Below are 72,089 nucleotides of genomic sequence, written 5' to 3' on the forward strand. Positions count from 1 at the left end.
CAGGTATAAATTAGTTCAGGCAGCCAAAGACTGAAAGAAAAAGGGAGAATTCCACCATTTTAAAATGGACAGAAATGATAGTGGCAATTGTTCTTCTTTGCTGAGAGAGATCAGGGAAAGAAGCTCGAGAGAGTGAAACCAGTTCCACAGAGAGCTGCTATGACAACCACTAACACTGGCCTGTTGAGACAAACAGGAATTTCAAGTTAACACTTTTGATTAATGTGAATAGAATGTGGGTCATCACAGTTTCAATCAGATTTTGCCAGAAAGTAAAGATTTTGTATTTTCTCACACATAGTTTTGCTCATACTCCATATATAAATCACTATTTGAAAATAGCTGTCAATAGTGAACAAATGTTCACCAAGTAGGAAAACTGGACCATTGTTTGTTAATATTATTATATAAATAAATATTAGCATTATTCAGCAACAGAATAGTTATTAAATATGTTGATAGATACTGAATTTAAGTAAAAATATTACTGAATTTAAACTTATGTGGTATATTGTACATCTATTTAATTTAAAGAGCCGGAAAGACTTTAAAAACACTCTAGATTGGATTAGCATATTTATGTCTCTCTGAATATTATCAGGCACTCTCATTACAACAGGATGTGTGCTCAGTCTCAATATTTCCCTTCAGTAAAATTTAAACTCCTTGAAATCACAGCTTGCTTATAATTCATTTTTACTTCAAAACTTAAATGAAAACGACCATTTTAATATTGAAATATCATATCTTGTTCCAGATGAATGCAATAGTGTTAACAACCATTGAAGAGGATATGACCAAAAAGCTACAAATTCTTTAAGTAAACAGTACTTAATTGGTTATAATAGCTGAAATAATTGGGAACAAAGCAGAATAATTACCTGCATTATATTACTTTTCTAGTTTATGAATATTTGTAGCATTTATGGATTATGATGATTAGCAAAGTTCTCCAGCTCCCAGAGACTGGATTAGACCTCATCTCATCTCAGCATAACTGCAAGTGCATTGTTCTCTACAGTATGACTGTGGGTGAATCCTTTTGTGTGAAATGAGATGCAATATTACTGCCCAGGGGGGGGGGAACCATTATGCATACTTATATATTATTACCTAGCCAAAAGAAGTGTAAAATATGTGAAAATATGTAGATGCAAAAATGTTTCTAATAGTAATAGAAATACTTGCTAACACAATAACTATAGAGAAACAATAATGAAAGCCACAGTATTAAACAAAAGTAGAAGCAGAGCCAACAACTTGATTAACAGGGAAAAGCTAGTATCAAAATTAAAATGTAACAAATTATGGTTGGATGGTGTGATAGATATTCTTGGTTGTCATTTTGAGTACCTCTTGAATAAACTACAATCCAGAAGTGGAGGGTATACCTGTGATTGATTTTTTGTTTGTTTGTTTGTTTGGTTTGAAGTAGGTTCATATCTTTGATATACGATACACGCCTTTGATATAGATCTTGATGAGAGAAGACCTGCCTATAATCTGGGTCATACTATCTGCTACAAGTCTATATAAGGATATAGATAAAGGAAACTTGCTCTTTTCCTGCTTGCCCTAGCCTTGTTAGCACAACCATTTCTTCACTGGCATTACAGCCCACTTCCTCAAGATTCCAGCATATACTGAAGACTAGCTGAGACATTCAGTTCTGTGGACTGAGTAAATACTGGGTTCTTGGACTTTTATTCACAGCTAGCCATTGTTGGTTTAGCTGGATTGTAGCCTGTAAATCACCTCCTCAAATCCACATCTATCTATCTATATCTATCTATCTATCTATCTATCTATCTATCTATCTATCTATCTATCTATCTATCTATCTATCTATCTATCTATCATTCTATCTATCTATCATTCTATCTATCTATCTATCTATCTATCTATCTATCTATCTATCATTCTATCTATCTATCATTCTATCTATCTATCTATCTATCTATCTATCTATCTATCTATCTATCTATCTATCGATAGATTTTATAAATTATGTTACTCTAGAGAACCATGACTAATACAGTTGGCCAAGGAAGTCATAAAAGAATAAAGACAAACAAACAAAAAGCAAAGCATAAAGAAACAAGACAAAAATAATTGTATACAGTGTCAGAATTGTAGAACATTCAATAATACTATATACCTAAATTTTCTTTGTAAAGAGCTGGACAGTTGTAGTCTACAGATGTGATCACCATGAACAGGATTCATTGCTTCTGCCATTAATCATCTGGATGAATTCCCTTTTTTTTGCTCTTTTAAGGGAAGGACATCTGAAATAGGTGGTGGGGAGATTCCTTTGTGCTATGGGCATGCACCCTTGAGTAGCAAGGAACCATGTCACACTCAGACTCAGAAGTTTAAGAATGCATTCATTGCTCCAAGCTCTAGAGTAGTGGTTCTTAATCTGTGGGTCATGACCCCTTTGGTGATTGGATATCTGGTATCTTGTATATCACATATTTATATTACAATTCATACCAGTAACAAAATTACAGTTATGAAGTATAAATGAAATAACTTTATGGCTGGGTGTCACCACAACATGAGGTATAAAAGGTCACAGCATTAGAAATGTTGTAAAATTCATGATGCCCTTGTTTTTAATAGCTGAATAGTATTTTATTATGTAAATAAATCACTTTTTTTATCCATTCTTCAGTTGAGGGACATACAGGTTGTTTCAAACTTCTGGAGATTACGAATAAAGCTTCTATGAACATAGTGGATGGCGCACGTGTCCTTGGTGGAGCATCTTTTGGGTATATGCCCAAGAGTGGTATAGCTGAATCTTCAGGTAGAACTATTTCAAGTTTTCTGAGAAATCACCAGATTGATTTCCAGAGTAGTTGGTTGTACCAGTTTGCAATCCCAACAGCAATGGAGGAATATTCCTCTTTCTTCACATTCTTGCCCAGCACGTGCTGTCACTTGAGGTTTGATCTTAGCCATTTTGATTAGTGTGAGGTAGAATCTCAGGGTCATTTTGATTTGCATTTCTCTGATGAGTAAGGATGTTGAACATTTCTTTAAATCTTGGCCATACAAGATTCCTTTGTTGAGAATTCTATGTTAATCCAATTTTTAATGGGAATTTTGGAGTCTAGCTTCTTGAGTTCCTTGTATTTTTTGGATATTAGCCCTCTGTCAGATGTAGTGAAGATCTTTTCCCAGTCTGTAGGTTGTTGTTTTATCAACATTTTATTTTTTCCTTACAAAAGCTTTTCAGTTCATGATGTCTCATTTGTTGATTGTTGATCTCAGAGTCTGGCCCATTGGTGTTGTGTTCAGAAAAATTTCCCCATGCCAATGCATTTGAGGCCATTTCCCACTTTCTCTTCTATTAGATTCAGTGTATCTTGTTTTATGTTGAGGTCCTTGATCTACTTGGACTCCAGCTTTGTTCAAGGACCAATTTGCATTCTTCTACAAGCAGACCGCCAGTTAGACCAGCACCAGTTGTTGAAGTAAAATATTTTAAATATACCATTGAAATTTTAAAAATTAAGGCATTTTATTTAAGTGTTAAGTGAAACACTGAATGATTTCTTTAAACATAGGCAGTTGCTTTAAATTTACAGCAGACCATTTGAATGCCTTAAGCACAGTTGGAATGGTAATACTGATGAACATTTGTTTATCTCCTAATGCTAAGCATGTAAGACAATTCTTCTTATTCAGTTTTTTGCAATTGTTTTATGAATAAATTTCTGACTTTACCATTCCTATTTATATTGAAAAAATAATTTAAGTTTCTGGTGACCATTACACAGGCAGTATGTGAAAAAATTAAAGAGAGAATCATAGATCATAGAGATTGGAAAATGCCTGAAATTTTAAATATCTTTCCCAGAATGCCTTTACTTATTATTATAAGTATAATTTGGTTTGAAGTTTTAGAAATAATAGCAAAGGAAACCATTTTTTTCTCAGAGAATTTAAGAGTAAAAATTCATAAGCTTGAATTTTAAAATTTGTAAACATTTTATATCTACAAAATATTGCTTTACTCTATCAATGTATGTATGTATTTATGTATGTATGTATGTATCATCTATCTATCTACATATTATTATTATTAATATATCATCAGCTAATCATCTAACATTTGTTTGTATGTGTGCTGGTCTTAGTATGGCATTTGCAAATAAGACCATATCTTACTAGCTTATATAACTAAATCCTGAGTGCAATAGGCACACACACTTACAATATTTATTTTTGGTGTTATAAAAGTGGTACTGTGTTAATATTCATTTGAACATTAATAAAAACCATATACAACCTACCTACTACCTATTACCATATAGAAAACCTAGCTATTTGTAGGATATACAAATTATTTGTAGAGTTTACTTCAAATATTCTCCAATAAATGATTTAATAAACTGAAAACAGAAATGAACGTATTACACTGAATATAGATGATAGCCTACTTCTTTATAAACTGAATACTAACATGAATCATATAGCCTATGTATATAGGCATATGTGTATGTATGTATGTATGTATGTATGTATGTATTTGAAAGAATGTCATCTTCTATATTCCTTGCTGGTCTCAAACTCACTATATAGATTAAAAAGATGTCAGATTTATGAGGATTTATCTGCCTCTGTCTCCCAAATCCTAGGATTATATGTGTGTATCACAATACTCAGCCAAAAATTATTTTAAAAGCAGATTTAAATATGACATCAGAAAGAACAGGTCATGGCAATCACTTTTGTCTGCTTCACCTTACATCTATGACTCTATCTACACAAGTAAAGAAATATTGTAATTACTTGACACATATGTAAATATAAAAACTTGTGAGTGAAATTGTACTTTAAACAATATTATCTTTAAGATCAATTTGTAAGCAGTACACAAAGGAAGAGAAACTGTATAGTTCTATGAATAAAGGTGATAAATAGCCATTGTGTGTTTTCTTTGAGCTAGAATCAGAATTTTCAAGTCATCCATCAACAAGTGTTTATTGAGTGTCCAGAGTTCCCTTACAAATGTAAGAAAGAAAAGTCAATAATGTCACCTAGCCTACTACTGTGGCAGTATGAAGAAAAAAGCTTTCAGGATATACACTTTTGTTATATGGATTTTTAGCAAGAAAGTTGCTATTTCTTTGTAAAGATCAATTCCATTTAAAAACTCTGCAAAGGGAGCACACATTTATTCATAGCAACAATGATTTCTGTGAGAAATAATTGAAATGGAAAGTATATTTTTCTTCACAGAAAATGAGGAAAGGAAAAATTAATTGTGAATATTATAAAACACAAGTGGATAAATTTTTCTAAGTCTACCCAGAATGTTCTGGGCAGGAACAGTTTATCAATAATGTTGCTTGTCTTTTCATTGCATAGTAGTGCTAGAAAATTTATGTAAATTTGAACATGAGATGGATTCCATTTCTTAAAAGCAGCTTTAAGTAGAGGTTATGTTTTTGGCAAATAATGCATTTTGGAGATGGATAAAAAACATGAAAATCTCCAGATCATGGCACGGATCATTTCAGCAGAAGAGACATAATTGGAATTTTCTATAGTGTGTACATGTTCCATTTTGTTGACAAAAAACTGCCTCACAAAAATAGATGTATATTGATAAATAAAACCAGTAAGATTGTAAAATTAAAACTATAATCTGAGCTCGTCTTCATAATTTATTTCTGTGTATGTATGTATGTATGTATGTATGTATGTATGTATGTATGTATCTATCTATCTATCTATCTATCTATCTATCTATCTATCTATCTATCTATCTATCTATCACCTCTCTCTCTCTCTTTCCCTCTCTGTGTGTGTGTGTGTGTGCATGTGTGTGTTTTCTGGTGCCCTCAGAGGCCAGAAGACACTGTTGGATCCCCTGGAACTGGAGTTGCAGTTGATTGTGAGCTAATAGACAGCCATGGGTGTTAGGAACAGAATTTGGCTCCTCTGAAAGAGCAGTAAGGGCTCTTAACTGCTGATCTGCCTCTCCAGCCCCCTGAATTCTTCAAATCTGAACCCATTGTCCTTTTCATTATAGGCAAAAGATATAAATATGTTGAAAATAATAATTTAACAGCCTTAAATCAATGTGCACTCATTTTTCGAGAACTATAGTAAACTGAAGAGCTAAGCGGTCTTACTTGGGTCCAGGCTTTCACTTTGTCCACAGTACTTATTTTAAAGTTATGAAACGCACAGGAGATGTGAGATTCCTACTCACTCACACCCACTGTCATTTTCTATTAGTAGAAGGATGTCAATAAAGTTTTCTACATAAACATTTAGCTGTTTATTTATTTTTTCCTGGTGTGCTGTGGTGCAAAAATGAGCCTGTGATATTTACTGGTTGTATTTTGTCATTTCCCAAGCAGTGGCCATAAATTTTATTTCAAATCCTTCAAATCTTCCCCATTGCACTGATTAAAGTCCAAGTTCTGTACAGTCCACCAGGGGCAGAATGAGTCTCCTTTCTACTGCATTTGACTGACTCATTCTCTGTGTACTTCCTCTCAGGTCTGCAGCAACACTGGGGCCTTCCTTTTTTTGTATTAGTCATTTTATTCATTTTCATTTCAAATGATATCCCTCTTCCTAGTCTCCACCACAAACTCCATATTCCATCCTCCCTTCCCCCCCACCCCTTTGCCTCTGTGAGGGTGCTCCTCCACCCACTCACCCACTCCTTCCTCATCTCTCTAGCATCCCCCTATGCTTGGCCATCAAGCCTCCACAGGACCAAGGGCCTCCCTTCTCACTGATGTTAGATAAAGCCATTCTCTGCTACATATGTATCTGGAACCATAGATCCCTCCATGTGTACTCTGGTTGGTTGTTTAGTCCCTGGGAGCTCTGGGTGGTCCAGTTAGTTGATACTGTTCTTCCTAAGGGGTTGCAATCCCCTTCAGCTCCTTCAGTCCTTCCCCTAGCTCTTTCATTTGGGTTTGCTGGCTTAGTCCAATGGTTGGCTCTGTGTATCTGCATCTGCATTGGTCAGGTGCTGGCAGAACCTCTCAGGGAACAACCATATCAGGCTCCTGTCAGCAAGTGTTTCTTGACATCAGCAACAGGGTTGACCTTTGACCTTTTCTTCATCTTTATCTGACATTGCCTTGGTTCACATATACATTTGGGTGAATTTTTTATTTCAATTCAGATTCTTGATGGAACTCCAAACAAAATCTGGAAAGAAAGGAGGACCACAGATTAAATAATTTGAGGATGACTGCATACCTTACTGAGATCAGTTCAAACAAAGGAGCAGGAACTACAAGCAATTATCATACAGGCATTCATGGTGCTCAATCAGTTTTTAAATAATGGGTGCTAAATTAAAAGTGAGCATGCAGTACTTGCCAAAACTAGGCTAAAGGGGATAATGAGCAGGATTTTAAGAGGCTAGGATCTTGAAGAGAAGGTAGGAATCACAGGCATACAGTGTTGTCACTCAACAGATAGCCCATGCTTTATTTACCAGGACACAAAACACTAGGTAATAAGCTTCCAGCAGCCACCTGCAGCCACACATAGGTAGGCATAGACACACATGCAGACTTTCATGTAGGTGTCCAGGCTTAGAGACAGACATACACAGAAAGGCTGGTGTTGTAGGTGAAGGGTTAGGGTAAGGTCTATGACCTCAAGGGCTTATTATTACAGATGATATGCCATTGTTTACTTTGGGGCTCCTTAGACATCTGGTGCTAGTTATTTGATGTCAAGTTACACTATCTAGGATCATGAAGTCTATACATAAACCCCATGGCCTTCTGTTCTCAGTCAGTGGAACCTGCTCCAGCACAAAAGAGGTTTTCATTGTTTATGCAGAACACAGACATAGGCACAGTTGGGAAGGAGCCAGAATGAAAGTGCTTAACACTCAGTTAATAAAGGCTCCAGTTATTAATCTGGAAACATTTGTTTAAAAAAAAAACAGTTTGAAATAGGGGATGGAGACAGAGAAATATCTGTTGTCAGGTATTTTACATAATTTATAGATGAAGATAGCTTTGGCACTTCTGCATGTATTGTTTTACCTGCTATTATCTTTTATACATGATAGATTATAAAAGAAATGACCTAACATCGCATTTAGGGAATACAATAATTCAGCAAGAAAATCACAATTCTGACACTTTATGCCCCATGAAAACAGTACTTCAAATAGATTAAATAAGCTTGAGATGGGATTTATTTTATCTTTGCTTTATACACTGAGCAAAGTATTTTATGAGGGGAGAAAATCTCAAGTAATCAATATTGTATTATAAGTGTTGCAGACATGTGATATGTCTGTGATGTAGTTTTTCAGCTGAAATCCTCCTTGTGAATAAAAACTAGCTTTATATAATTTGTGCTGTAAGAGCAAAAAAAATGAGCTTAATTCTAGTGATTTCAGCTTGACTACTGTAGAGCCATTTTAATCCTATAAAGTTTGAGTCACCTGTGTGCATATGTGTGTGTCTTATGATGTCTATGTGTGACTACACACACATTTTAATGTCAAACTTCATGTTACTTATTCTCATATTAAGCATTTATTTATTAGTCTTTTATATATGAGCTATTTTATACTGTAGTATAATTTTGACAAATTTGGAACAAATATGATGAAAACACAAAGCTGAAGCTCCACAGTTTATTTTGTCTTGTTTATATCAAAATTGTTGGGTGACACATTATTCTCTTTAGTCTAAACGTCAATTACAGGATGGTTTGCTTGGCTCTGATGCCCATTCACTTTAGGTTTGATGTTCACTAAAATTCTTTACTGTGCTATGAGTGCATCTTAGTTCCATGTTGCTCTGGGTTATTTTATTCTTTTTTGAAGTTCTTTTTAATTCTCTTATGATTTGATACTCACCGTATCACTCTCAATTCAGAGCAGGAAAATCACCTTATCTTAAAGAAAGAATTTAAGATAGGGTACTTAAGAAACAAATATTTGTGTCACCTTTACTCTAGCACATCCTGATGGCAGGACAAATAATAAGCCAATGGTTTTGTGGCCGAGTTAGTGTCCCATTTCCTCCTCTGGAAATTTTCCCTTTATATGGGAGATGGCTGGTTCATGATCCCTATCTCCCATTACTAGGAATCTTAGCTAGGGTCACCCTAATAGATTCCTGTGAGTTTTCATTGCACTAAGTTTCTATCTTGCCCCTGAACCCTGCCCATCACTCCCAATTCCAGTTGTCTACCAGTACTCTTACCCTCTATCCTCCTCTACCCTACCCTTTCTGTTTCTGTCCTCATGTGGGAAAGGCCAATGAATGACTGTTCTAGCTTGAGATACATGTCACAAGAGGGAACCCATATACTTTGTGGAGGGCAAGAAAACAGAGGATGGGTGGTCCAATGACCTAGGATAGAACCAAACACTCTGGCTAAAAAATTAAAAAAAGAAATAAAGAAATGATTCCTAATGATATTCTGATTTATTTGTAGATAGGAACCTGGCATAATTACCATCAGAGAGGCTCCATCCAGCAACTGATGAAGACAGATGCAGAGATCCACAGAACTCAAGAAGGCTAACAAGCCAATGGGACCAAGTGAGGATACCTCAGTCCCACTTGGGAGGGACAAGAAAGCAATCATAGTGGACAGAGAGAGGAAGGAAGAGAGGGAACTGGGTGGGAGAGGTGACAGGGAGGAAAAAGGGGGATCATGATCAGGTATTGGTGGGGGTGGGGTGGGGATGGGGGGACAGGACTGAAGCCCTGAGGGCCAACAGAAAGAATGTAAGCAGGCAATCTCAGGAGGTGGGAGGTAGGAGGACCCTCTAGTATACCAGAGACTTGTGAGGTGAGAGACCTTCAGGACTGAAAGGGAGGTACATTAGATGAAATGCCCTACAGTGGGGAGAGGGAACTTGTAGAGTCCACCTCCAGCAGAAAGACAGGGCATTAAGTGGAGGGGTGGGTTATCATCTCACAGTCAAAAACCTTGACCCAGAATTGTTCTTGTCTAAAAGAACTGCAGGGACAAAAATGGAGAAATGAGGTTCAGTGACAGGCCCAAATTGGGATCCAGCTCAAGGGGAGGTTCCAAGGCCTGACACTATTACTGATGCTATGGTGTATGCTCACAACAGAATTTAGCATGGCTGCCCTCTGAGAGACCCAACAAGCAGCTGAAAGAGTCAGATGCAGATACTTACACCCAACCAATGGATAGAAGCCAGTGACTCTGTGTTTGAATTAGGGAAAAGCTGGAAGAAACTGAGGAGGAGGGCAACCGCATAGGAAGATCAGCAGTCTCAACTTACTTGGATCCCAAAGATCTCTTAGACACTGAGCCACCAATCAGGCAGCATACACCAGCTGATATAAACCTCCCGACATATACAGCGGAGGGCTACATAGTCTGTCCTCAGTGAGAGAAGATGCACCTAACCCTCAAGAGCATTGAGGTTCCAGAGAGTATGGAAGTCTGGTGGAGAGGGGGTGGGGGGATGGGACCATCCTCTTGGATGCGGGCGCGGGAGAGGTATGGGATGAGGAACAGTCAGAGGGTGGACTAGGAGGGGGATAATGACTAGACTATAAAAAAAAGATAAAGATATAATAACAATAACAATAATCATAATACAAAAAGAATAAAAAATAAAATTATAACCTTTATTCACTTTAACTTTGCTCTCTAGAATTCGTTTTTATTAATTAATTAATTAATTAACTTATTCACTTTACATCGTAATTGTAAACCCCCTCCCTCCTCTCCTCCCAGTCACATACTTACAAATCATTCCCCCCATTACCTCCTTACCTTCTCTATAAAGAAGGGCATGCCCACCTTGTGTTATCAGTGTTCTGTTTAGGGAGTTGTATCATGTCCCAATGTGTTCAAGGCTATTACCTACTTTCTCTTCTATTGGGTTTGGTGTATCTGGTTTTATGTTAAGGTTTTGGATCCAGTTGAACTTGAGTTTTCTGCATGATGATAAATATTGATTTATTTGCATTTATTTACATGCAGACATCCTGTTAGACCAGTACCATTTGTTAAAGATGCATTCCTTTTTCATTATATGTTTCTGATTTCTTTATTAAAAAAAATCAGGGGTCCATAGTTGTTTGGATTTATATCTGGGCCCTCAGTTTGATTCCATTGATCAGTGTTTCTGTTTTTATGCCAATACTATATGGTTTATATTACTGTAACTCTGTAGTACAGCTTGAAATATTTTTGGAAGGTCATCTGTAGTTCAGGATTCATTTAGTTATTTTTTTTATTTTCTAATATTTTATTTCCATATAGAATTGAGTGTTGTCCTTTAAAGGTCTTTGAAATTTTGTGCTGAAATTTTTACAGGGATTGCATTGAATCTGAAGATTGCTTTTGAAGGATTGCCAGTTTTACTGTTATTCCCCCCCCCCCCAGATCCATGAACATGGGAAATCTTTCCATATTCTTATATCATCTTCAATTCTATTTTCAAACACTTTAAAAATGTTGTCCCTCAAGTCATTCAGTTACTTGGTTATGGTTACACCAAGATATTTTATATTGTTTGTGGCTATATTGAAAAATTGTTTCCATGATCTCTTTCTCGGTCTATTTCTCATTTATATATAAATATGCTGTTGATTTTATATTTGAGTTCATTTTAAATATAGCCACATCATTGAAGGTTTTTCAGCTACATGAGTTCCCTGGTAGAGTTTATGGGGTTGCTTATACATTCCATCATAACTGTGAGTAATGATACTTTGACTTTTTCCTTTCCAAATTGTATTTTCCTTGATCTCCTTCAGTTGTCTTATTGCTCTAGTTAGAAATTTAAGTACTATATTGAGTAGATATGGAGAGAGCAGACTTGTTTTTTATTTTAATGGAATTGCTTTGAGTTTCTCTCCATTTGTAAATTGCCTTTATTATGTTATGGCATGTCCCTTATAATCCAAGCACTTGGTTGGCAGAAGCAGGCAGATCTCTGAGTTCAAGGCCAGCCTGGTCATAAATTATTGCCAGGTCAACACAGAGAAACCATGTCAAAAGAAAGAAAGAAAGAAAGAAAGAAAGAAAGAAAGAAAGAAAGAAAGAAAGAAAGAAAGAAAGGGAAGGAAGGAAGGAAGGAAGGAAGGAAGGAAGGAAGGAAGAAAAGCAAGAGAAGAAAACTAGTTTTGTATATTATATAAATCTTTCACCATTTAAAAACTTTTTAATTGTTGTTTATGTGTTTTTCCTGCATATATGTCTGTTCATCATTTGCATTTCTGGTGCCCATTGATCCCAGCAAGAGCACTTGATTGCCCTGGGACTGGAATTACAGGATGTTGTGAGCTGCCATAAGGGTGCTGGAAATCAAACCCAGGTCCTCTGGAAGAGCTGCTAGTGCTCTCAACCACTGAGCTATATTTCCGGACCCTACTTTTTGTGGTTAAACAGAAAGTATTAAATAAATCTATGTATAATAAGCTCATATTAGCAAGCAAATACTTGTAATATTTTGGAAACAATTGGGAGCCTTTGACCATAACTGTGCTTCCACACACATTATGATGGGACATTCACTTTGGTATTATGTCTGAGAAGACACTCTTTGAGATCTAGCACAGACAACGTTTGACAGGTTTGAATATGAGACTACTGTCAAGAATCTGCTCAGTTCTCTTTCCTTCTGAATATAAGGACATTTTCTATGTGGCCTCATTTGAAAATCTCATCATAGCATTTTTGTTGATGACTGAACTCTTTGTGTTTTAAAAATTTCCTAACAAAACATCCCAGCAGAAAGCAGACTCTGTGCTTATGAAAAGTTGTTTAGTACGACAGATCACATGCGAATATTATGTTAAAATGTTTGTATGAGACCACATATAACTATTGAGCTTCATATCTGTCCTGGAAAATAAAATCCGAAGTGAAAGCAATCCGTGGACACTTTGAAATATAGAGCATTGCAGCAATTACTAATCAGGAAGGATAGATTACACAAGGTTCGCTAGACCAGTCTCACTCGCTATTTACTTAAACATGCACTTCATAGTACTAGCTTTTATTGGCTGTATTTACTTCTGGTATAGAACTGTAAATAAAGGCATGAAGTCTGAGCTTTGAGAAAGCCAATGTCTATTAGTTTTGAAAGTAACTCTCTAATGCTGTGATTGAAATAACCATTAGCATAATTTACCAGCCAGCACATTAATTCTGAGCTGTAGGAGGAGGACTCTGTGGAGGAATAGAAAGTCAGGCTCCTCTATTCAGGCTGTGGTAAGGCCAGCCCTCTCTGCGTTGTCATTTAAATGCTCAGAAAATACTCATTAAACCAAAAGAAGGGTGTGCGGAGTCTTTGTCCTAAAGGATGCTCTGTATGATCCAGAGTCCTGATGACAACCCTGTGTGTTTTCCATAAACTTCAGATTCAAAGCCATCTTCAATATAGTGTGTTACGTCAAAGATTAATGGGGAATATCCTGCTATTATGCTTGCTGGATTCATTACACCCTCATGACTTTTAATCACACTCTGGCCTTTGATGTGCAGCTTTCTGTGTCTCTCTGTTAATTACCACCCTTTCCTTTCCCCATATTAGGTTTTCCAGACTTTGATGACTAAGCACAGTGCTCCTACTACTGTTATCCGTTTGTGGAAGAAGAGCTGCTTTTCAAACCCAATGCCACTTCCTATATTTTAAGTTTTAGAAAAAATGAGCTTATGGGCTTCAAATACCTTTTGTCCCCCTTTTTTGAGTGACTAGCCTTTTAACTACAGCCTGTCACTCCCTGCTGAGTGTATGTGTGACCCATGGAGGGAGAATCCCAGCCCACCGATTCCTGACTCACATGTGCTTTTGGACAAGCCCAGTCAGGTACCATATGACATCTGTCAGACACTGCTTTTGTTGCCTGTGCAAGGAAATGTCTGCCCACCAGGCATCTCTGCCCCTCCTGGGCACAAGTGTCACAACTACTTGTGCAGTGTTGAATTAGCCAGGTGTCAGCACAATTGCTGGGCATTTTCCACTGCTTCCAGGGTTGCCAAGCCCTCCTGGCACTGCCTGCCAGGCACCAAACCAGACCATCTGGCATTGTGGCTTCTGCTTTCTCTTTCCATGAGCTTCTGGGAAAAGAAGGGACACAGGTTTAATACTATAATCTGACTTATCGCACATGGAGAGAATGACACACCCCCAATCCTACATTCTTTACTATAATCCGTTGACAAATGGGAATAAGTGCCCCTTTTTCTTACTCTGACTTTTCTGAAATTTGATCATTTCTTAACCTAGGTTCTGTTTTAGCATAGGATTGAGATGTTAGTTCTTGGAATTTGGAGATGATCTGAAGTGAGTAATATAATGTGTAGGAATTATTGATGTGTGGAATGGTATAGGAAAAGAACAAATAAATTGCTCCAGTACCTTTTTGGAATTAGGGCTCTTTAGAAGACCCCAAGGAAGACTAAATCATTTATCAAATGTTCTAGAAAGTTAGCAGCAAGGAATTACAGATAGCATAAGCAGCTAGTCAAGATCTAGGCTCCGGTCTGATCTACAAGCTCCGATGTATAAATTAGAGCTTGGACTTTCTTCCAAGGGGAATGGAATGCTAAAAATATAATTATAATGATTTGCAAAGTGAAAAAAAGAATGTATGACTTTACGGTACATCCTTTTTTGTTCCTGTTTTGAGACAGGTCCCCAATATATAGCCCAGTTCTGCTATTGAATTCTATCCTTCTGCCTCAACTTCCGTAGCTCTGGGAGGAATGACCTAGCAGGTCTGTGTTTGATGTTTTGATGTGTGTGCTCATTGTGAGATGAATGAATGCATCTCACCACCATCTACACTCCCGTGTACTTCCTGGAATGATTTAGCAGAGCTGAACTTGCATGGAGAGTGCCTAAGAACTTTCAGTTGCCAAAGCAGCCTTGTGAGGACACTCATGGTGGCCACAGACACTGGTTACTCTGAGAGTTCATGCACATGAAGGTGAGGAGTGTAAAACAAAGTAAAATTCATGTGACTAGAAGTTCATGTGAAATACTGATGCGTCCATAACAGCTCCACACCAGCCTCTCCCTTTGTAGCCATGCTTTCTCCCAACTGTTTCAGCTTCAAGAACTCCGGAGTTACAAATGTCCTTCTTCATGGACTTACATATGCCCTTCTTCATGGAGTACATATGACTTTCTTCATGCCTGCCAAATTTTTTCTTCTTTTTCACAGCTGAGAACAAAAAATTCCTAGATCCACTAGAGTCAAGCAATTCTCTCAATAATTGCTTTGCCAGAAGACCAAGTCATCGTTCAAAGAGACCATGCTATTAATTCTCAGACACTATTGATCAACTTTTTAATTCTGTAACAGTACACATGTGTGTGGGGGTACATACACTTAATCTCCATACTATATTTGCCCTTTAAACTCAATTATTTAATTGACATTTTACACATTGTATTATTATTATTTTGTTATGTGCGTTGTGGGGTATGCGTGCCCGTGCACTTGCAGAGTCAGAAGGAGTACAACAGGTTTCCTGTCTATTACTCTCCACTTTATTACCTTATGGCACACAGAGTCCTATACTGAATCTGGAGTTAAGCTATGGTTAATTAACCTCTCATATTCCTCTTTCTGCTGCCCATAGTACAGGGGCAACAGAAGTACTCATGACCATGTCTAGATTATGTAAGTTCGAGGGGGTTGGAACTGGTTCATCGTGCTATCATGATCTTACCCCTCAGCCATTTCACTAGCCCTCACTTGCATTTTGAAATGACAATACTATTTGTTAAAATTAAAATTTTTATTATTTTTGAGATCACAGTACGATTATATCATTTTTTCCATTCCCTCTCCTCCCACAATTTTTCCATACACCCCTCCATGGTCTCTTTCAAGTTATTAGCCTCTTTAGAATTAATTGTTGTTATACATAAGTACATATTTTCCTATACAGTATATATTATTTATAAATGTAAATATATCCTATTCAACTGTATAGTGCTACATTTGTTATATATTCAAGGCTGGATATTTGGTATTTGATAACCAATTTATATGTTTTTTTCCTTGGGGATAACTATTTCTCCAATACTGAGCATTTCTTGGTTGCTTGTGGTTTTTAGTGTAAGGGTTGATTGAGACCTAGTGAGTTTTCTGCCATCCATATTGAGCATGTTTCTTGTTGTTGTCCCTGTTCAGCACATGTTTAGGGAGTCACAAAGGTGAAAACATATGGGTGTCACTTTTGACTTTTTAGTAGACACAATCTCACACCAATGTCCCTCATCCTCTGGCTCTTAAAACCTTTCTGCTCCATTACAAAATGATCCCTGAGCCTTGGGTGCAGAAGTTGTCTTATAGCTGTAGCTGTTGTGGCTGGGTAACACAACTGCATTTTGATCAGTTCTGATTTTCTGTGATGTTCTCCATCCTTGGCCAAGAGAAGTTTCCTTAGTGACAGGTGCGACCTACACTTGTATATAGTGATCAGAACAAATACTAATTTTAAAGGTTTGTTAATTCCTATTACTGACACATCATCCTCAATTTATAGTAAATTATAATTTGTCCTAAATTTATATACTTGCTGATTGTTTGAAAAGCTAAATTTCACTTTCTATAGTAGTAATCATAGCCTTGAGGGTACAAAAGCTCATTATAAAAATGGAGTTAGCTATGTGTGAGCTTGAAAAACTATTAGGATAGTAACTGAGTGAAAACATTTTTTTAGAATTAGTATTAGTCATATGTTTTTCCTATTACCTTTTTATAGTCTGTAATTTTAGTACAAATGTTAAAATTATGGTATGTAATTTAAAAATCAGAGAGCTATTTAATAAAAATATATCTAGAACTTATGTTCATATGTATCTATAGTTAAATAATCTATTAGGGTAAAAAGATATGATTTTAGAATGAACCCAAATTTTAATTACTATTTATAAATCTTTATTTTCTAAAATCATACTTTTGTACATATAAAATGATTTTGAAAATTGAAATATTGAAAATGCCCAAATCTTTCACATGTGCCATAAAAGATAGCGTACCAGATTAATCTGATGGTATTTAATCTAAGGCTTTTCCCTCAGGTGTTGATGTATGTAAATGAGCATTATTGTGTTTTGAATACTATGAGCTGGTGAAAAAATTGCTTCATTATCTTAATTTGGAATTGATTCCATTTTGTAAACATCATTCAGTCAGAGGTTTACTTCAGGATGTTCTCTGAACCTGACAACAAAGGAATCTTCATATGTCTAGCAAAATTTCAAAGTCTTTTGGCATCTACATCATGTTTCTCTTAATCCTCAGTACTTCAAAGTTTTAGGGTCCATAGATCTCTTGAAGAATAAGTGATAGGAGATAAGGAAGAATTTTAAGTGGCACCATCTATTAAAGGACCAAAAAAAACCAAAACCAAAACCAAAACCAAAATGCAAACAAACAAACAAAATAAAACAAGCAACCTAATGTTCAGGGGTGATTTTTATCCTGTCATTTGAGAGAGCTGGAGCTCATTGTTGAGAACACAGAGCAAGCTGCAGATTCTGATTTCATATCAATACACAGAGCTCACAATAGCCAGATGATACAAGCTTTATCGACATTAGTTCAAACTAAGAAAAGGATCTTCATTTTCTCCCTACTTTTTCAAATACAATAACAACTCTGATCTAGGAAGGGGAGTTGAATAGCCATCTTTCACTTCAGGATCTTTCTGCTTTCCGATCAGCCTGAGAATGGATACGTTGTTGGTAGAATATTTAAAAGCAGGCATGTTATGATAATATATATATGTGTATATATATATATATATACATAAAACATAAATATATAAAACATATATATATATATATATATATATATAAAACATATGTTCATATGTATCTATAGCTAAATAATCTATTATAGGGTAAAAAGATATGATTTTAGAATGAACCCAAATTTTAATTACTATTTATGAAACTTTCTTTTCTTTTTTTTTATTAGGTATTTTCCTCGTTTACATTTTCAATGCTATCCCAAAAGTCCCCCATACCCACCCTCCCAATCCCCTACCCACTCCCCCTTTTTGGCCCTGGGGTTCCCCTGTACTGGGCCATATAAAGTTTGCAAGTCCAATGGGCCTCTCTTTGCAGTGATGGCCGACTAGGCCATCTTTTGATACATATGCAGCTAGAGACAAGAGCTCCGGGGTACTGGTTAGTTCATATTGTTGTTCCACCTATAGGGTTGCAGTTCCCTTTAGCTCCTTGGGTAATTTCTCTAGCTCCTCCATTGGGGGCCGTGTGATCCATCCAATAGCTGACTGTGATCATCCACTTCTGTGTTTGCTAGGCCCCGGCATTGTCTCACAAGAGACAGCTATATCAGGGTCCTTACAGCAAAATCTTGCTAGTGTATGCAATGGTGTCAGCGTTTGGAAGCTGATTATGGGATGGATCCCTGCATATGGCAATCACTAGATGGTCCATCCTTTCGTCACAGTTCCAAATTTTGTCTCTGTAACTCCTTCCATGGGTGTTTTGTTCCCATTTCTAAGAAGGGGCAAAGTGTTCACACTTTGGTCTTCATTCTTCTTGAATTTCATGCGTTTAGCAAACTGTATCTTATATGTTGGGTATCAACATCCTTAATCATCAGGGAAATGCAAATCAAAACAACCCTGAGATTCCACTTCACTCCAGTCAGAATGGCTAAGATCAAAAATTCAGGTGACAGCAGATGCTGGTGAGGATGTGGAGAAAGAGGAACACTCCTCCATTGTTGGTGGGATTGCAAGCTTGTACAACCACTCTGGAAATCAGTCTGGCGGTTCCTCAGAAAATTGGGCATAGTACTACCGGAGGATCCCGCAATACCTCTCCTGGGCATATATCCAGAAGATGTCCCAACCGGTAAGAAGGACACATGCTCCACTATGTTCATAGCAGCCTTATTTATAATAGCCAGAAGCTGGAAAGAACCCAGATGCCCCTCAACAGAGGAATGGATACAGAAAATGTGGTACATTTACACAATGGAGTACTACTCAGCTATTAAAAAAATGAATTCATGAAATTCCTAGGCAAATGGATGGACCTGGAGAGCATCATCTTGAGTGAGGTAACCCAATCACAAAGGAACTCGCACAATATGTACTCACTGATAAGTGGATATTAGCCCAGAAACTTTATTTTCTAAAATCATACTTTTGTACATATAAAATGATTTTGAAAATTGAAATATTGAAAATGCCCAAATCTTTCACATGTGCCGTAAAAGATAGCATACCAGATTAATCTGATGGTATTTAATCTAAGGCCTTTAACTCAGGTGTTGAGTTAAAAGTATATATGTATATATACTTGAAATATGTTATAAATATATTTTAGGAAAACATATTCCATATATGTGAGCATACATTAGGCTGAATACATAGTTTTTCTCATACAAATGTCATATATAACTTATATGATTAACATCACTATAAATCAATCTCTTAATTTTCTCAACTGTGAACTGTAGATAAGTCTAGCACCTACTTCCCAGAATTATTTAAACAATTAAATGAATCAGAGACAGAAATTTTGACTGATATACAATACATGCTCAATACTTGTTTGGTAATATTGATAATTGTATAGGGAGAATGGATACACATATCCATATCTAATGGTTCTTATGGGGAGCTCATAGATATTGGCCATACTCAGCGTATCGTTCTTCAGGGCAATTATGCCTATGTAATAGCTCTCAAGGCTTTTAGAAAGTTCTCAATTGACATTAAGAATAATACAGAGAAGAGCTGAGAATTAAAATTATGATACAAGTATATTAACTCCGTGGAGTTTACAAGAACATAACCTAAGTGAAAGAAACTTCTAAGAAGCAGAACCAGCACAGAGGAGCTCTGCAGTGTGATGCTCCTGGTGAGGCCATGGGAATGCATATGGATCAGAGAACGTTGGCACAACATTTCTGTCTCTCTCTGGGACAGGTGAGTAAAAATTAATGAAGTTTCAAAGGAAATGCATTTGGCCTTTAATTTCTGTTCTTTAAGAATAATGAAGATAATAAAAATAACATATATCGGGTCACCAACTCTTAACCCTCTTCATTTAATGTTTGCTTTTCAGTCCTTTTCAATATGACTGTTTTATTCCTAGCTTCCTTTCTTCAGAATGTAAAATCAAACAAAAATTGAAAGCATTGACGCCTAACCACAGGTAATTTATAGTTGAAGGAAACATTTTAGGTGGACAGTAGCCAAAGTATTCACATTGACGAAACAATATGGTTTTTCTGTCCTCCCTCCTTCAGATTTCGGTTTACATTAAATGTTGATGTTTGAAGTTTCTTGGTAATGTTCTTCATCTATCCTTTTTCTATAACTGGAATTCACCTCCAGCTCCTTAACAAAGAATAGTGTGCTTCAATGGTTGTCTTATTTACGTTCCTAGTGCTGTGATTAAGTAGCTGACAAAAGCGATTTAGGAAAGAAAGGGTTCCTTTGGCTCATATGCTTCATCAGAGTGAGAAAGTCTTAGTGATCCACGCTAGTCACATCACAATCATAGTCAGGAAGCAGAGACAGAGGAAAGTTTTAGCTTGCATGCTTTCTTCTTTGTATTCAGTATGGGTGCTAGTCCATAAAATGATGTTACTTAGCCTCAGGTGGGCCTTTAGTCCTCAGTCAGTCTAATGTAGATCTTTGGCTGTCATTGACATGCCCAGATGTTTGTCTGATAGGTGATTCTAGATACAGTAGGAATGACAATGAATCCTCCCAGTTGTCCATCCTTGGTGTTATTAATCCTTTAATTACTATTATGTATTTAGAAAATCATCTATTTCAGTTTGATTATTGTTTAAATGTTGACAACTTTGAAATCAATGTCTTTATTCTTGGATTCTTTTTCCAGAAAATTCAGTTTTCTGTATTTGTTTGTTAAGAAACTCCTTTAAGTACATCCATATTGCTGAAGGCACATGACTGAGATAATCTAACATGGATCCAAACTTGATCTGAAAGGCTTCTTTCTCAGAACTAACTTTCATGTTACCAGAAGGTACAATGTAATCTTCCATGGGAAGGAAGTAATCAGTACTTGTATGCAGGTAGGATTCCTATGAACTATAACAACCATCGTTGAATGGTAACCCTAAAGGTATCATAGTGGCACACCATTGTAGCAGTAACCAACAGCTGTCTAATTAGACTTAAGGCTTCAACAAAAAGGGAGAAATCATGTTTTATAATGAAGAACTAACCAGGGCGATAAGGACATGGTTCTTGGAGGATAAGCTATAATTGACACTTTACTAAACCAGTATAATGTCTAACTTCATGCTAAATGTTTATCCTTATATCTACAGATAAGTTATAACTCTCATTCTACAAGAAAAAATATATATATTTGCAATGGGAGGAGAACATTACAGAAAACCACAATGGATCAAAATCTAAAGAACAGGTGACCATGTGGTATCAAGTTTCAATTACTATATCTGCTACATAGCTCCTGCATATGAGCCTCGGGCACATCATGATAGAAGGTGAGGGGACAAATGTTAAGAACCAACATACCAAAAAATCTTCTGTAGACTCGCATCCCCTAGAAATGTCAGGGAAGCTACTCTTATGAAGTTTACACAAATAGCTGATTAAACAAGATCCCAAGCAAGAATAGCATCAATAAACATTATTACACGAAAGGGGAGCACCAAACCTAATCAAGATACTATAGGCAACCAAGGAATTTTAAGAGCTGGAGCAGTAGTCTTCCCTTAAGGAAGATTTTCCAATTGGCTGTCCAATATCAATCCTGAAATCATACCAATATAAGAAACATTAGGGAAACAGAACACAGGGACTCTGTGTGTGTGTGTGTGTGTGTGTGTGTGTGTGTGTGTGTGTGTGTAGAGGCAGGTGTATTTCTGAGTTCAAGGACAGCCTGGTCTACAGAGTGAGTTCCAGGACAGCCAGGGCTATACAGAGAAACCCTGTCTCAAAAAACATCGAGAAAGAGAGAGAGAGAGAGAGAGAGAGAGAGAGAGAGAGAGAGAGAGAGAGAGAGAGAAAAGGAAAAGGAAAAGAGTCTACTAATCTGAGAGAAAGCAAGTAGATGGGATACAAGGGTTGAAGGAAGGCAAAGTGAAAGAGAATTATATGATTAATGTGATCATATTTTGATTTAAAAAAAAGAAATGAGTAAATTCTGTTAAATAAACCTCTTAAAGAAATGCCTATTCTGATTTCTCTTTGCATCTTTCTAATTGAAACAGCATTGCTGATAAAAGTAAGCACTGAGAAGGCCTGGATTACATATTAAATAAACAAGTCTCTTAACTTCTCACAGAAAACAAGAACAGATACTTTATTTTCCTATCTAAATTAGTAAGCTAAATTATTGAATGTAAGTTTATTAACAGCAAGTGTAAATTCTTCATGTATTGGAACACTTCCATCATTTTTTACAAGGTGTAACATCTGATCTGTTTTCTGAAACGTCTGTGTCTTCAACACATTCTTAGAATATAATTTATTATCATTCTTTTATGTGTTTATATTAATTAGTTTTTCTGGAAGAATTTACAACTGTAACCAGCATATCACTCAGAAAAAAAAATTAGTTAGTGCAGTTAAAGGGATTACGCTTTCTCAGGCTTCTACATTTCTTCTTTGCTTTGGCTATTGACTGATGAAACTGGAAATGATCCATGCCTGTTAAGCATTAGAGTGAGGTAATACTTAATATTACAAAGAATTATATAAAATCGAATATTGAAAAAGAGAGATAGTATTGATACATAAATTAAGTAATTTTGGAAAAAATAACTATATACTACTATATACTATATATTCATTTGATTCTGAGCATGAACACTGTATTCAGGGCTGAACATGGCAACTTTGGCCTATGATTCTAAGCACTCAAAAGCCTGAAACAAGGGGAATTCTGTGATTTTGAAAATAACCTTAGCTAAGGAGTGAAACTCTGTCTTAGAAATCCTTAAAAGAACAAAAGAAATAAAGAGAAAAACATAACAAGTTTTTAAGTGGCAATCAAGTTACAGATGATTTTGTGTATTTGTGCTCTACAAATTCCTAACTCTAAGCCAATGGAGTTGTTATCAGTATCATTGTTTTGGAAATGATGAACTTGAACAAGGAATAGGAAAAAGTGAGTGTGTGGGCTTGAGGGATAGGGTGATGTCCTGGTTCCATTGCTGTTGCGGTGATAATATAATCTGACAAAGCCATTTTAAGGGAAAAAAGCTTTATTTGGCTTACAGTTTCAGGCCATAGTCCATAGAATTAAGAACACAGAGAATAAAAAAAGAAAGAAAGAGAGAGAGAGAGAGAGAGAGAGAGAGAGAGAGAGAGGAAGAAAAGAAAGAAAGAAAGAAAGAAAGAAAGAAAGAAAGAAAGAAAGAAAGAAAGAGTGAATGAATGAATCTGTTTCTATGCTCTAATATAATTCAAGACCTAAGCCCAAGGAATGGAGTCACATATTTTCAGCCTACATCTTCCTGCATGATTTGTTAATCAATGAAATCAGTGTCCCACAGACATGTGCAGAGGCCTACCTAACCTAAGCAGTCATTCACTGAGACCCTCAAGTGATTCTAGCGTGTGTCTGCTTCACAATTACAACTAACCATCCCAGAGAGAATTGTAATTAGATGAATTCAGAGAGATTGGAGGACTTAAGCACCCTTTGAGTAAATACGAGTTAATAAAAATTAAACGCTAAGAGGGAATTAATAATATGAAAAAGATAAGTGACTTTTTGATAATTCTGTTTGGATGAGCTAGGAAACATCTGCTTACATAGCCAAGCTGAGCTGGATAACTAAGTATAAGAAGGAAAGTGGGGAGGTGAGGAGGTGAGAAAAGGGAGCAACAAAGGTTCTCAACCAGACAAGTGTGATGTGAGGGTAAGACATGAAGCTGAGGTATTGCAGAGTAAGTCAGGTGAAGGAAGATTTTTACACGCCTCCGATGTCAGTTTCACAGATGATGTTATTCTTGAGGACTTATTTGATTATGTGTGAAAACCAGTAGAAGCTGAGAAACATGAACGGGTGAATGGAGAAGATCCTTGAAGTTATTGAAGGTTATTGAAATCTGAGATGGAGGACACTCCATTCCAGTAAGAAGGACACCATATGAAATGCTTGGAGCATGCGGAGAAAGAAGAAATAAAGTCGGTTGGGTAGATGAGGAAGTCAACTTCCCTAGGGTCAAAACTGAAGGCCCAGGCTTGGGATCTGTTGATTCTGATTATCCCTTCACTGAAGTTCAATTCCTGATGCTTGAGTTTGTACTGCAGGTGATCAGAGTGTTACGACAGATGCAGATATGATGAACCATTCTGGTGGAGAAGCCAACTCAGCAGACCAAATTTCCTAAATTCCTCCATATTTCAAAGTAAGATCTTCTTTTAAATACATTTCTTAAATACAGTCTCTGAGTTTTGTAATTCATTACATGCTAAAGGTGTTTTTATGTGCTTTAAAATTATGACCAAATGCAAACACATTATCATATTGACTTGATTTGTCATAATCTTTATTGACAACTTGACTAGAACAGAGTCAATATGGAAGCGTAGATAGGATGATGACATTTTGTATAAAATTTGACCTAACTTGGGGTGACTATGCTGAATGTTAGGAAACTCAATCACATGGCTTGAGATCTTGCTCTGAATATAAACAAGAAAATGAGATAGACACTAAAATTCATCTCTCCACTTCCTGACTATAGAAGCAATACGACCAGCTATCTCTAGTGCGTGCCATAGAAACTTCTCTGCTATTGGCTCCTGTGGTCCCTCTTCAAAAATGAGTTAAAAGAACTCTTTCCTTTCTGTAGTTGCTCTTGTTTGCTATTTTATTACAATTCTTAGGAATGTAAGTATACCTAAAATTTACTTCATGGTGTGGGACTGTAGCTGGATTAAACCAGACCATGTAAGTCCTAGAGCTTTGAGACTGGTTTGTTGGAGGAATGTGGAAGAGTTTGAAGCTGAAAGTTAGAGCAGCCTTACAGTGCTACAAGGCAAGCTTAATGGATCTTTTGCATTTTTTTTTAATGTCTGCAAAACAAGTACCATGCAGGTGATATTGGAGATTTTGCTTCCAGCTTGACATATACTTTGTCTCCACAATTGTCCTTTCTGTGTACCTTAGTAGTTGAATCTATAAAAAATATTTTCCTAAGCAGTTGTAGAAATCTGGAGGACTAGGATTTCAAGAGAAATGTAGACTGTGGAGGCACAACTCATGGAAATGTAAAGTGTAATAGGCCTCTGTTTCTAATTGGGATGGTTTATTTGGGGATGATAACATTTCTGGCTTTAATTTGTTCATGTCCTAAAAACTTGAACAATGCTGAAATCAAAGGTGATTGATAAATTTGTTTTGTTGTGGCATTTCCAAAACAAATATAATTCAGGCTATGGGATGACTACTGACTTTTGCTCTTATGCAGATATAATGGGAAACATAGAGAAGGAAGATGAAAGCTATGTAATGTGATATGGTCAAAGTTAAGGGTGAAGACCAGGAGAGTACAGACAAAGCACCTGGAACTGTTGAAGAGATCAATGTCATTTCAGCCAGTGTCCTGCTCTGTACTGGGCTATAGAAAAGATGACTTGAGTGCAGGACTCCATCTATCAAAGGCTCTAACTTGTGAAAGTACAAATTCTCTTAAAAGTAGAGAGCCTGGTGAAGAATGCCTGAGCTGAAATGTTCCTCTCCTTCTAAAGTGCTTGAAAATAACCCCGGAACTCGTGTCTCTAGCTGCATATGTATCAGAAGATGGCCTAGTCATCCATCAGTGGAAAGAGAGGCCCATTGGTCATGCAAACTTTATATGCCTCAGTACAGGGGAACGCCAGGGTCAAGAAGTGGGAGTGGGTGGGTGGGGGAGTGGGTGGGGGAGGATGTGGGGGATTTTAGGGATAGCATTGGAAATGTAAATGAAATAAATACCTAATTAAAAAAAAGAAAATGTTTTCTCAGATTCAACTACGAAGGTTCATAGAAAGGACAACTGTGAAGGCAAAGTATATCTCAAGCTGGTAACAAAACCTGCATGGTACTTGTTTTCTAGGCATAAAAAATGCAAAAGCAATCGTGTTACAAAGGCTTGCACCATGGTTCCAGAAAGCCAGTGAAGTCAAGCAATGGGAAGCATGTCAGATTGCCGCAAAAAGGCACTGCGACCATCAGGTAAAGCTGGGAAGGTGGGGTCTACATTGTAATGGAGACCAGAAGTGACTGTGCATGTCAGAGCTTTGGTACTCTGATGAGGAAAGCTACAGGCATGGAGAACAGACAACTTGACAAAGAGACTGTGTACGGTCCAACAGTTCCTTGATAACCTCTCATTCTTCCCTTTTGTAATAGAATTAATCACTTTGCACCTCTTGTATGTTTGAAGAAGCTATGTAACTTGCTCGTTTGTATTATATGGACTCATGGTTATGATATTGTCCTGAATCTAGAGAGAGAGAGAGAGAGAGAGAGAGAGAGAGAGAGAGAGAGAGTATAATTTTAAAAATAATTTAGAATGGTAAAGACTATTTTGACTTTTTGAGATTGACTTCACATGAAAGAAAACCTTAGGGATCAACAATGGAAAGTTATGATTTAATATGATATGTTAAGTTGGAAATGGGTGAAATTATGATAATAAAGCTTCATTGTCAACATGACAGATTTAAAATAAGTGTAGAACACACACACAGGTACACACACACGTACACACACACACACACACACGTGTGAGTGTGTATGTGTCTATGAGTATGTTTCCAAAAAAAGTTTAATGGAGGAACAAAAATCTTGAGTAAAAATAGTAAAGAAGAAATCTAGCTGAATACTAGTATTCCCTGTTCTCTGCTGTATGATCTGGTTCATATTATCCCATGGATAGGGTCCAATACTAAGTGAAAAACAGAAAGTCAGCCTGACACCAGCAATCAGCTCTCTGTTCTCACACTGCAGATGCAGGCTTACCTAAAGCTTCCCACACTCTTTTCCATTACTATCCTGCAATGGACTGTTTCCTTTCTTACATTGTAGTTCCAAAGAAGAATTTCCCCCTTAACTTTCTATTCTCAGGCATTTTGTCACAGCTGTGGGAAAACAATGAATATTGAGATGCATGGTGTGCACCTCTTTTGTTCAGGGATCTGTGGTTTGAGTATAGTTGAGGTCGGACATGTAGGTTTTGTGTGTACCTTCAGTGGAAATTCTAGACCACCAGGCTTTCATAAGTTCTCTTCAATTTGCAATCTTTTGCACATTAAGTGTCACACATTCGTGCTGAGAGAATTAATTGTGCTCCAGTGTAAGTCCCACTTACACTGTTGGAGGGTTCCTAAAGTTTAACACTGCTTTCTATTCATCTTTACCATATGCACATTTTCTCCATCCTTCCACTGTAATAAAAAATTAGCATCAGTATAGAAGATCTCCTGAGTTTTGTGAGGTCTTCTAGTGAGCCATTAAAGGCTACAATGTGGCTCAGGGAGAGCCTTACCAAAATTAACATTACAACTACCTTTTAGGAAATATTTGTCATTATAGCTTAATAATTTACTTATTAATTTATGTATGGATTGCCCACTAGGGTTTAGACTCTGTACTATGACCAGAATACAAAAATAAAACTATCTGTACACACATCATTAACTACAGATAAAAGAAATTAGAGAAAAAAGTATAATTACCAAGATTCAGACAGGATGGAGACACTTTAGATGGTGGTCCCCCCTTATAGATCATTACTTTCTAGAGAGAATGTGGGGTAATTTGGATAAACAAACATCAGTTTCAAAGTTTTGCAGGACATACATAAGTATTGCATTTTTTTCCCAAATAAAGAGACACTATTTGCTGGATAATGAATGAGAAAAGAAATTTGTTGGAATTGAACTCAGAGCTTAAATTATATCATATATAAATAGACTAATCCAATAATTTTTTATTATATTTGTTTGTTTAATGTGAGCAATTATATATACATTTATATATAATCATATATATATTCATATATATATATGAATAAACATATGTATGCATGTGTGTGTGCTTGTGAGTGTGTGCACTTTTGTGTGTTTGAGTATATGCGCGTGTGTGTGTATTTCCGTGTGTGTGTGTGTATTTCCATGTGTGTGTGTGTGTGTGTATTTCTGTGTGTGTGTGTATTTCTGTGTGTGTGTGTGTATTTCCGTGTGTGTGTGTGTGTTTGTTTCCTTGATTAGCTTTTCTCTTTGTTAATCTTTATTTTTCAAAAATATGGATCTAGAAAAACCCAGAAAACATATTTTTGGGCATATCGTTGATTGCATGTTTAGAGATGTTTAGTAGGAGAGAGAAGACACACCCTGAATATGGGATGAAACCAACCCATGGTCTAAGGTGATGGTGTGAAAAAGAAAGAGAGAGAAGAGAGAGAGAGAGAGGGAGAGAGAGACAGAAAGAAAGAAAGAAAGAAAGAAAGAAAGAAAGAAAGAAAGAAAGAAAGAAAGAAAGAAAGAAAGAAAGAAAGAAAGAAAGAGAGAAAGAGAGAAAGAGAGAAAGAAAAAGAAAAGGAGAAAATGAGGAAATGAGAAAACCAGCTGCTTACCTTTATCCACTGTTCTCTGCTTCCTGGTTTCGTGGATGTCAGTAGTCCTACCCACATGCTCCTACCCAAATGAATTCAACACCGTGATTAGCTACAGTCTTTCAAACCACAATCTGATATCAATCTTCTTCTCTTAAGTCATTCTTGTCAAGTTCTTGGTTACAGCAGGAGGAAAACAATTAACAGCTCTTATTGAAACTGACAACTTCTCTGTTTGGCATATGGCAAACTCTCTTTGCAATCATTGGTACTTTATTGTGGCAATTTGCTTATGTTTATTAACTACGGATAATTGCTATCATATTAACATCTCTCAGATGATCAGTGCTTTGTTTGCACCCATATCATGGCTTACAGCCATCCATAATTCTAGGGGATCGGACTTTCATTTTTAGCCTTTAAGTGCACCAGACATAGAAATAGTCCACATATGTACCTGTATCACGATATGTATTCACTGATAAGTGGATATTAGCCCAAAACTTAGGATACCCAAGATATAAGATACAATTTGATAAACGCATGAAACTCAAGAAGAATGAAGACCAAAGTGTGGACACTGTGCCCCTTCTTAGAAGTGGGAACAAAACACCCATGGAAGGAGTTACAGAGACAAAGTTTCGAGCTGTGATGAAAGGATGGACCATCTAGAGACTGCCATATCCAGGGATCCATCCCATAATCAGCTTCCAAACGCTGACACCATTGCATACACTAGCAAGATTTTGCTGAAAGGACCCAGATATAGCTGTCTCTTGTGAGACTATGCTGGGGCCTAGCAAACACAGAAGTGGATCCTCACAGTCAGCTATTGGATGGATCACAGGGCTCCCAATGGAGAAGCTAGAGAAAGTACCCAAGGAGCTAAAGGGATCTGCAACCCTATAGTTGGAACAACATGATGAACTAACCAGTACCCCGGAGCTCTTGTCTCTAGCTGCATATGTATCGAAAGATGGCCTAGTCGGCCATCAATGGAAAGAGAGGCCCATTGGACTTGCAAACTTTATATGCCCCAATACAGGGGAATGCCAAGGCCAAAAGAATGGGAATGGGTGGGTAGGGAAGTTGGGGGGGGGTATGGGGGACTTTTGGGATAGCATTGGAAATGTAATTGAGGAAAATACGTAATAAAAAAAAAAGACATCCATACACCTAAAATAAAGAACAATTGTAAAAATTTTAGTATTTGATACAAATAACACAGAAAGACTGTAACACATTTAAACATATTTCTTACTATATATATTTTTATAGAAACTAAGATGAGTTGAATTTTATTGTATTATAAAACTATAATACTAAGTTTCAAAATTTCTATGACAAATGCTTTCCATTGAATTGAAAGCAATTAAGGGATATATGAATAGTATACCCTAGATAATCTAAGAGCTTCACATTGAGTTACTGTCTTGTGTAAATACTTCTTGATATAGACACCCATTAATGACGTTCGCCTTTCCTCAAGCACCTGTTCCTGGTAAAAACAAGGGCTGTATTGATTTGCTGCAATTTATCTTCTCCCAGGATTTTTGTCTTGACAGTGTGAGAAGATTAATTGGAATTAATGGCATTTGCACAGCTAATTAAAGTCACTCTTCCTAAAGTCAAATCAATTCCTTTAATCAAGGGAGTGACAGCACTTTGCTTACTTGGGCTGCCCTGCATGCAAACATCCCCTGGATGAGTCAGAAGCTCCGCAAGCAGTGAGCAGAGTGCAGAGTAACTATCAGGCTTTTCAGGAAGTTTTCCAGTACATAGTAATTCATAAAATATCATTTACTCGTACACATATATAATGTTTTAATTAAACACAATAAATCTAATTTACAGACATTTCTTACAGCTATTCCATTTCGTTGTACAGTTCCTCACAGTGGTTGGAGCAGAGGCATAAATAAATAAGGATAATTATTAGAGGTTGTGCGTGTGATGCAGGAGGAGCGTTTCTAAGTACTTGTTAGTGTAGGCATAAAAGTGATCTTCTGTCTATATCCTCAGACTTGTTATATACATACAAAGGAAATTTCACATTGAACACTGATTAACTCAGTCAAAATGTTATTCTATGAGAAAGTTTGGACATACACAATTCTGTGCAAATTGATTTTACTATTAATGCAATGATAGTAACAGAATGTTAGACTTCACATTCTCTATATGGGGAGGAAAGGGATTATTTCAGTTTTCAGGTTATGGTCATCACTGAAGAGAGTCTGAGCTGCTACCTGGAGGCAAGAACTAAAGCAGAGCTCATGGAGAAGTGTTGCTTCCTGGAATGCTCAGCCTGCTTTCTTATACACCCAGGGACTGTATGTCTAGGGGTGGCACTGCCCACAATGGTCCCAGCTTTCCCACACAAATCATCAACCAAGCCTCAACTTCTCTCCAAGATATCTGCATAACTTCAGAACCAGTGAACTAATAGTTTCTGAATTTCCAAACACTACCAAGTTTGACTGCAGCCTTGGCCCTCTCTGGACCATGGCTTCTATGGGCTGACTCTGAAACACTCCAAGGAGATTTTGCCTCAGTGATGCTGGTCACATCTTAATCACAATTGATTTTTCAGCTCAGCATCAACTGTCCCAGAAAAGCAAAAGTTTCACTTTAGTGGTTCTGATTTCTTAATGACAGCTTATTTTCCTTCTCCAGCTGGCCTGAACTATAGATAATTAACTCAAAATATTATTCCAGTGGCCCTGTTGGAGTCTTACTATTTTCTGAGACTCCACAAGCCACTTCACCATTATTTACATTACTCTCACCATTCATAGCTTCCAAGATGCCACAGTTGCCCATTAAATTCTGAGCACCCAATGGTTTTTCAAGGTCAAGGTTCAAATACCATTGCAATCCCCCAAATCTTGGTCAGATTTGTCTCATTAATACCTGAGCCTAATATCAATTTCTCTTTGAGGTAGTGTTTCTATTGCTGTGATAAAACAGCATGACCAAAAGCAGTTTACGGAACAAAGCTTTTATTTAAGCATACACTTCCAGGCAACAGGACATCTCTTGAAGAAAATCAGGGCAGTAACTAAAGACAGCAATGTACAATCAGGAACTGATGCAGCCTAGTTAGTGGCTTGCTCCTTAGGGCTTGCTCTATCTGCTTCCTTATACATCCCAGGACCATATGCCCAGGGATGTACCACCCAAAATCATCTGGGCACTCACACATAAATCTTCAGTCTAGAAAATGTCCTACTGTTCTCTCTAAAGGCCAATCTTTTTTTTTTTTTTTTTTTTTTTTTGGTTTTTCGAGACAGGGTTTCTCTGTATAGCCCTGGCTGTCCTGGAACTCACTTTGTAGATCAGGCTGGCCTCGAACTCAGAAATCCGCCTGCCTCTGCCTCCCGAGTGCTGGGATTAAAGGCGTGCGCCACCACGCCCGGCGCTCTAAAGGCCAATCTTATAGAGACATTTTCTGGATCAAGTTCCTTCTTCCAACATGACCATATGTTATATAAATTTCACACAAAACTTGCCGGAAAAACATTAAAACAACCTTTAAAGCATAGCATTGAAGTTAATTGTTAAAATATATTCAGATGTGTAAGTGAACTTGCATTATGATTTTTAACATAAGTCTTCACAGTTTGAATAAATAGTTTTGAGTTACAGCAGTCACAAGGATGAAGTTTGTGAAATTATCTCAGAGTGTATACGCTCAGGTAATGGCTGCTGTTAGCAGAATGTTAGAAGCTATCTCTGTATTCCTTCCTGATTTCTTGCTTTTACTTACTCTATAAAGGAAATGGTTATTTTAACTACTCAGAAAAATGATTTGGCTTGGATGTTTTATTTTGCAACTATAATATGTATTTTTTAATTTGGTTAAATTACACATATTCATTAAGTAAAATTTATTTTGAATCATATGTATGAATGTTTATAATAATCTAATTGACAGAGACTAAATTTTACTGTATTATCATAAGATTTTGCTATATATTTTTTCTGATGCTTAAGTTATTTGTAATTTCTCAATACTTCTGCAAACATATGCTTTATTGATTATGACATATTATTATGTGAGTATATTAGAAAGAATTTGTACATTCAATTATTTAGTTCTTACTTTTCCCGATTCTGTAGCTTATTTATCTTCTTTTTGACTTATGCCCTTTTTGATCACCTTCCAGATTTTACCATCAGTATATTCCATTTCATAATGTATTTTTATTTTATTTATTCGTGGAGCTTTTAAATTATGGAAAACTATGGATTTACCTGGCAGATTAACAAAAGGCTACTAGAGTGTCTGGCTGTGTTACTCACATGTTAGAAGATGGAAGATGTCAAAGAACGCTTGTCTCAGGGTTCAAGAACTGAATAATAAAGATGTCAAGTACTAATTGACTTGAATGCTACAGCCTTTGATTAGAGAAGTGGATCTGTAAAGGAGATACTTGCCAGATCACAACTGATGAAAGAATGCATGAACTTAGAGGGTCAGTGCACTACCAATATCATGGTAATGTCAAGGATGTGCTTTCTTGCACACCTGATTTCTGAGGGCTACAGTGGGATTCTTGTGCTTACACTGGACACTTAATATTCATGTAGATGAGCAGTGAGGATCTTGGAGGAGTTTGCTACTCAGTTACTGATTTTCAGTTGATAATTATGAAATGGCATGATTTAGGCTAAGGGAGCTAGTGATGCCAGGACACATAATCATGAATTTCCAATAGAAATAACACGGACCCTTTATGTATGCTGATGATCCAGGATACCCATGCAGAAACTTTGCAAAGGCAGAAAAAAAAAAAAAAAGGCCTAGCAAGACACTGAGAGCTTTTGCTTATAACTTTTTCAGAGATGGTACCTGTAAACCCTGTTGGGAGACTTGATTTTTGCTGATCAATAAAATCATAAAGCTGCAGTTGTAATCAAGCTATCAAAGCCAGAAGAAAAAGGCTAAACACAGAGCTTTACCTAAAACACTTTACTATTGGTGTTGCTCAGTGGCCCAACACCTGCTTAACACTTATTGTAGCCTTGACTTTGATCTCTGACACTCCGAAATAAATAGATGAACTGGCAATTTAAAATGCAACTTAATTTAAAAACATGAATTTTTCTCTTTGCAGGAAACTAGACTTATTTATAAAACTCCACATACTTAAATGTAACACTCTTCATATTTTATCTCAGTTCTAAAGACCAGAGCAAAATTTATCATCATTTATTACTGTTGCTTTGTCAGTTTTTGGTTAAGAAATCCAAGTTTTAGTGGGAGTGGGTGGGTAGGGGAGTGGGGAGGGGAGGGTATGGGGGGATAGCATTGGAAATGTAAATGAGGAAAATACCTAATTAAAAAAAAATCCAAGTTTTTCTCTCAGATCATAAACTAGAAAGACTAAGTAGGTGTAACTCTGGCCTGTGGGGCACTGGGGTATACACAGACAGTCTGGTCTCCAGTCAATCTGAGGTCTGAATGCCAGAGTGGTGATAATTCACCTAAATGGCACGGTAGGCATTCCCTCATGTCTCCTGGACTCAAGGCTCCTGTTGAAGTTATCACTCCCACAGCCCACACAGGAGAAACATGGTCAATAGTCATGTAGACAATGTCCCAAGCTTCTGACCTTCAGGCTAAACTCCTTCCAGTTACCTAGCAACACCATAGATAACAGCCCACCATAAGAGGGGCTGCTTAGCCCCACCTCACTCTCTTAAGCTCTCCTCTCCTCTCCTCTCCTCTCCTCTCCTCTCCTCTCCTCTCCTCTCCTCTCCTCTCCTCTCCTCTCCTCTCCTCTCCTCTCCTCTCCTCTCCTCTCCTCTCCTCTCCTCTCCTCATCCTCTTATTCTCTTACTTACTCTCTCTCCCTCTCCCTCTCACTTTCTTACTGTCTCTCTTTCTCTCTCCTTCTCCCCTTTCTCTCCTCTTGGCCATGACTGGTCTCTCTTTCTTTTACCTTCTCTCTTTCTCCCTGCCTTTCTACAATAAAGCTCTAAAACCATAGACTGTCTCTGTGTTCATCTAGGCCTGCTGTGCATGCATGATGGAATAGGCTTTCTTCTAATGAGCCGTTTCTAATTTCCTGATGGAAGGCCTTCCTGTGCTCCAGTCAAGGTCCAGACTAAGGACTTTTGCCTGCTTAGGAACCTCTCTCCCTCAGCCCTCTCTCCTGTATCCCCAGGGCTGAGGGTGTTGCCCAGGGCCCCCAGTCAGGGGCTGCCCCTTGTGCATCCCCACACCCCCCGCCCCCCATGGAGTGGGGTCAGTGGCTTAGATGCCCACCTGGAACTAGTGGAAAGCATCAGGCAGCACCCCCTACTCGTGTCTGCCTGCCCAGAGCATAGGAGTAACTCTGGTGGGATGTGGGCTATCCCCTCCCCCTCTATCCCCCACCCCTTTAGTTCCCACACAGGCCCACAACTGGTTCTGTGTTGCAGAGGAGGGGAGTTTTCCATGTTTTTCTTCTGATAATCTGAGGGGATAGGTATGACGCTGCTTCATTCCGTTTTAGCTGTAGGTATTCATTTGCAGGAAACATTGCTTGAGAATCTCATACGTGCAGCCTTTTAAGCCATTCTTGATACACTTCATCACAGATAATATCTGCCTTGCTTTGCCATATAAAAACCCTTTTGTTAGCATGGGAAGTCAGAAGGTGGGACTGGGAAAAGAAGTGGGAAAGGGGAAGCTGCAATTGAGATGTAAAGTATATAAATAACTTTAATAATAATAATAGCAATAATAATAATATAGTTCAGAAAATTAAAAAAAAACTTTTAATTATGCACCTTTGCAATGACCTGTTGACTTTTGCATCTATTTGTGTTTTTTACTTGGAAATCCCTAAACAAATATAAATAGCTTCAGAAAGAGTACCCTGTGCAGAGCTTTGGAGGGTCTAGATTCCTTCCATTTTCTACTGCATGGGAATAGAGCTTTCTCTCTGTTTTAGTGTGTCAAAAGCTGGCTGGGTGAATATGAGCCCCTCTCATCTCTGTTACCATTTGTATACTAACGTAAACTGTTATTATGTTATTTAATGGAAAAAATTCCAGAAATCTTACAGATAATACTATGTTGATAATACTTTTAAGTACTTTTAATGGGATATATAATTAGGAAGTTGAGGTCAAATTAAGAAGCACTGGGAGTTTGATGTACACCTTGGGATCAGAAGTTTGCTGCAGATATCATTCTTATCTCTAACTATAAACATATCATCACTTAAATTCCATTCCATGCTGGGCACATCAAACAACATGGATAAGAGTTATGAAACCATGGTGTTAGGGATATTTTTCAGTTAGTAACATGGTTATTATACAAACATGAAGACCTGAGTTCCTGTTCCCAGGACCCATGTCAAAGGCCATATACAGTGCATGCACCTGTGAACTCAGGGCTGGGAAGATGGTAACAAAACGATCTTTGATGTTTTTTGGCCAGCCTGGCTAGATGAATCAGTGAACTCTCAGTTCAACAAAGGACTCTATTTCAAAAACAAAACAAAACGACAACAACAAAAACAAAAACAAAAAAACATAAGGTAGAGAGTGGTTGAGAAGAGACTCTATAATCAATTCTGGTCTTTACATCCACACGTATGTGCATACAGGTTCAGTAGTATAAATATGTACATGCATGAACACACTGATAATGGAGCTAAGAGTCAGGATAAAAACTAAATTGAATGATTCAGGATCAAATTTCTAATTTCCTCCACATCTAGTGAGTACCCCAGTGTTGAAAAGGAGCTTGCATTGAGGGGATGATTTGTTTGAAAGAGACTGAGAAGGAACATTCAGAGTTTCTCAAATCATGCTTTTGTGGTTTCACAATTGTTGATTCTTATTATTAAAAATATTGATCCTCCAGTGTTATGAGCAAAAATCAAAGCTTCGTCATGGCATGGTATGAATATGGATTTTATCGTTAGAATGCACTGTGAAAGAATGGCTTTACATCCCCTGGGGGAATGTGATCGCTCCCTTTCAAGAAGGAGGAGGAAGAATATTCATCTTCAGTTCTAGTGTACCTTAAAATAATGAGGTGTGTAGATGTGCATGTTCTAATACTGAACATACCGGAATCTCAGCATTTACATTGCATTTTCTTTCTTAAGCAAGGTCATTGGGAGCCACTAATAGATTGGCAGGAGGAAATTAATTAAAGCCACTCTTGCAATTGGAGTTTAAAAATATTAATGCCAAACGTAGTAAGCAGAAAATACTAGAAGGAATAACTTAGGTGATGTGTGGGAGCTGGCAAAGATACATGAGAGAAGACATGAAATATTGGAATTAAGATGCTGCACTAAGACAACGCAAAGCAGTTAGTATTTCCCACTTGATTTGATCTTAGCCCAAAACCAAATATTGGCATCTTTATAATTATTTCAATTATTGTTGTAGAATAACTTGTAACAACATTAAATTTTCTTCTGGTTTCCACCATTCATATGTGGTATAAAATGTTTCATCCTCAGAAAATAGTGGCACACCATTTTCCTGGTAAAATAATTTCTCCCAAACACATCTTTTGTAGATATTTATATCAAATTATAAGCAAGTTCCAGGGAAGAATTAGTATTTCCTTCCTTGTGAGGCAGACAGTTGTCTTGTCAAGGAGGCTTCCTATGAGACCCCACATTGCCTGTCTGTTCATCTTTCCTTGTTTGATCCTTCATGATTTCTGCTTCTTTCAACAGAGTGGTTTTTATTGTTTCCCACTTAGACCATGTTTTCCTTACATAAGACTTTCCTCTAGTTCCCCTCCGGCTCTCCCATTAAAAGATTCCAAGCTATGATATTTCTACCTACAAGCACACTTATCTCAGAGGACAGAGCTATATATACAGAATCCATCATGGCAATGGCTGCCATGGTTTGCTTTGCTGCTGTTACGGCTTTAGCAGCATGCACCAGTCTTGGTAATTCTTATATTTCAATTCCAATCTACATTGAATATGTTTCCCATGAACATTCCAAGAATGTATTCAGGCATAATGTACTCTGTCCTCTCTGATCATTGATGGTTTATTACCATCGGCAGGTCCCTAGAGATATACTAGTCTATGTTTCTTTGAGCAGAATTACTTTTTATCATTTTTTCACTCAGAGTTCTGAGAGTTTCTCAGCTATTTCAGTTGTATTTGTTTCACTTACAATACTTCAAGTTTTGGATTTAGTATTGTTTGAAGATTTCAAGTGCATTTCCCATACTAGCTGAAACGGGGCCAATGTGCATACTTCCTGTGTGCTTTCTCCTAGATGTTTTACTTTATGTTTTACCATCACCTTTATATTCATCAAATATTTTAGATAAGATTAGCTGCTACTTGAATATTATATGAACAGAAATTGAACATGAAATGAACAGGGCAAATGAAATTATGAAAGTCAGGGTAGCTTCTGATGATGGTGATATTGGTGATAGAAATTCACAGAGGTCATCACAGGCTCATTTCTAGGTTACTTAGGTTATACATATAAAGTGTTACTTCAGTAAGGCCATACCTCTAGGGCTTCCTCCTTCTCAATTTGGAAGGTAGATATATAGAGCTTGTGAGATTTTTCAGTAATTTCTTAAAGGTCACTGATAATTTGTTATTTTTAAATCAATGGGAGGATGTCATTCTATCATTGTGCTGTATATTGTTATTTTGTGTTTAACAAATTAAAAAAATACCTACCACTCAAAAATCAATTTACATGCTGGGAAAAATAAGAAAATGAATAAAAGTATATATAGCAGGATAGTATTATATTCATGGTCATTGGTATGCTATTTACCAAAACCAAAATAAAGCAATTAAAATCCTAGTAATATTTTTCTAAGCTTTACATTTGTCTGTACATTCTCCTCTCTGTCTCTTTCTTTCTTTCACATTTAGATTCTTGTCTTGACAACTTACAAAATCCATTTTGCAGGTTTTAATTTGAAATGTTATTTACAATTAGTACACAAGAGTGATCTTCCTAATGATGCCATTAAGGATGCATACAAAGTTTTATGAATAAGGAAATGTTTGATGGCTCATTTATTACAATATAGCAAACATAAATGGCAAGATACTTTCCTTATACTGATAAATATGAATATAGCTTCTTCTGAATGAGGATTTTATTACAATTTAACATTTATGAAACTCAATAAACTTTCCATTTATCTCTCTTTTTGGAACACTCTATCTGTTCTGTGGGGGGTATGTAAACAACTCTTCAGGTTATGCATCATGTTTTGAGTGGTTGCTAAGACACTAGGATTTAGTAGTTCTAAAAAAATACGAGAAACATGAATTTTTCTGTAGTATTTTGTGATATATTTCCTAGTATGTATTAACTACTAAGGAATATAGTTCAACATACTATGCATTATGAATATCACCCATATTTAATAAAAACTTCAATATTTTCCATTTATAGGACAATAACACTTGGTAAGAAAACAACACTCATTCTCCAAGAACAGGAACAGCATAACTTATGATCATGAACTGGAATTAGATTATGTTAGTGTCTGGGCAAATGCCAGCCGCTTGATCATCAACATCTGGGCAAACGCCAGACCTAGATCATCAGCATCAAATTCCTTTAGTTTGCTTGTGATCACTCTCATTTTTAAACAGATTTACCAAAGTAGACAAGCATGAAATGGATTTTTCATAAGAAAGAGAGATTCTCAATGAATAACAATCTGGGAAGACAGCGTCAGTTTGCTGGATTTCTCTTTAACTTTTCCATGGGTGGTCTCTTGTGTGTGTGTTTGTGTGTGTGTGTGTATATGTATATGTATGTATATGTATACACACTTCCATTATTATGTACATAAATTATACTTAATGATATATAATTTACATATTATTTATGTATATATATTTCTTGCTTGTTATTTTTTCTGGGCTTAAAAGTATCTCTTCTTTGGTCCCCTGATGTCATGTAGGGACATAGAGGTGAGTATGGTACCTGGAAAATAGATGTCTGTTCTCCTCTAAGAAAACCCACCTTCACATGTTTTTATATTATTTTCCCTTGTGTAGAACCCTTGAGATAAACCATAATTATTGGGAGGACAGGGACTGAAAGAGTCAAACAATGTCTATGTCAAGGCCAAAAAATTAAGACCGTCCTACCCTGAATAGCACATGGACAATTATTGCAAAAATGAAGTGTATGTGCAACCTCACTAAATTAAACTATTAGGTAGGCATAACTACTAAGAGTGAAGGATTCATGGTATTTCATAGATAATTAGCTTAATCTATCTGATTACATGGAAAATTATTTAATGCCTTCTTACATGTCATATCTTCTGTTTGCAAAATGAGGAAAACAGAAGCTAACAGATAAGTTAATTTTAAGTAATGGGCAATCACACATGTATAGTACCAAAGCCACTAATATTTGATACTTTTAAAAGCTTTATTGTAGATTTACAGTTATTTTAGATAGACTCTTCATATTTGTGTATATATATATGTGTGTGTGTGTATATATATATATATATATATATATATATATATATATATATATATATGTTATATATTCCTACATCTCCTAAGTAATTTTTTCTTATAATGCTTTATAAAGAGAGCTCATTGTTAGGAAAGGCATAGTCCATGCCTCTCTTTGGCAACAGAAATGTATGATGTCTCAGACTCTTGAAAGTTCACTGGAGGCTGTGTCTTCTATTGTTTCAGCCACACTTCACATCTGTGGCTTCCTCACACAGTCTTCTCTACAATTATAAAGGTCTCTTCATCTTTCTGCCTGGAGCTCAGCCTGGGGACAATTTTAGGATTACCACCAGAGGAAAGAGCACAGATCAGAGTGTTGTGCTTGGAGTCTTCCCTGGCCGTTTGTCACCGTTACTTGGCTCCGGAGGTGGTTGCTTCCAGCTCAGCCCGTGTCCTGTGGTTCTCATCATTGCTGTGGGGATGACCATGGTCATTCATTGTGAAGCTTCTGGAATTTGAGACAATAACTCAACAGGATATGTTATATTACTTTTATGTCACAAACATAATGAGAAATCATTTGAAAGAGATGTGATTTGCTTAGACACCATTGTGGTTCCCAACGTTCTTTTGTATCCTATCCACTTGATACAGGACTCTTGTGGTTTCTAATTGTGGAAATCAGTCATCCTCCTTTCCTTTGCAGTTTTTTTTTCTTTTTATCTAGAGGACAAACTCCATGTGTCATATATGAGAATAAAGTAATCCATTTCAATAATAAGGCCTACAAATTCACATCATTTGATTTTTCCTATGTGAATCAATATAGTCTATATAAAACTTTTATTTGACTCTGTTAAAGTTGATTGGCTGTAAATGTAGAGACTATCCTGGATGTTTGAGGAAATGTGAGTAGTTCAGTATGCCTGGGTATGGGATGCACAGAGAAAACCAAGAATGCTGCATACTAGAGATCTGAGTAGTAGAAGCCCCCACGGGGTATTTCTGTTATAAAGACAATGAACACTTTCAGAACAACATGAACATGAGATGTTTGTGCTAATTATATCTGAAGTCTTAAAAAAGGATTCATTGATTTTTAACATTTATGCACAGGTGTTTTGCCTACATGTATGTCTGTGCACTATACATGCATAATACCCCCCCCCCCCAGGGGTCAGAACAGGGAATCAGATTATCTGGAACTAGTTACAGATGGTTGTTAGCTGCCTTATAGACACTGGGAACTAAACCTGACTCCTCTACAAGAACAAAAAATCCTCTGTGCTAGAGAGTTTTGTGTCAATTTGATATAAGCTAAAGTAATCTAAAAGGAGGGACCATCAAATAAGAAGCTGCGTCCATAAGAGTAGGTTGTAGGAAGGCCTATAAGGCATTTTTTTAAATTAGAGAGTGAGGAAGTTGGAGGCAACTCATTGTGGGTGGTGCCATGACTGGATTGGTATTCCAGGGGTCTATTTATAAGAAAGCAGACTGAGCAAGTCATGATGAGCAATCTAGAAAGCAAGACTCCTCCATGGCCTCTGCTTCAGCTCCGAGCTTTAATTTCTTGCCCTATCTGAGTTCCTGTCCTGATGTCCTTCAATGATGAACAGTGCTATGGAAGTATAAACCAAATAAACCATTTTCTCCCAGTTGGCTTTTGGTCATGTTTTATTACAACACTAGGAACTCTGACTAGGACAATAATGGTCAGCCCTGAATGGAATGTCTACATTAGCCCCACCACTCTCATGACCAAGGCTCAGGAACACTGTGGAAGAGAAGTAAAAAAAAATGCAAGAGTCAGATATAGGGATGGGTATAGTAAAGTGTTATATTCTGAGAATGGCATGGTGATTGCAATCATGATCTCATAGCAGCTATGATACCCATACAAGCCTATATGAAAGAAAGGCAATCACACCCTAGTGTAAGCTTGCATGTTTCCTATTATTCAGAACACTTATAGTAATATTAGGTATATTTCCCCCATGAAAATAATAAGAAAGGACGTCTTATACCATTGTGGTTTTCCCTTTTTCAGTATTTACTATGTGGCAGTATATCAACCACATTTCTCTAAAGAAGTAGAGATGTATAAATCTAGAAGGACAGTCAGAAAGGGAGAGAGAGAAGGGAAGGACAAGGAAGGCGAGTGAGGTGAAGGGAAAGAAGGGACAGAGGAAAGAAGAGGAGAGAAGGGAGAAGAAAGAGGGGAGCAGGAGATTCAACCTGCCATTTTACACGCTTATCCCTCTCTGCAACCCCTCACAGTTACACCTAAAATATACCTTGGAATCCATTAGCCCAGTCAAATTGGCATATAAAATTAAACAGCAGTATTAGGAAGAAATTATTGCTATGAATAACAAAAGACCTAGAGTGCCACCTTCCTTTGGAATTTATTCTTTAGAGATAGAAAATGTCAGCTCATACTCAGATCTATCTCTCTCTCTCTCTCTCTCTCTCTCTCTCTCTCTCTCTCTCTCTCTCTCTCTCCCTCCCTCCCTCCCTCCCTCCCTCCCTCTCCCTGCCTCCCTCCCTCTCCTCCTTCTCCTCCTCTCCTCTTTCGCCTCCCCCTTTGCTGACCCTCCTCCTCTCCCTCTCCTTCTTCCCCTCTCTTTTCCCTTTGCCCCTGCCCAGCCTCTCTCCTTTACCTCTCTCTGTCTTCACATCCTCACTTCTCTTCTCTTCCTGTCTCCCTACCTTGTTCTCCTCCACATCCTCTACCTTGCTATGCTTTTGGTTTTTTATGTGCTTGGGCTTCACTCACTATAGTTTGCCCCACCATGATCTCTGATCTCCGTGTGCCTCCGATTCGTTTTTGATCACAGAATAAAAGGATCAATTGAATCTAAAGTTTTATTTTGAGTATAAGATCTCACTGATTTGTGTATTTTTATTTGATGGACTCTCAAACTTATGTCAGTTTCAGCAGAGAGACTCTGTTCTTGAGGTTCTATTCTGTTTTAGGGGTGGCTGTTCATTGTAGAATGTAAAATTCCGACACTATGTGGAAATATTAGACTGTTTTTTGTCTCCAGGAGTTCAGGAGTAGGAGTTAGCTATGTGTGAGTGCTGTCTGGAAAGAGCATTTGGACTCATTCTTTTGGAAAGGAACTCACTGCTTCTTAATGAACACTCATGAATTGTCTGGCTGGGCTTAGAGGATAGCAGCCTATATTCCCGTCAAATAAAGCCTCCTGGAGTCCATTTTAGGAATCGATATTGTGTTTTTCACTTGATTTACTCACCTGAATAGTGAGAAAAAGGGGATAATAGAAACACTTTAAACCTGCTAATTGTCTTCAGTGAAACATTATTGTGTATTTTGGCATAGAATGCCCTTAATGAATGATAGCTATTGTAGTTTCTTAGACACCTTTGTTCTGAGTTTGGATGGCTATGGGGCACATAGTGGAGCATATTGTAACAGAAATGATAGGTTTATTTCTGAGCAAGCACAGGCAAGTTGTCACTTCATCAAGATACCCAAATGTCTCTACCTTTATTAATGTATACTTACAAAATGCTGTTTCAATTTTACAAATTAACTAATATAACTACATGACCCAGAATTCATGTTCTATGGAAATTGTGTGCACGATAGTCCTGGTCCTATCCTGAGCCTGTTTGCAGATGAAGCTAGGTTCTTTTGTAATTGTGATGTTTTGTTCAATTTCCATGTTTCTTCAGGTAAGTATATCTCTGTGTTCTTATATGTGCCACTTCTTACATTGAAATATATTATAAAGAGTATTATTCTCTTAGGAGTTCTGATGACCCTTGGCACTCATTTCAGTGGTTATGGAGATGAGGAAGGTGTAGAACAAGACTCAGTTCTCCTCTTTGGTAATACTCCATGTTACTGGCCATCTCCCAGAGCAGTGAGCTCAATCTATTTCTTATGTTGATGTTCTATGCTTTTCCCTTACATATCTTGGTACAAAGCATATTCAGGGATCTACCTACGTGCTCAATCCAGTGAAGGTACATAGAACTTATTGAATGTGCTTACTGAATGAGAGATGCATCTATCAAGGAAGTATCCATGACCTGATGCAGAGTGTCACCCCATGGGGCACCATGGCAATTCTGCCAAAGTAGCTCTCCCTGCTATGAATTAATACATTTCCAGAATCCTCTCCAGAGAGTATTTAATGCACCAGTAGTGTATGAGAAATGGATTTTTCTTCCCCATTATGGCAGCATCAGGTGCTTCTTATAAAATTATGCACTTGGCTCATTTTCAAACACATTTAAAAATATTCATGATGAGTTAGGCAAAGAATATTCTTCAAACGATATACCTAAAAGATAATTTAATTCCAAAGATTCAATCCTTCTCACACTCTCAGTATTAATTATTTGGTCCCAATGTCTGATTTTATGTTTTAAAAAACAGGACCAAAAGAGCTGATTTTTTCCACATGATCCAATATAACCTAATGCTTCTCTGTCTGTATAGAATGTTAAATGAGCAGAAAAAAAAAGATATTGGGTTATTTCACGGAATGGAATTTGAAATTTATGAAGGTAATTAATAAAATTTCCATCGAAGAGAAACTAAAGCAAAATTTAATCACTGAGTCAAAATTATAATTGCCCATTTAGAGTTTGAAATATTGAAATTAAGTGATGGCACATTTACATCCTCACACCCAATTCTGTTGGAAGATAGAGCAATAGAAGTAAGTAACTGTGATCTCTTGTACAGCAAAGATATAATACAGTTTTAAAGTACATTTTCCCAAAAATAATTCTAGGAAATGGTCCCGATGAAGGAAGGAGAACAGATGTGATTGGACTTTTCTTTGGTATATTCACAAAATGTCTTTTCCCTGCAGCCATACATCATGAATATGTGTTCTTTTATATTACCACCACAAAACAAGCATTTTGTCCTCAGGTAATTCATATAATTCATATATGCTTTTCAATAATATCTTATGTAAAGTTCTAAACTATTAAAAATATACAAGCATACATACATACTTGCATTCACAAAAAAATCTCCCATGCTTGTAGATTGGCAGGATTAATATAGTAAAAATGTCCATCTTGCCGAAAGCAATGTACAGATTCAATACAATTCCCATCAAAATTCCAACTCAATTATTCATAGACTTAGAAAGAGCAATTTGCAAATCATTTGGAATAACAAAAACTCAGGATAGTCAAAACTATTCTCAACAATAAAAGAACTTCTGGGAGAATCACCATACCTAATCTCATGCAATGTATTACAGAGCAATAGTGATTAAAAATTGTAGGTATTGGTACTGAGACAGGCAGGAAGATCAATGGAATAGAATTGAAGAACCAGAAATGAACCCACACTTGATCTTTGACAAAGGAGCTAAAACCATCCAGTGGAAAAAAGACAGTATTTTCAACAAATGTTCAACAGGTGGTCAACGTGTAGAAGAATGCAAATTGATCCATTCTTATCTCCCTGTAAAAAGCTCAAGTCCAAGAGGATCGAGGACCTTCATATAAAACTAGATACACTGAGTCTAATAGAAGAGAAAGTGGGGAAAAGTCACAAACACATGGGTACAGTAGAAAATTTCCTGAACAGAACACAAATGGCTTATGCTGTAAGATCAAGAATCGACAAATGGGACTTCATAAAATTGCAAAGCTTCTGTAAGGCAAAGGACACTGTCAATAGGACAAAATGGCAACCAACAAATTGGGAAAAGATCTTTATGAATCCTAAGTCCAATAGAGGGCTAATATCCAGTATATACAAAGAACTCAAGAAGTTAGACTCCAGAGAATCAAACAACCCTATTAAAAATGGGGTACAGAACTAAACATTTGAGTCCTTCAAACCACTGAAGACAAGATTTCATCATTCTGATAACGAGAAATTGTATTTGATAAGCTTAATGGAGATGACTGAATTATCAAAGTAAGTGCTACCCAGTAGCAGTTGCCTTGCATATTCTTTTTTTTTTTTTTTTTTTTTTTGCTGGAGATACTGACCTGTGGTGGCACCTACTTTACAAAACCTGCCACTTCTTTTAGCTTTCTCTTTTCATATGCTTTCTCTTCTGAGCCTCTTTCCCCAGTGACTTCAAATGTTTTTACTTTAATCAGTTATGCACAAGATAGCTCTTTCTGTGATTTGCTTATTGAATGATACTACTGGACACATACTCATAAATATGTAACTATTAAAGTGTGTGGGCTGAAAAGCCATTTCTTTCTTACCTTTCTGGATAGAATATTCTAGTGTAGGTCTTTAGAAAACAATTATAAATGAAATATACACACATTTGAATACCTCATTTCAGAAAAAGAATTCCATATTGGGTAAGCTCCAGGTCAAATCAATCAAGGAAAATTGTTTCAAACAGATTCTTCCAAATTTTCTGTATCCATTCCTCTGTTGAGGGACATCTGGGTTCTTTCCAGCTTCTGGCTATTATAAATAAGGCTGCTATGAACATAGTGGAGCATGTGTCCTTATTACCAGTTGTAGCATCTTCTGGATATATGCCCAGGAGAGGTATTGATGGATCTTCCGGTAGTACTATGTGCAATTTTCTGAGGAACCACCAGACTGACTTCCAGAGTGGTTGTACAAGTTTGCAATCCCACCAGCAATGGAGGAGTGTTCCTCTTTCTCCACATCCTCACCAGCATCTGCTGTCACCTGAATTTTTGATCTTAGCCATTCTGACTGGTGTGAGGTGGAATCTCAGGTTTGTTTTGATTTGCATTTCCTTGATGATTAAGGATATTGGACATTTTTTTTTCAGGTGATTCTCAGCCCTTTGGTATTCCTCAGCTGAGAATTCTTTGTTTAGCTCTGTACCCCACTTTTTAATGGGGTTATTTGAATTTCTGGAGTCCAGCTTCTTGAGCACTTGTCAAAATATCACTATTTGCAGATGATATAGTATATATAAATGACTCTAAAAATTCCACCTGAGAACTCCTAAACCTGATAAACAGCTTCAGTGAAGTTAATTTATAAAATTAACTCAAACAAATCAATGGCCTTTCTCTACACAAAGGATAAACGGGCTGAGAAAGAAATTAGGAAAACAACACCATTCACAATAGTCACAAATAATATAAAATACCTAGGTGTGATTATAACTAAGGAAGTGAAAGATCTGTATGTCAAGAACTTCAAGTCTCTGAAGAAATAAATTGAAGAAGATCTCAGAAAATGCAAAGATCTCCCATGCTCATGTATTGGCAAGATTAATATAGTAAAAATAGCTATCCTGCCGAAAGCAATCTACGTTGAATCAATGCAATCCCCATCAAAATTCCAACTCAATTCTTAACTGAGTTAGAAAGGGCAGGATATCATCCTGAGTGAGGTAACCTAATCACATAAGAAGTCACTTGATATGCACTCACTGATAAGTGGATATTAGCCCAGAAACTTAGAATACCCAAGATACAATTTGCAAAACACAAGAAAATCAAGAAGAAGGAAGACCAATGTGTGGGTACTTCATTCCTTCCTCCTTAGAATAGGGAACAAAATACCTAAGGAAGGAGTTACAGAGTTTGAAGCTACAAAGTTTGGAGCTAATACGAAAGGGTGGACCATCCAAAGACTACCCCACCTGGGGATCTATCCCATAATCAGCCACCAAACCAAGACACTATTGTATATGGCAACAAGATTTTGCTGAAAGGACCCTGATATACCTTCTCTTGTGAGGCTGTGCCAGTGCCTGGCAAATACAGAAGTGGATGCTCACAGTTATCTATTGGATGGAACACAAGGCCCCCAATGGAGGAGCTACAAAGTACCCAAGGAGCTGAAGGGGTCTGCAACCCTATAGGTGGAACAATATGAACTAACCAGTATTCCCAGAGCTCATGTCTCTAGCTGCATATGTATCAGAAGATGGCCTAATTGGCCATCACTGGGAAGAGAGGCCCCTTGGTCTTGCAAACTTTTATGCTGTAGTACAGGGGAATGCCAGGGCCAAGAAGTGAGAGTGGGTGTGTAGGGGAGTAGGGTCGGGGGGGGGAGTACTGGGAACTTTCAGGATAGCATTTGAAATGTAAATAAAGAAAATATATAATAATAATAATAATAATAATAATAATAATAATAGAATCTTCCGGATTTCCTGAACATTAAAATAATGAGATTTTGGCTGCTCTAAAGATATTCTACTATCTTCTGTGGCTGCTAAGATATCTGGGTCCACTCTAACTCTCAGGGTAGTATGTTGCAATGATATTATGAGATAGGACATTTGGAGGGATTTGGGCAGTTAGAACAATACAGTTAATGTAGCGTTTTCTAATCATAATACAGGTGTTACCTTGAATGACCATTTTCCAGTGTTTCTTTCAGGTTCTATTCTCTTCCTTCTGTCTCTGTTTGTCCCTGTCTTTTGTCTCTATCTCTGTCCTTGTCTATCTCTGTCTCTCTGTCTCTTCCTTTCACCCTCTCTTCCTCCCTCCCTCTTCCCCTCACTCTCTTTTCCTTCTCTCCCTTTCCAGTGTATGGAGTGCAACAGAGAACTTTGCACAGGACAGGTTGCTGGCACTCCACACTGATCTGAATCACTGATTCTGTTCTCATTGCTCTTATGCCAAAGAAGGCTTTGAGAAAGATTTTCAGCAGCCCACAGGGACCACATTTTCCAATGTATGCTTTCTTATTTTTCTGTGTTTTTTAAACCTTTTTTTGACACATTTTTTTACTAGATATTTTCTTCATTTACATTTCATATGCTATCCTGAAAGTCCCCTATACCCTTCACCCTGCTCTGATCCCCAACCAACCCACTCTCACTTCTTGGCCCTGGCATTTGCCTGTACTGGGGCATATAATCTTCACTAGACCATGGGCCTCTCCTCCCATTGATGGCCAACTAGGCCATCCTCTGCTACATATGCAACTAGAGACTCAGCTCTCAGGGGTATTGTTTAGTTCATATTGTTGTTCCTCCTATAGGGTTGCAGACCCCTTTAGCTCCTTGGGTAATTTCTCAAGCTCCTTCTTTGGGGGCCCTGTGTTCCATCCAATAGATAACTGTGAGCATCCACTTCTGTATTTTCCAGGCCCTGGCAGAGCCTCATAAGAGACAGCTATATTAGGGTCCTGCCAGCAAAACCTTGCTGGCATATGCAATAGTTTCAGGTTTGGTGGTTGTTTATGCAATGGATCCCCAGATGGGGCAGTCTCTGGATGGTCCTTCCTTCTGTCTCAGCTCTGAACTTTGTCTCTGTAACTCCTTCCATAGATATTTTGTTCCCTATTCCAAGAAGGAATGAAGTATCCACACTTTGGTCTTCCTTCTTCTAAAGTTTCATGTGTTTTGCAAATTGTATCTTGGGTATTCTAAGTTTCTGGGCTAATATCCACTTATCAGTGAGTGCATATCATGTGTGTTCTTTTGTGATTGAGTTATCTCACTCATGATGATATTTTCTAGATCCATCCATTTGCCTAAGAATTTCATAAATTCATTGTTTTTAAACCTTTGTTTAAAACCATTTTTAAAACCTTCTTAAAGATGTATTCTTTCCCTTTCACAGATGATAAATAGTAAAATTGCCCTTATGAAATATCTGTGAAAGGAGAATACACAGAAAATAGTGTCATGAAAGCTGTGCCATGGATTACATATACATGGGTATATGTATGTACATACCATATATACAATCTGGAATTTCAAAGCTGTGGTTGGCCTTGAACTTGTTCTGCAGACACATGAATGTCTCTTTTAACGTTTGTAGCTAAGACTTATCATTTTTGTGTTATTTAATCATTTGCAATATGAGATTAGAAACAAGAAGTGTAAGAAAGAAAGAGAAAGAGAGAAAGAGAGAAAGAGAGAAAGAAAGAAAGAAAGAAAGAAAGAAAGAAAGGAAGGAAGGAAGGAAGGAAGGAAGGAAGGAAGGAAGGAAGGAAGAAATGAAGAAAGAAAGAGAAAGGAAGGGAGGGAGGAAGAAAAAAAGGAAGAAAGGAGAGAAGATAGTTTATATGCTTCATCCCTCAGTGGGAATTTTTCCTGCTTCATACTTCAATGGCAGTTTTTCCTAGACTAATGGTAGCTGTGGTAGATATCAGTAAAGAACAATACAATAGTTCTGATTTTCTAATTGGATTCACACATCATTATGCATGATGACAAGTGAGGTTTGGGTCCTAGAACTCTGACTAGGTTTAGAGAGGGAATGAAGAAATGAGTGACACAGGAATATGTATAGAAATGCTGGGGTCTGGTGTAGGGGGTGCCATCTAGTGGAGCACACCCACTACCTCAGCAACCTGCAACCTCATCATGTTTACTATATGCAGCCCACTGTGGGGAGGTTAGTTAGTCTATACAGGGTTACTCTACAGGCAAGTAGTCTCAGTCTATAAACCCCTGGGAGGAGGAAGCTGAATTCACTAGTTTTAAAATACACTGGATTTCAAAGAGAACTTCACCTTTCCTCTTGAGTCTGGCCCATGTGGACAATAGATTTACTAATTTCCTGAGAGTCCAACGGCATGATCTTTCTCATGGCTGTGCCACGTCAACAGTTTACATTGCCAGACACTCTGGGTTGTGTCTGTACCATATAAGTTTTCTTTACTTGTATTTATTTACCTATTCATCTGTCTATTTATCTGTTTTTCTGTCTGTCTACCTGTCCATCATTCTGTCTTTCTATCCATTCACTCACTCATCCATCCATTCATCCATCCAATATATATATATATATATATATATATATATATATATATATATATGTGTGTGTGTGTGTGTGTGTGTGTGTGTGTGTGTGTCTATCTATCTATCTATCTCTCTATCTATCTATCTACCTATCTGTCCTTCTATCTATCTTGTAATGTTTGTGTGTGTGTATTATGGTGTGAACTGTATGATGACTGAAATGTTTTACAAGGCAAATGTGGAGGTCAGAGGAAAGCTGTTAAGAATTGGTTCTCCCTTTCTATCTTTTGAAGCAAGGCCTTTACTGTTGTTTCTACTCCTGTGATGTTTACTCCAGGCTATCTGTTCAGTGGGCTCTGAGTGATTCTAAAGAGCCTCACAAATATGATTTTAAGGGATAGTCACTATTGGCATTCGTATGATTCTGTTTTATATCTGGTATCTAATCAAAGCTCATTGCCTCATGCTTTGCTAGACAACCAAATGCATCTCTTAAAGAATCAGTTATGGTATGTGTACTTGTGCTGAAGAGAAAAGCTATTGTTTCAGTGTTACAATTTTTGATGTTTCTTCCTAAATGTTTGATAGGTGATTAATTATTTCCTAAAGTATTTTATCATGTGAGATTTTCATTTAATCTGTGGTCTATATATAAGCTTAAATACCATCACTGTTTTTAAAGGTGTTAGATTTTATTTATGACTACATTACCACAGTATTAGAATTTATTCTCCAACTTTTCTCAAAAACGTAAAAAATGTGATAATTTGCTAGTGTGTCTGTGGTATAACGTAAAAATGCTGTCACAGCTTTATTTCAGTAAGATGGAGTAGAACAATCACAGCCCTGGCCACACATTTGATGAAGCAGTAAAAATGGAAGACATGTTGTATTTCCCTGTGTGTAAGTCTGTGTGATTATAAACAAATGTTACCCACCCTGAATATCATCTGTCAGTCTGTTCCTTAAAAATAGCACATTTGCAATATGTTCGTTTGAAGTCAAATGGTTTCAGAGAGAAAGAAGATCAAATGGAACTGAAAAAATACATTTTTGAAATTTGTATCCAATCTTGATCCATTTAATCCTGAGATGAGTTCCCCGGCAGCACTGTGTCTTCAAACCTGATTGTCAGTAGAAGAACACTTTCTGCCAAACACCACAGACAATCTTTCTAAATCCAGACTCCTGTAAGGTCTCTGGTTTTTCAGTAAGTCACCGAACCTGTGTGGTGTATTTGTTTACTTTCAAGTCGAACTGTGGATTCTGTTGCTGTTCTTGTTCACATTGTGTTTATTTTCTGGAAAACACACGTTTTTCATCATAACAGTTTTAGACAAGCTTCATAGAGGCATTTATTGTGAAGGGCTTAACTTTGGTCAAACAATAGTACTCTTTATATAGAATAATTTCATGATCGTGTTTTCTAAGGAGTCTGGTGAATTTATGGGAGGTGATGTTCTCTCTAGGGATCATTATTTTGGAAGAAAGAGTGCTTATTTTCAGAGTAGCTGGAGTTTAAGGCCACAGTTAGCAGACTTGAGAAGGGATGAAGTAGCAGAAAGATAGTTTATTCCCTTTCTTATTCAGCCAAGAAGACCGGTCTGTCAGAGGAAAACTCTTCTGCTCGAATGAGGACCAAGCACATAACTGCTCTCCTATTTCTGTTAAATGATTCACGCACAAAACATTGATTCTTGTCACACACATGTGTGTATTTAAAGAAAAGGATACCATAACTTAAGTTAGTTAGTTAGATAGATAGATAGATAGATAGATAGATAGATAGATAGATAGTTGATAGAGTACAAAGGGGATGTACGGATTATGTTTTAGGGAGGAAAGACAAGGGGGAATGATGTGTCAGTATTATAATTTCAAAACATTAAAAAGCAATACAAATATATTGATTGAAATAAAATACTAAAAATTGATCTTTTAGCTGCTGTTGTTTAAACGAAGACTATCCCCCAAAGGTATGTGTGTTAAAGGTTTAATTCTCTGACTGTAGCACTATTGAGAGGTGGTGAGACTTTTACGTGATAGAACACAGTACGAAGAAGCTAACGAACTAGGGATATGTTTTCAGAAATGAAAGAGGGCATTACAAGTCTGGCCCCTCTTTCTATATTTCTTTGCTTCTTTTCCTTGAGGAGGTAAACAAATGATTGAGCCACAGACTTTCATCACAAACTGCCCCTCTACCTCTACTGAAATCTCTGAAACAATTTCTAAAATGTCTCTCTGTAAGTCGATCACTCTAGGTGTTTGTTGTAGTAACAAATATCTAACAACTCTCGTAGAGTTTTGAGACAACGCTAGTGTTCTGCGTATGATATAGGTCACTCAATAGAAACTTTTCCATTTAGCTTTACTGTTTGATAACATTTAAATTCTACTTCTAAAATCCCTTGCCTCCAACCCCATGATTGTAAATATAGGTTTGCCTCAGCCAGGTATACAAGAAGTTGTAATGAAAAATAGTGTTGAACTCTCTGTGATCTGTGCAAGAGCTCAAGATGGATAGAACGTCTTCCACTTTAGAAAAGGGGGAACCACCTGGTTTTGAGTACTTGGTTTTTAAGTATTCAATTTCATTAATGTCTTCAGTGAGTAAAAGGAGAGGTGCTAATCTGGGTGATGCGCACCAGTTCAGCAGCTTGTAGAGATGAACTGTTTTGGGTTTATATGGAAAAATATCTGTCCTGCACTCTATATGGTTTTGGTTGTTGTTGTTCTTCCTACAGTGAACATTTTGCAGCATTCCTAGAAGTACCATCCTATTTGACAGGTTCGCATTTAATAAGGAGAGCATTTGTTAGTGTGTTCACGGGGAACTATATTTATCAGGGTTGCATTGACATTCCGTATATACTCTAGCTGTGGAAAACACCAGTTTCTGGTACTTCTTCCCTATTGACTTTAATGGGGTCAGAAAGGATCTTGGTGCAATCTAAAGTACATTTTTAGAAAAAAAAAAAAAAAGGTCAACTATTAAGAGAAGAGTAAACCTTTTGTAATTTCTCCAGTGATTTTTCTTTTTAAGCCAGTTAACACCATTGTTCCTCAGGTATTTCCGACAATTGTCTGGGACAAATTTGGTGCTTATTGCTTGGAGATTTAAGCAGATATTTTCCAGTGTTAGGTTCTACTGGTTCTTGCTGGTTTTGCTAATTAATCCTGTTCACATGCTAGTGACCAGACATGGGAAAGTTGTAGCCAGGTTCAAGTTATCAGAAGTCACAGGGGCTAGCATATGTTTCTTTTTTTTTTTTTTTAATATTTTTATTACATATTTTCCTCAATTACATTTCCAATACTATCCCAAAAGTCCCCCATAGCGCCCCCCACTTCCCTACCCACCCATTCCCATTCTTTTGGCCCTGGCATTCCCCTATATTGGGGCATATAAAGTTTGCAAGTCCAATGGGCCTCTCTTTCCATTGATGGCCGACTAGGCCATCTTTCGATACATATGCAGCTAGAGACAAGAGCTCCAGGGTTCTGGTTAGTACATCATGTTGTTCCAACAATAGGGTTGCAGATCCCTTTAGCTCCTTGGGTACTTTCTCTAGCTTCTCCATTGGGAGCCCTGTGATACATCCAATAGCTGACTGTGAACATCCACTCCTGTGTTTGCTAGGCCCCGGCATCCTCTCACAAGAGACAGCTATATTTGGGTCCTTTCAGCAAGATCTTGCTAGTGTATGCAATGGTGTCAGCGTTTAGAAGCTGATTATGAGACGGATCCCTGGATACAGCAGTCTCTAAATGGTCCATCCTTTCATCACAGCTACGAACTTTGTCTCTGTAACTCCTTCCCTGGGTGTTTTGTTCCCAATTCTAAGAAGGTGCACAGTGTCCACACTTTGGTCTTCATTCTTCTTGAGTTTCATGCGTTTATCAAATTGTATCTTATATCTTGGGTATCCTAAGTTTTGGGCTAATATCCACTTATCAATGAATACATATTGTGTGAGTTCTTTTGTGATTGTGTTACTTCACTCAAGATGATGCCCTCCAGGTCCATCCATTTGGCTAGGAATTTCATAAATTCATTCTTTTTAATAGCTGAGTAGTACTCCATTGTGTAAATGTACCATAATTTCTGTGTCCATTCCTCTGTTGAGGGACATCTGGGTTCTTTCCAGCTTCTGGCTATTATAAATAGGGCTGCTATGAACATAGTGGAGCATGTGTCCTTTTTACTGGTTGGGACATCTTCTGGATATATGCCCAGGAGAGGTATTGCTGGATCCTCCGGTAGTACTATGTCCAATTTTCTGAGGAACCGCCAGACTGATTTCCAGAGTGGTTGTACAAGCTTGCAATCCCACCAACAATGGAGGAGTGTTCCTCTTTCTCCACATCCTCGCCAGCATCTGCTGTCACCTGAATTTTTGATCTTAGCCATTCTGACTGGTGTGAGGTGGAATCTCAGGGTTGTTTTGATTTGCATTTCCCTGATGATTAAGGATGTTGAACATTTTTTCAGGTGTTTCTCTGCCATTCGGTATTCCTCAGGTGAGAATTCTTTGTTCAGTTCTGAGCCCCATTTTTTAATGGGGTTATTTGACTTTCTGGAGTCCACCTTCTTGAGTTCTTTATATATATTGGATATTAGTCCCTTATCTGATTTAGGATACGTGAAGATCCTTTCCCAATCTGTTGGTGGTTTTTTTGTCTTATTGATGGTGTCTTTAGCCTTGCAGAAGCTTTGTAGTTTCATGAGGTCCCACTTGTCAATTCTCGATCTTACAGCACAAGCCATTACTGTTCTATTCAGGAATTTTTCCCCTGTGCCCATATCTTCAAGGCTTTTCCCCACTTTCTCCTCTATAAGTTTCAGTGTCTCTGGTTTTATGTGAAGTTCCTTGATCCACTTAGACTTGACCTTAGTACAAGGAGATAGGAATGGATCGATTCGCATTCTTCTACATGTTAACAACCAGTTGTGCCAGCACCATTTGTTGAAAATGCTGTCTTTCTTCCACTGGATGTTTTTAGCTCCCTTGTCGAAGATCAAGTGACCATAGGTGTGTGGGTTCATTTCTGGGTCTTCAATTCTATTCCATTGGTCTATTTGTCTGTCACTATACCAGTACCATGCAGTTTTTATCACAATTGCTCTGTAGTAGAGCTTTAGGTCCGGCATGGTGATTCCACCAGAGGTTCTTTTATCCTTGAGAAGAGTTTTTGCTATCCTAGGTTTTTTGTTATTCCAGATGAATTTGCAGATTGCACTTTCTAATTCGTTGAAGAATTGATTTGGAATTTTGATGGGGATTGCATTGAATCTGTAGATTGCTTTTGGCAAGATAGCCATTTTTACAATGTTGATCCTGCCAATCCATGAGCATGGGAGATCTTTCCATCTTCTGAGATCTTCTATAATTTCTTTCTTCAGAGACTTGAAGTTTTTATTATACAGATCTTTCACTTCCTTAGTTAGAGACACGCCAAGATATTTTATATTATTTGTGACTATTGAGAAGGGTGTTGTTTCCCTAATTTCTTTCTCAGCCTGTTTATTCTTTGTGTAGAGAAAGGCCATTGATTTGTTTGAGTTAATTTTATATCCAGCTACTTCACCGAAGCTGTTTATCAGGCTTAGGAGTTCTCTGGTGGAATTTTTAGGGTCACTTATATATACTATCATATCATCTGCAAAAAGTGATATTTTGACTTCATCTTTTCCAATTTGTATCCCTTTGATCTCCTTTTGTTGTCGAATTGCTCTGGCTAGGACTTCAAGTACAATGTTGAATAGGTATGGAGAAAGTGGACAGCCTTGTCTAGTCCCTGATTTTAGAGGGATTGCTTCAAGCTTCTCACCATTTATTTTGATGTTGGCTACTGGTTTGCTGTAGATTGCTTTTATCATGTTTAGGTATGGGCCTTGAATTCCTGATCTTTCCAAGACTTTTATCATGAATGGGTGTTGGATCTTGTCAAATGCTTTTTCCGCATCTAAGGAGATGACCATGTGGTTTTTGTCTTTTAGTTTGTTTATATACTGGATTACGTTGATGGATTTCCGTATATTGAACCATCCCTGCATCCCTGGGATGAAACCTACTTGGTCAGAATGGATGATTGTTTTGATGTGTTCTTGGATTCGGTTAGCAAGAACTTTATTGAGGATTTTTGCATCAATATTCATAAGGGATATTGGTCTGAAGTTTTCTATCTTTGTTGGGTCTTTTTGTGGTTTAGGTATCAGAGTAATTGTGGCTTCATAGAATGAGTTGGGTAGAGTACCTTCTGTTTCTATTTTGTGGAATAGTTTGTGAAGAACTGGGATTAGATCTTCTTTGAAGGTCTGATAGAACTCTGCACTAAACCCATCTGGACCTGGGCTTTTTTTAGTTGGGAGACTATTAATGACTGCTTCTATTTCTTTGGGGGATATAGGGCTGTTTAGATCATTAACCTGATCTTGATTCAACTTTGGTACCTGGTATCTGTCTAGGAACTTCTCCATTTCATCCAGGTTCTCCAGTTTTGTTGAGTATAGCCTTTGGTAGAAGGATCTGATGGTGTTTTGGATGTCTTCAGGATCTGTTGTTATGTCTCCTTTTTCATTTCTGATTTTGTTAATTAGGATGCTTTCCCTGTGCCCTCTAGTGAGTCTGGCTAAGGGTTTATCTATCTTGTTGATTTTCTCAAAGAACCAGCTCCTTGATTGGTTGATTCTTTGAATAGTTTTTCTTGTTTCCACTTGGTTGATTTCACCCCTGAGTTTGATTATTTCCTGCCGTCTACTCCTCTTGGGTGAATTTGTTTCCTTTTGTTCTAGTGCTTTTAGGTGTGTTGTCAAGCTGCTAATGTGTGCTCTCTCTAGTTTCCTTTTGGAGGCACTCAGAGCTATGAGTTTTCCTCTTAAAAATGCTTTCATTGCGTCCCATAAATTTGGGTATGTTGTGGCTTCATTTTCATTGAACTCTAAAAAGTCCTTAATTTCTTTCTTTATTCCTTCCTTGACCAAGGTATCATTGAGAAGAGTGTTGTTCAGTTTCCACGTGAAGGTTGGCTTTCTATTATTTATTTTGTTATTGAAGATCAGCCTTAGTCTATGGTGATCTGATAGGATGCATGGGACAATTTCAATATTTTTATATCTGTTGAGGCCTGTTTTGTGACCAATTATGTGGTCAATTTTGGAGAAGGTACCATGAGGTGCTGAGAAGAAGGTATATCCTTTTGTTTTAGGATAGAATGTTCTGTAGATATCTGCCAGATCCATTTGATTCATAATTTCTCTTAGTTTCACTGTGTCCCTGTTTAGTTTCTGTTTCCATGATCTGTCCATTGGTGAAAGTGGTGTGTTGAAGTCTCCCACTATTATTGTATGAGGTGCAATGTGTGCTTTGAGCTTTACTAAAGTTTCTTTAATGAATGTGGCTGCCTTTGTATTTGGAGCATAGATATTCAGGATTGATAGTTCCTCTTGGAGGATTTTACCTTTGATGAGTATGAAGTGTCCCTCCCTGTCTTTTTTAATGACTTTGGGTTGGAAGTCAATCTTATCAGATATTAGAATGGCTACTCCAGCTTGTTTCTTCATGCCATTTGCTTGGAAAATTGTTTTCCAGCCTTTCATTCTGAGGTGGTGTCTATCCTTTTCTCTGAGATGAGTTTCCTGTAAGCAGCAAAATGTTGGGTCTTGTTTGTGTAGCCAGTTTGTTAGTCTATGTCTTTTTATCGGGGAGTTGAGTCCATTGATATTAAGAGATATTAAGGAAAAGTAATTGTTCTTTCCTGTTATTTTTGATGTTAAAGTTGGCATTTTGTTCTTGTGGCTGTCTTCTTTTAGGTTTGTTGAGGGATTACCTTCTTGTTGTTTCTAGGGCGTGGTTCCTGTCCTTGTATTGGTTTTTTTCTGTTATTATCCTTTGAAGGGCTGGATTCGTGGAGAGATAATGTGTGAATTTGGTTTTGTCGTGGAAAACTTTGGTTTCTCCATCTATGTTAATTGAGAGTTTGGCTGGGTATAGTAGCCTGGGCTGGAATTTGTGTTCTTTTAGTGTCTGTATAACATCTGTCCAGGATCTTCTGGCTTTCATAGTCTCTGGTGAAAAGTCTGGTGTAATTCTGATAGGCTTGCCTTTATATGTTACTTGGCCTTTTTCTCTTACTGCTTTTAGTATTCTATCTTTATTTAGAGCATTTGTTGCTCTGATTATTATGTGTCGGGAGGTATTTCTTTTCTGGTCCAGTCTATTTGGAGTTCTGTAGGCTTCTTGTATGTTCATGGGCATCTCTTTCTTTAGATTTGGGAAGTTTTCTTCTATAATTTTGTTGAAGATGTTTGCTGGTCCTTTGAGTTGAAAATCTTCATTCTCATCCACTCCTATTATCCGTAGGTTTGGTCTTCTCATTATGTCCTGTATTTCTTGGATGTTTTGAGTTAGGATCTTTTTGCATTTTACATTTTCCTTGATTGTTGTGCCGATGTTCTCTATGGAATCTTCTGCGCCTGAGATTCTCTCTTCCATCTCTTGTATTCTGTTGCTGATGCTCGTATCTATGGTTCCAGATTTCTTTCCTAGGGTTTCTATCTCCAGTGTTGCCTCATTTTGTGTTTTCTTTATTGTGTCTACTTCCCTTTTTAGGTCTAGTATGGTTTTGTTCATTTCCATCATCTGTTTGGATGTGTTTTCCTGTTTTTCTGTAAGGACTTCTACCTGTTTGATTATGTTATCATGTTTTTCTTTAAGGATTTGTAACTCTTTAGCAGTGTTCTCCTGCAATTCTTTAAGGGATTTTTGTGCTTCCACTTTATTGTCTTCTTCCTTTTTAGCAGTGTTCTCCTGCATTTCTTTAAGTGTGTTATTAAAGTCCTTCTTGAAGTCCTCTATCATCATCAGGAGATATGCTTTTAAATCCGTGTCTAGCTTTTCCGGTGTGTTGGGGTGCCCTGGACTGGGCGAAGTGGGGGTGCTGGGTTCTGATGATGGTGAGTGGTCTTGGTTTCTGTTAGTAAGATTATTACGTTTACCTTTCGCCATCTGGTAATCTCTGGGGTTAGTTGTTATGGTTGTCACTATTTAAAGATTGGAGCAGAAGCTGTGTTCCACTCACCAGCAGTCTCTAAATCCTGCGCCGGGGGTCGTGGGTAGCTGACGGTACCCCGGTGCTGGTCCAGCCGGAAGAGGCCTGTGGTCCTACTCAGGCCGTTTTTCTGCTTCCCTAACTAATGCAGTCTCTGGTCCCGCGTGCAATTGGATTGGAGCAGAAGCTGTGTTCCACTCTCCAGAAGTCTTAAGATCCTGTGGTGGGTGTTGTGGGTAGCTGGTGAGTGTCAGCCGACCCTGCGCCCCAGCTGCCCCGGTGCTTTTCTGACCGGAAGAGGGTTGTGGCCCTATGTAGGCCGGATTTCTCTCTCCCCAACCAGAGCAGTCTCAGGTCCCGCGTGATTGGACTGGAGCAGAAGCTGTGTTCCACTCACCAGCAGTCCCAAAATCCTGCGGCGGGGGTCGTGGGTAGCTGGCGGGTGTCAGGCAACCCTGCGCTCCCGCTACCCTGGCGCTGATCCGGCCGGGTGAGGCCTGTGGCCCTACTCAGGCCGGTTTCTGCTTCCCTAACTAATGCAGTCTCAGGTCCCGCGCAATTGGATTGGAGCAGAAGCTGTGTTCCACTCACCAGCAGTCCCAAAATCCTGCGGCGGGGGTCGTGGGTAGCTGGCGGGTGTCAGGCAACCCTGCGCTCCCGCTACCCCGGCGCTGATACAGCCGGATGAGGCCTGTGGTCCTACTCAGGCCGGTTTCTGCTTCCCTAACTAATGCAGTCTCAGGTCCCGCGCAATTGGATTGGAGCAGAAGCTGTGCTCCACTCACCAGAAGTCTTAAGTTCCTGTGGCCGGTGTTGTGGGCAGCTGGCGAGTGTCAGCAGACCCTGCGCCCAACTGCTCAGGTGCTTTTCTGACCGGAAGAGGGTTGTGGCCCTATGTAGGCCGGATTTCTCTCTCCCCAACCCGAGCAGTCTCAGGTCCCGCGTGATTGGACTGGAGCAGAAGCTGTGTTCCACTCACCAGCAGTCCCAAAATCCTGCGGCGGGGGTCGTGGGTAGCTGGCGGGTGTCAGGCAACCCTGCGCTCCTGCTACCCCTGTGCTGATCCGGCCGGATGAGGCCTGTGGTCCTACTCAGGCCAGTTTTCTGCTTCCCTAACTAATGCAGTCTCAGGTCCCGCGCAATTGGATTGGAGCAGAAGCTGTGTTCCACTCACCAGGAGTCCCAAAATCCTGCGGCGGGGGTCGTGGGTAGCTGGCGGGTGTCAGGCAACCCTGCGCTCCCGCTACCCTGGAGCTGATCCGGCCGGGTGAGGCCTGTGGTCCTACTCAGGCCGGTTTCTGCTTCCCTAACTAATGCAGTCTCAGGACCCGCGCAATTGGATTGGAGCAGAAGCTGTGTTCCACTCACCAGCAGTCCCAAAATCCTGCGGCGGGGGTCGTGGGTAGCTGGCGGGTGTCAGGCAACCCTGCGCTCCTGCTACCCCGGCGCTGATCCAGCCGGATGAGGCCTGTGGTCCTACTCAGGCCGGTTTCTGCTTCCCTAACTAATGCAGTCTCAGGTCCCGCGCAATTGGATTGGAGCAGAAGCTGTGCTCCACTCACCAGAAGTCTTAAGATCCTGTGGCGGGTGTTGTGGGTAGCTGGCGAGTGTCAGCAGACCCTGCGCCCAACTGCTCAGGTGCTTTTCTGACCGGAAGAGGGTTGTGGCCCTATGTAGGCCGGATTTCTCTCTCCCCAACCAGAGCAGTCTCAGGTCCTGCGTGATTGGACTGGAGCAGAAGCTGTGTTCCACTCACCAGCAGTCCCAAAATCCTGCGGCGGGGGTCGTGGGTAGCTGGCGGGTGTCAGGCAACCCTGCGCTCCCGCTACCCTGGCGCTGATCCGGCCGGGTGAGGCCTGTGGTCCTACTCAGGCCGGTTTCTGCTTCCCTAACTAATGCAGTCTCAGGACCCGCGCAATTGGATTGGAGCAGAAGCTGTGTTCCACTCACCAGCAGTCCCAAAATCCTGCGGCGGGGGTCGTGGGTAGCTGGCGGGTGTCAGGCAACCCTGCGCTCCTGCTACCCCGGCGCTGATCCAGCCGGATGAGGCCTGTGGTCCTACTCAGGCCGGTTTCTGCTTCCCTAACTAATGCAGTCTCAGGTCCCGCGCAATTGGATTGGAGCAGAAGCTGTGCTCCACTCACCAGAAGTCTTAAGATCCTGTGGCGGGTGTTGTGGGCAGCTGGCGAGTGTCAGCAGACCCTGCGCCCAACTGCTCAGGTGCTTTTCTGACCGGAAGAGGGTTGTGGCCCTATGTAGGCCGGATTTCTCTCTCCCCAACCCGAGCAGTCTCAGGTCCCGCGTGATTGGACTGGAGCAGAAGCTGTGTTCCACTCACCAGCAGTCCCAAAATCCTGCGGCGGGGGTCGTGGGTAGCTGGCGGGTGTCAGGCAACCCTGCGCTCCTGCTACCCCTGCGCTGATCCGGCCGGGTGAGGCCTGTGGTCCTACTCAGGCCGGTTTTCTGCTTCCCTAACTAATGCAGTCTCAGGTCCCGCGCAATTGGATTGGAGCAGAAGCTGTGTTCCACTCACCAGGAGTCCCAAAATCCTGCGGCGGGGGTCGTGGGTAGCTGGCGGGTGTCAGGCAACCCTGCGCTCCCGCTACCCTGGCGCTGATCAGGCCGGGTGAGGCCTGTGGTCCTACTCAGGCCGGTTTCTGCTTCCCTAACTAATGCAGTCTCAGGACCCGCGCAATTGGATTGGAGCAGAAGCTGTGTTCCACTCACCAGCAGTCCCAAAATCCTGCGGCGGGGGTCGTGGGTAGCTGGCGGGTGTCAGGCAACCCTGCGCTCCTGCTACCCCGGCGCTGATCCAGCTGGATGAGGCCTGTGGTCCTACTCAGGCCGGTTTCTGCTTCCCTAACTAATGCAGTCTCAGGTCCCGCGCAATTGGATTGGAGCAGAAGCTGTGCTCCACTCACCAGAAGTCTTAAGATCCTGTGGCGGGTGTTGTGGGTAGCTGGCGAGTGTCTAGCATATGTTTCTAATTGCTTTCTTTTCTGTGTTTTAATTTTTTTGTAGAGATTTGTTTTTATTTTTATATGCATAAATGTTTTGTCTGAATGTGCATGCATCACATGACTGCCTGCAACCTAAAAGATGTGTCATATCCCCTGGAACTGGAGTAGAAGATATTTGTAGACCACTATATAAAGGTCATCTTCAAGAGCAGTAAGTGCTCTTAACCACTGAGCAATCTCTCTCCCTTTTGTTAGTGTTTCACACATAACACTTCTAAAAATACATTGACTGAAAGGTAATGAGCACCTGTCTTACAAAGTGACCAATTAGATATTTACAGTTATTCGTACACTACAGGATCAAGGTATAAGTTAACTCTTCATCTCAGCCTTTCTTTCATGTTTAATAGTTCATCAGCCTGCTGTTTCAATGGGTCTGCTAACTGTTCACTCCTCTTGTTAGCTATTTAGACATAGCAAAGTAAACAGTAAGAGACTTTTGCCAATCTCAAGGAGTATGTTGTATTATGCCATCTGAGACCATCATGAATGTAATGTTGACCTTGTAAATATCTTGGAGATGCACCACTTGAGAAAAGTCTGTGGGGAAGCCTCTGACAGTGCCTGCAGACTGATAGATAAGCTGGGAGCTTGGGCATCTTCCAGGAGAGTTTTACTCACTTATATACACAGCTTATTAAATTGATGAGAAGGTCAAAGTTTTCTGTGAGAATAAAATTAACATTTAACATACACTTTAATAAAATTAGTAGAAATCAGAAAAGAATAACGTCACTTCCACTTTCCTCTATAAAGAAGCATGCCTTACCAAGACCTCACTACTCAGTCAAGGCAAGCATTCAGCTATTTTGTCCTCTCTGTGTTCTAGTGAATGCAGAACTAACTTACTGACAGGCTTGATTTATGACTTTCTTTTCATTGTTGTTAATATGCAGATAGACTGAAATAGAGCAATATAAAAATAGAATCACAAGAAAGAAAAATGGACCTTCTGTGCACAGGGACTCTGTATCATTTATTTCTGCTCTACAATTCTCAGTATTATATAGCCTGTACACGCTATATAATACTGTTCAAAAGAAAAGTTGTCTGATCTGTAGATGTAAATAATAATGGTGAGTCCTTTATTTCATATCTCTGGCATCTTTCCATTTCCATTTCACTTGAAGGAACAGAGCAACTATAGCAATCATAATAGATATTTAAAGTTTAAACAAGCTTTAAAGTATTTAAAATATTTTTAATTAGTATGGGAGGTTGAAAAAAGGTTCAAGGAAGAGCTATGTAAATGAAACGATTAATGCTGACATCTTTCCATGACACTAACTGCAAATGTAGTGGTAAACAATCCTTAGTAGATAAAAGAGGATACTATACCATCATTTAAAATATATAAAATAGAAGGGTAGTAATTATAATGACCAATTCTTTAGAAATCAATTCATGGGTATGCAATAGGCCTTTCAGGTGCATAAGATTTGTGAATTACTCTTTTATTTGCTAGGTAGTGGTAAAGGACTTTGGTAGTAATTTCCTATGAGATTACAAGTAACCTCTCTCACAGAAAGGAGTATCAGTTGAGACAGCCTGTCTTCCCTGGACAAAGAATTTTAGTAAAGAGAGGATTCAGGAGTGACTGAGAACCTTGTGGCTTCAACAATTTCCTCATTTCCAAGCCATTCATCCACTCTGCAGCCAGCTTTACCACCTCCCTGGCAGACCCCTTAATTTCCTGCAGAAGAGAAGCTGACCCTTGCTGTGTGCGCTAATATACTCAGACTCCTGTTTTTTTTTTTTTTTTTGCTTTCTTTCTCTTTACACAGCTGCCTCAGAAATCTAACAAACACTACAGTAAACTAGGTATTGCTGTAATTCCATCCCTACCACATGGCACATCAAAACCTCACCTAAAGTTACGTTTATAATATAGTACTAGAACTTAAAACTCTAGCTTCTAACACGCTCTTAGCTTTACTGAGGAATGTGAAAGAAATGGGATGTTCTTGAGCTTATATCATAAATCTATATCTTATTCTAATTTAGACAGTATACAACGTCTTTATGAGCAGTTGCATCACTGCTAACTACTGTTAATTACCACAATTAAAATTGCCTAAATCAAGATATATTTCACAAGTGTAGTGACCATGCACTTGTTATCACATATTCTCTGTGTGTATTTTGAGGCTTTGAAGGTGCTCTTTGACAACAAGTCATAAATGTGTGTCCATAGAAGCTTTCAGCACTGGAGAGGCCTACCCCATGGCATAGTAAATACCTCTATAATCTATGGTATGTATACAGTCCACAGAATGAATATTAGTTAAGCAGGCTCCAGCAGAGTTCAAAAGGTTCAAAAGTTGGCTAAGAGAAAATCTATTAACATAAAATAGACTGGTACCCAGAGGGAGCTGCTGTTAGAGCTACTGGAGAAAATGTTTGAGAACAAAGCTATTCAGCACAGCCCTCAGGATAAAGTCCAGACTGGGTTAGAAGCAGAAAATGACAGGTTTAGGTTCACATTTTGAATAGTCATGCATTAGAGTAGGTCAAAGAAACAGGAAGAAACCTAGCTCAAGTACCAGTACCAATGACTGTCTCCTGCTTGCTGCTCGTTTATGCACATAGTATGGTCACACAATTGTAGTGGTAAGAATCTGTTGCTTTGCAGAATCTAGGAAGGGAGTGCAAAGAACTTTTCTTCTAGCTAGTGTGCCTGACAAATTTATGGGCCTGTATTTCCTTATATGATTTTAACATGCTCAGGTGCCCCCATTGTTTAAATTTATCACAATAAACCCTATTCTCAGGAATAAGTCCTTTCCCAGTCTATCCTGGATAGGTAGTTCCCGAAAGATGGTGAAGTTGATGGCTCTACCCAGGCATTGCAGTCATCCTTATCCCTTTAAATGAAGTAAAAAACGTGTGAAATGGAACCTCCTAGTTTTGTTTGTCTTTGAGAATAGTATCTCTATACAAACACAAGTCTCCTCTGCCATCTTCAATGCATTTCACTCAGGTACAAAGCAGAATCTCTATAGTTTAAGTCAAGTGAAGGAAAGAATAACTAGTCTAAATATTTTAAGACAATATTTATGACAACACATGAGACAACATGAAGCATCTCCTGAACCATAAAATGTACTACAAATCATTATCCTTAGATGAACAGTTATTTTCTCATGTACACACCCAAAGTGATACAGACACCCAGAAGCAGGACGAGATTCTGAAACCAGTAAGTCTGATTGAAGGTCCTACAATTGTAATTACCATGCACTTCTACATAAATTGTCCAGATAACAATACACATGCTCTTCCAATAAGATTATTATTTTATTGGTTTAAATTGTAGAGTCAGATAAAAGGTTTTTTCTTTCCCATCAAAACTTCCAAAGACCCCCAAAATAATCTTGGAATCTTTGTAATTTGCTTTAAGAAATTGCTGTTGAAACACAGTTTTCTTAAAATCTACTCTTAAAAGCAAAAGTGTCTTAGGAGCATTTGAGAGAAAATTCTCCTTTTCACCTTATTATGTGAGAGTGGTATTACATTAAATGTAGATGAAAGCTGAATGACATGAACTTTCTAGCTCCACAACCAACTTTTCCATGATCACCCAACAGAGAAAGGAAGCTATATGGAGTCTGATTTGTGTATTAAAGCACATTTGCCTGGAGTGAGCTCTCTTAGGATTCCGTCACAGCTGCTAGAAAGAAAACAACTGAAATGAAGCCATATGTGCTTGTGTAATTGTTTCAGATTCTACTTGACAAAATTCAGTTTCCTTTTACTTAAATATTGTTTATCTAATGTGTTGATATGGGCTCCAGTCCTCAGAGTCCTTTTATGATATAACTAGGATGCAAAGTGAGCATGACTTTTCCTTGTCCTCTGACAATATTGGTTTAGATGCAGTTTGTTGTCGACACAGCTCCTAGATGAGTGCTTTTTTCTTTCTGCCCTAGAGAAAACCAATGTTTGTTTCTTTTCAGTATCTCATATATAGTTTCAGGGATATGAAGCTCTGTTTACTAATATACTATGTAGAAAATAATGGCAATTAGATTGAAAGAGTAAAACTGTAGGTAATTCCAAAGGTTTACAACTGGTCATATATGTTAGCCAATGAAATAATAATAAAAAAACTTCACAATAAGAAATAAAAATAAATATATAAATAAACATTTCACTTCTAATGCAACATCAAGGCTTGGGAGAAAGGTCAGTTGTGAAGACAACTTACTGCTCCTACAGAGGACCCAGGTTTGTATTTCCTCACTTACATCCATCCCGGTCTGTTATCTGCAATCATGAGGCAGGCACACACATGTTACACACCAATTTTTTCAGGAACACATACATATGAAAGGAAAATAAATAAATCTGATGTAACATCTACTCAATGTTAGTGAGTACTTACCTAAGAGAAAGAAATCAGAACACTGAGCAAATTCCAAAGTATATTATAAGCCATAAGTGCTATAAGCTATTTAACCCCAGAGAAAGGAGACAGAAAAACTGATTACTACTGCATTCACGTATTAGAAGCTTCATATTGAGCTTTTGTTTCTAGCAGTATGGTTGAGAAGACCAAGTTATAAGAACACGGACTTTTTACTGTCATCTTTCACCCCACTTCCTTGATAGCAAGCATATGGTACAGGGCTCTGATAAGATTCCCAATGTGCAATCTTTAAGTGTGAGATAGAGGATTACTCAGTAAAGATGACATAGGTTGGAATACTATTTATGGTTCAATAAATTTGATTATGAAACCGATAGAATTATTCTATCGGTAGGTTCTCAGCCTTATGTACAACAAAAACAGATATACAGAGCTAATTGTCTCTGAGACCTTAGTGGGGTCACAGATCACACTGGATAAACACTGTATTACCATCTTCAACTGTCTCCTGTTGATCCAGCCATGCACACAGGGTGAACTGCATAACCTCTCTTGAAAGTTTGGCTTTCCTCTCACATTATCAGCCAACCCTGGGGTCAGAAGGATTTCATAAAATTTCTCAAACTCACCCCAAAGCTGTCATCTGCCCTCTTATCCAATCTGCTTCCTTAGTTCTCCTCGGTGCACATCCTTCACTGCACTCCAAGACTGACACATGCAACTTCCTCAGGATCCTATGTCTTTGAGCTGAGGCTTGGAAAATTTGTCTGCTCCAATGAAAAGTACAGTTTTGAACCAGCTGAGTAAGATTTGGTTCTCTCAATGCTTCTAGCCTTTTAACCATCATTTATACTAGACACCAGAGAGACATAAACTCAGAATTTCCAAATGGTGCATTGAGAAATTTGGCTATAAATTACATATTCTGCTTTATGTATAAATTCCAATTGTTTGGTTCAGCTTAAGGAAAAAAAAAACTGAGAGAAAGAAAGTTAGCTATGTACATCCCTTACCCTATTCTTACCACTGACTTCCTTTATCTCTTGCATATCCACTGATGGTTGAAAGAATCTATCTCTTTCACATGCTTTGGTAACTTTTCTCTAATAGGAAAACCTCCAGCGGATAACCTTTTTTACATTCAATTGACACAATGAGATCCTGTGTCTGTCTTTTTGTTGTTTGTTTTTTTATTTTTTATTTTTAAATCTTTGTTTTACTTTTTATTAGATATTTTCTTAATTTACACTTCAAATGTTATCCCCTTTCCTGGTTTCCCCACTGAAAACCCCCTACTCCCCCTCACCCACTCACCAACCCACCCACTCCTGCTTCCTGGCCCTGGCTTTACCCTATACTAAGGCATAGAACCTTCACAGGACCAAGGTCCTCTCCTCCCATTGATGACTGATTACGATATCCTCTGCCACGTATACGGCTGAAGCCATGAGTCTCACCATGTGTTTTCTTTGGTTGGTGGTTTAGTCCCAGGGAGTTCTGGGGGTACTGATTAGTTCATATTGTTATTCATCCTATGAGGTTGCAAACCCCTTCAGCTCCTTGGGTACTTTCTCGAGCTCCTTCATTGGGGACCCTGTACTCAGTCCAATGGATGGCTGTGAGCACAGAGACAAAGTGTGTAGCAGAGACCAAAGGAATGACCATTCAGAGACTGTCCTACCTGAGAATCCATCCCATATACAACCACCAAACCCAGACACAACTGTGGATGCTAAGAGCTTGCTGACAGGAGCCTGATATAGCTGTCTTCTGAGAGGCTCTATCAATGCCTGACAAATCCTGTGTCAGTCTTAAGCTATACTAGACAGATATTTTTGTTGTGAATTAAACCATTTCTAACTCAGATCTTAAAGCCTCTGCCTATCCTTTACACTGGGATGAATATATATATTTTTGGCCACAATGTCTGGCAACAGCAATTTAATAAGATAATAAAAACCTTCTTTTGCTTCACGGTTTCAAAATACTCATGTTGGGGAACTCATAAGAGAACAACTTCGGTTCTTGACAACAGTAAATGTTCACGTCATGGAAGACCAGGAAGAAGATATAACAGCAGGAGCCAAGGGCCAGTATAAGCTAATCTTCAGAGGTTCACCCCATGAGACCAATTTTTACCATCTATGCTCTGCCTCCTACAAGTTTGACAGACTTCCCAAATAGTGCCACTATTTGAGGAACACATATTTAAAAGATAAGACTGTTGCAAATGTTTTAGTTTCTAACCACAACATTTAATCCCTGACCCTCAAAGGCTAATGGACATCTCATAATACAAAATTCACTTTATCTTCAAGAACCCCCTACTTTTAACAAGCCCCATCTTTGTTCAAACATCCCAAGTTTAAGATCTCTTCTGAGAAAAGAAGACTAATCTCTTTATTGTGAATCCCTGATAATAAAAAAAGAAACCGTACTATTCTGATATCTACGGGCACGGTCAAAATTACTATTTTAATAGGGAGAAGTGATGACATATAAAGAATGTATGAGAACAAGGAAATACTGAATCCAGAAGGGAAAAAAGAAGTACTACATATTCACTGTAGGATACAGGGAATGTGGTCTTGTGATGTGAACTCCATTCAGTCTGTATAGTCACTTTTTCTATCGCGCTGCTGCTTTTAGAAGTTACAGTAATTCTCTTTGCTTGTTTCCATTCAGGGCTTATGGCTTTTTGTTAATAAAAGTCCCATAGTCTCAGCATATCCAGCCTTCTCAGGTCTCCATTTAAACTTAAGAAACATCCTTATTGGTTAATAAGGATGTCTTCCTCTCCAAGGATTCTTACAGAGAATCCAACTGTTATTCAATACTTGGCCTCACAGGCTTTACTCCTATGTGTTGGCAGTAAGACCCATGACCCCATCAATCTTCCATCTTGCCTGTCTGCAGAATCAGTACCACATAGATAACACTAAGTTTTGCTGCCAACTTCAGCAGTTGGCTACGCTGCTTTTGACTGCAGCTGCATGGGCTTCTGAATTCTTGAGTAGATGAACTCAGAAATGCACTTATCTCCAAGGTTCTCTCTGCTCAGGGAACAATGTGGGCATTCACCCTTTAAATGTCTTGTACATGACTATTCAATTTTATTCCCAATAATCATCGATGCATAGGGTCTGAAGAATTTCTAAAGTGTCCTCAAGATAACTCTCTTATTGTTCCAGTGAAAAGTGTTTGGCTTCTTAATCATTTTAAAAGTTCCCGTTTGATTGTTTATCTGTTTATCTTTTTTAAATCTCCTTCTTTGTCTGCAAAAACTGTTTCTCCATCTTTCTTTGCTGTTTTTTGTTTGTTTGTTTGTTTGTTTGCTTAAAATTCTGACCACAAGCAACTGTAAAGGAGTCAGTAATAACTATGCTCCTGAGAACTATGCTGTATTGAATTTTTCTCCACCAAATTAGTCAATTACTTCTGAGTTCATCTTCATTTTTTTTCTAGGACATGGGTGAAATGTAGCCAAAATCTGTATTAGAATATAAAATAAATGGCCTCCATTTCTAGTTTCCAGCATAATCCATGCTCTCATCTGAAACATACAAAGACTTTCTCTTCATATTTATTTTTCTTAGTGTAAATGTCTTGTCTGTGTGCATGAGTGTGCGTGATATGTGTACCTAAAGTCCACAGAGTTCAAAAGATGGTATTGGATCTCTGGGAACTAGAGATAAAGCTCGTCATAAGCAGCCATGTAAATGATAGGAGCCAAAGCCTGGTCCTTTGCACGTGCAGGAAGTGCTCTCACTCACTGAAGCCTTTCTCCTGCCCTACCCTTCATCCAGAACTTCCTGAATCTGATCTTCATACTGTGTATTTTTCTTAGTATTCTGAGCTGAGCTCTCACCAGACTTTTCCACTAAGCTATTTATGACCTTGTAGAATTTCTCCTATCCACATTTTTAAAGTCTGCTACGTTCCTTCACTAAAAACATCCTAAAGTTCTATGAACGTCAGGGTAGTGTTTGGTCACTATTAGCCTAGTCCTCTGATATCAGTTTCCATGATTAATTTTGAGTCCCTATAATACTGAGAGAAACAACTTAAGAGAGGATTAATTTGGATTTGGCTCATAATTTCAGGCATGATAGAACAGCTTAGCTAATGTGGTTGGATTGTGTGTTGGATGTTGTTCCCATCATGACAAATCAAAACATAAATAGAGTGACAGGAATGAGGGGCCACATTTATCGTACTATGGCTCTCCCCTACTGATTTATTTCTTCCAGATGTTTCCTATTGCTCCTAAAATTGTGCCATCAGCTGAGAAACAAGCATTCAAAATGTGAGTTGAAAATGTGTGGAGAGTAGGGCTATCTTTGGTCAACTTAGAAATAAATTAAATTAAAAAAAAAACCAGTAGTTAGCCCCAGAGACTTCAATACAATGGAATATGTATACTATTGGGTGAAGTTATTTATGTTTTATTGTGTAAAATATTGATAGTTACATTTAACAAACTTCATTAGAATGTAAAGATTACGAAGAAATTTGATGTGTAAACAAAATAGTACATGGGATTTTATATCAAAGAGCTTGGTCCGATGTGAATGTTGTCAAGAATGATACTTGAAACTTTATATTGTCCACTTACTAATGTTATTCTCTGATCAGCACAAAAATTATGTATCCTGATAGCAAGTCTAAGACTCTGAGAGACCTGCTTATTTTAACACAAAGGAGTGTCAGAGAGGAGAGTGTGTATCTCCCATAGGCCTTTCCCACGGCCATTATCATGGTCATGGGGTTGACCATTTGGCTTCTGGCTCCATAGTTCACTCCATGAAGGAGTTCTCAATGAGGCCTGGATCTGAACTACCTTACAGTTAGCAACTCTTCTATATGGGTCTAATATAAGACTGTAGTAAACTAGAAAATCCTGTGTTAAAACTTTCTGGCTTTTTAAGCGTCCCTCAGCAAATGAAGCAAAGAAGCACAT

The sequence above is a fragment of the Mus caroli genome, unplaced genomic scaffold (genome assembly GCF_978045245.1).
Source record: "Mus caroli unplaced genomic scaffold, Mus_caroli_1 scaffold_6, whole genome shotgun sequence".
NCBI classification, from domain to species: Eukaryota; Metazoa; Chordata; class Mammalia; order Rodentia; family Muridae; genus Mus; species Mus caroli.